General features: G+C 37.3%; 3 protein-coding genes, 1 long non-coding RNA gene, 8 other non-coding genes and 1 pseudogene across 14 annotated transcripts in view; 5 read left to right on the top strand and 8 right to left on the bottom strand.

The window, feature by feature from the left end:
- The window catches only part of LOC147567470 (Ribosomal protein L13 family protein), a 2,910-nt gene extending 2,455 nt beyond the window's left edge, over positions 1-455 (bottom strand). The window contains exon 1 of the mRNA XM_086654099.1: positions 211-455. Within this exon, the coding sequence (XP_086510225.1) occupies positions 211-252 (42 nt within the window). The 5' untranslated portion in view covers positions 253-455. The remainder of the gene's footprint in view (positions 1-210) is intronic.
- A 9,146-nt stretch (positions 456-9,601) lies between these two features.
- On the bottom strand, positions 9,602-14,072 carry LOC147567469 (mitochondrial pyruvate carrier 1). The gene is made up of 5 exons (XM_086654098.1): positions 13,909-14,072; positions 11,915-12,031; positions 11,002-11,056; positions 10,785-10,920; positions 9,602-9,924 (listed from the first exon to the last, which is right to left on the bottom strand). Exons 2-5 carry the CDS (start codon positions 12,005-12,007, stop codon positions 9,885-9,887), a joined length of 324 nt encoding a protein of 107 aa, XP_086510224.1. The 5' UTR covers positions 12,008-12,031; positions 13,909-14,072; the 3' UTR covers positions 9,602-9,884.
- Positions 14,073-35,294: 21,222 nt separating this feature from the next.
- LOC147567468 (U5 spliceosomal RNA) lies at positions 35,295-35,412 on the bottom strand. Its single transcript, XR_015231560.1, has one exon. It is a non-coding gene; the product is annotated as a U5 spliceosomal RNA (small nuclear RNA).
- An 8,253-nt stretch (positions 35,413-43,665) lies between these two features.
- Positions 43,666-43,783, top strand: LOC147567467 (U5 spliceosomal RNA). The gene has a single exon (XR_015231559.1). It is a non-coding gene; the product is annotated as a U5 spliceosomal RNA (small nuclear RNA).
- A 789-nt stretch (positions 43,784-44,572) lies between these two features.
- On the top strand, positions 44,573-44,691 carry LOC147567466 (U5 spliceosomal RNA). The gene has a single exon (XR_015231548.1). It is a non-coding gene; the product is annotated as a U5 spliceosomal RNA (small nuclear RNA).
- Positions 44,692-46,683: 1,992 nt separating this feature from the next.
- Positions 46,684-46,802, top strand: LOC147567465 (U5 spliceosomal RNA). The gene has a single exon (XR_015231555.1). It is a non-coding gene; the product is annotated as a U5 spliceosomal RNA (small nuclear RNA).
- A 954-nt stretch (positions 46,803-47,756) lies between these two features.
- On the top strand, positions 47,757-47,875 carry LOC147567464 (U5 spliceosomal RNA). The gene has a single exon (XR_015231558.1). It is a non-coding gene; the product is annotated as a U5 spliceosomal RNA (small nuclear RNA).
- Positions 47,876-47,941: 66 nt separating this feature from the next.
- On the top strand, positions 47,942-49,763 carry LOC147567463 (homocysteine S-methyltransferase 2-like; annotated as a pseudogene).
- A 21-nt stretch (positions 49,764-49,784) lies between these two features.
- Positions 49,785-49,982, bottom strand: LOC147567462 (U2 spliceosomal RNA). The gene has a single exon (XR_015231564.1). It is a non-coding gene; the product is annotated as a U2 spliceosomal RNA (small nuclear RNA).
- Positions 49,983-52,240: 2,258 nt separating this feature from the next.
- Positions 52,241-52,438, bottom strand: LOC147567461 (U2 spliceosomal RNA). Its single transcript, XR_015231566.1, has one exon. It is a non-coding gene; the product is annotated as a U2 spliceosomal RNA (small nuclear RNA).
- Positions 52,439-52,812: 374 nt separating this feature from the next.
- Positions 52,813-52,966, bottom strand: LOC147567460 (U1 spliceosomal RNA). The gene has a single exon (XR_015231520.1). It is a non-coding gene; the product is annotated as a U1 spliceosomal RNA (small nuclear RNA).
- A 30-nt stretch (positions 52,967-52,996) lies between these two features.
- LOC147567459 (uncharacterized) lies at positions 52,997-55,915 on the bottom strand. 3 transcript variants are annotated; one of them, XR_015237715.1, is made up of 6 exons: positions 55,617-55,915; positions 54,976-55,091; positions 54,000-54,068; positions 53,825-53,876; positions 53,319-53,504; positions 52,997-53,217 (listed from the first exon to the last, which is right to left on the bottom strand). It is a non-coding gene; the product is annotated as an uncharacterized LOC147567459 (long non-coding RNA). The 3 variants fall into 3 exon arrangements; XR_015237714.1 differs by having other exon boundaries at positions 53,319-53,876; XR_015237716.1 differs by lacking the exon at positions 54,000-54,068 and having other exon boundaries at positions 53,319-53,876.
- A 69-nt stretch (positions 55,916-55,984) lies between these two features.
- Positions 55,985-69,644, bottom strand: LOC147567458 (adenylate kinase 4-like). The gene is made up of 6 exons (XM_086657427.1): positions 69,533-69,644; positions 64,681-64,826; positions 64,464-64,581; positions 64,170-64,339; positions 56,726-56,815; positions 55,985-56,074 (listed from the first exon to the last, which is right to left on the bottom strand). Exons 1-6 carry the CDS (start codon positions 69,642-69,644, stop codon positions 55,985-55,987), a joined length of 726 nt encoding a protein of 241 aa, XP_086513553.1.
- Between the last annotated feature and the right edge of the window lie 1,647 nt (positions 69,645-71,291).

Genomic DNA, 71,291 nt, shown 5'->3' with positions numbered 1-71,291 from the left:
AAAAAAAATAATGTGAGTACATTTCACAAACAGTTTGTGAGCAACTTATCAATCACCTTATAAATTTCATGCCAATAAATTTGAAACTGAAAATTATCCAGTAACTATAAATCAATAGAATAGAGGATCTAATCGAAATATAAGTAAGGAATTTGAGCTAAAAATAAAAAGATTGTTAAGGTTGAAATGTGAAGGAGAATCAGAACTTGCCTTCAAATTTCCACTAAAATTGACAGTTCCAGGAGTAGCCATTACTTCTCTCTTTGAAGAAGTATTTTTGTTTCTTTAAACCTGATTTAGTGAGAGAAACCGATCTAAGGATTCAAGCGAAGGATGTGAAAAACCCTAAAAAAACCAAAACCCCTGAAGCAATAAAACGATAATTACTCTTGAGGGTCTCGGGTCAGACCGTCGTGTTTCTGAACCCGTTATATGAGGCAGGCCTGGTTTTGTATTAGGATTTTTTAGTCAAAGTTCCAAAATGTGGGGGTAAACCCAAAAAAATCCACTCTTGCCCAAAAATTAATTGCAGGTCCAAATGTCAGTTTTTTTATTTTTATCCCCCTCTTGCCCTTGGACGGGACATGCTAACGTTTTCCTGAAAAAAAGAACTGACTGGTAAATAAAATAATTTACCAGTACACGAAAAATTCAAAATTTTTTTATTTCAAATTCCCGTCCAGCAAACCATCTCTTCCCGGTAAATAAAATAATTTCCCGTACACAAAAAATTCAAATTTTCAAATTTTTTGGAAATTTCCAATTTCCGTCTAAAATTTCAAATTCCCGCCCAAATTTCCAGTAAATAAAATAATTTCCCGGTCACAAAATCTTTCTTTCGAAATTTTGAAATTTTCAAACGAAATTTCAAATTCCCGCCCAAATTTTCAAATTTTTTTACGAAATTTCAAATTCCCGCCCAGCAAAAGTGTCTAGTACAGAAAAAAATTTCCAGTAAATAAAATAATTTACCGAAAAAAATTTCGTTTCCCCGGAATTTTTCGGTGGCAGTTCCGTAAATTTCTGACAGTACAGATTCTGATGGACGGGTTGTCAGATTATTTTTCAGAAAAAAAATAGTTTCCCGAGAAATTTCGATGGCAATTTTGTAATTTTCAATGGCAATTTTGTAATTTTCGATGGCATGAACGGTAAATACTTTATTTTCTAAGGGCCCTTTACGTAACTTTGAACCCCAAACTGACACATTGGACCTCCCTTTCATTTTCAGGCAACCTTGGGTGGGATTTTCATTTTGGGCCCCTTTTTGGACCAATGGCCCAATCCCCCTTTTGTATTATTGGTGCGATTAGGTTTTTTTTTTCTTTTGAAAAGCCTAATAGCATTAATAACCATAAAAAAGATGAGAGTTTTACATGTGTACAATACAAGGATTAAAAAGTCATTAATTCAACATAGCAGTATTTAAAGCTAATTTTGCCAAATCATGAGGAGCAGAATTCACATCTCTATAGCAGTGAGAAATCGACACGTCTCTTCGATTTACTTCGCCACGTAGCTTGGTTAGATCATGGACAAGACGCCAAGGGCACGAATCTTGACCATTAGATATTAGGTTAACCATAATAAGAGAGTCTCCTTCCAAGTCGAAAGTATTTATACCCATCTTGTCCGCCAGAAGTAACCCTAGCTCAAAAGCTTTTAACTCACTGTGAAGAGATGAAATCGGTAAGAAAGTCTTTGTCAATGAATCCACCACCTCCCCTCTCCAGTTTCTCGCAATCGCCGCCGCTGCTGTTTTACTATGGTTGTAAGCTCCATTCACATTTATTTTAATCCTTCCTAAGCTCGGAGGGTTCCATGCTTTATCCTGCAAAACAGTAGAAATAGAGAGAAGAACTGAAAGTGAAGGATTACGACGAAGGTCAAGATAAATATTGCTCCAGATCCAATCAAGATTAGTGACCGAGTTCTGAAGATGGATTTCATTCCGATGTTTCCACCAATGCCACAGCAGATAAGTATAAGTGTACCACTGTTCATTCGATCTTTCTCCCTTATTAAGAATGGTTTTCAGATTTTCAATGTAATTTCCTGTTAGATCTGAAATATTATCATCATGTGAAGATGAAAGAAAAGATTTAAAAGTAGTGCATGTCCTGAATAAGTGGTTTGCTGTCTCGATGTCTCCTGTTGGACACATTTTGCATATTTGACTCACGGTTTGTATTCTGTTACCAATATTTGATAAAGTCGCAACCCCATCATGAATTAATCTCCAAGTAAATATTTGCACTTTAGGATTCACGTGCGTCTTCTTCCAAAACTTATGCCAAGGAAAGTCACTAAGTTTTGTTGGTAGAATTGGTCTTGTTCTGATAGTAGAGTAAATCGATTTTGTTGTAAAGTTTCCTTGTTTTGTACCCTTCTAGATCAGTCTATCTTTGGCAAAAGTAGAGGGAATAGTGATATTTGTGATTGCCATTATTGATTCAGTGGTGAAATGTTGTTGAAGTAGAGATAAATTCCATGTATTTGTTTTGTCAATCAAATCTGCGACCCATTTGATGTTCTATGGCAAGAGTTGAATTAATGTTGGAATGTGTTTTGTAATTTCAGGTACCCATTTGTCTTCCATGATTCTTGTATCTGTCTCCCTGACAGTCAGAAGTGATCTCCAAAAAGGAGAAGCATGTAAATTTTTATCCACCGTCCAGGAATCTCCATTTTTCAAGTACTTAGAGCTGAGTAATTTAACCCAAATTGACTGTTTGTTGGTAAAGAATCTCCAAGCCATATTAGCAATCAAGGATTTATTTACTTCAGTAAGTGATCGTATACCCAGGCCCCCATACTTTTTTGAGCTACATATAAGATCCCAATTGATGAAGTGAACTTTTCTTTCATTACTGCCATGTTCCCACCAAAAAGATCGCTCTTCTTTTTCTAGTTCACGAATTACTCCTTGTGGAATCATTTGATAGCTAAAGGGGTACACACATAAGGGATTAAGAACTGTACGACCTGCTTGGGAGACCAATTTCTGTTTCCAAGCCGAAAGAGTTTTCTTGAATTTCTTCTGCAACCAATCAAAACTTTTAATGCGATTACCTGGTTTTAACAGAAGTGCTCCAAGATATTTTGATTGAGAATTCATAATAGGAGCTTGGAGAGTATTAATATATAGTTCTTTGTTCGCAGGTGGGACACCCGAACTGAAATAGATGTAAGATTTGTCGAAATTTACCGCCTGACCTGAGAAGCTGGAGTACATTGTCTTAAACTCAAGGATAGTAGTTAGATTTTTCATCTGATGCTTTACCAAATATAATAACATCATCAGCAAATAAAAGATTAGAGATGGAAGGACTAGAAGGATTAATTTTGTAACCTGTAAACAGACAATGTGATTCGTAATGATGAATAAGAAGAGAGAGTGTCTGAGAGGTGAGGATAAAGCGGTAGGGTGATAGAGGACTCCCTTGCCTCAGACCTCTAGAGCCCTTAAAGCTCCCATAAAGGTGACCATTTATCTGAATACTAAATGTGGGTGTGGTTATGCTATGCAGGATAAGCCAGAGAAAACGGCCAGTAAAGCCCATGGCCCTAAGAATTAGTTTTAAAAACTGTCAGCTTACTCTGTCATAAGCTTTAGCCATATCCATTTTTAAGGCGAATCCCCCACTTTTGGCCTTAGAGATATTCATAGAATGTAAGACCTCTTGGGTAATTACAATGTTGTCCAAGATTTGTCTATTAGGCACGAAAGCGTTTTGGGTCCACATTATATTTTCTTCGAGAAAAGGCTTAATACGGTTAGCTATAATCTTAGTGATGAATTTGTAGATGGAATTGCATAGTGATATTGGTCTAAACTCAGACGCGCAACTCGGAATCTTGACCTTGGGAATTAAGCCCAGAGTAGTGCAATTAAGTGATGAATCAATCGCACTTGATCGAAATATGCTCTGAATATACTTGATGAGTTCGCTGCTAATTTTATCCCAATTATATTGAAAATACTCACAAGGTAAACCGTCTGGTCCCAGACTTTTATTTGTTCTCATGTTCATGACTACTTCTTTGATTTCCTCTACTGTTGGGATTCCTGAGAAGGCGCTTAAGTCTTCATTAGATATCACTTTATATGCACTAAGTATTTCCATCGGTGGTTGAATCACTGGTTCAGCTGTAAACAGATTCTGAAAGAAATTGATTAGATCCTCAGCTATTTCACTCTCATTAGAAGTTACATTACCTGATTGAGTTTTTAATTGATGGATTTTATTTTTTTGTTTTCTGATCGACATCTCCACATGGAATGCTTTCGTATTCCTGTCACCGTTGTTAGCCCATTTCAGTCTAGAGCGTTGCTCACACTTGGTCCGTTCAACCTCTTCTAAATGCATAATTTCCTCTTGGATGGAACTTTCTACTTCCGAAGAAATAGTTGTCGGCTGTAGACTTTGAATAGTAAGTAATCTCTTTCGGAGAGCCTTGAGCCTATCTCGAAGGATGTTAAACGACCTTTTACTCCACAGTAATAATGATGATTTGACGGATTGTGCCGGTAGCCGAGTCCCAATTTGTAGCGAAGGTGTCATTATAATCTCTATGTTGGGTCCAGTATTTTTCAAAGCTCTGAATAGTTGGTAATATTTGACCTGCTCTTTAAATTTTAGAAGAATTGGCGCGTGATCACTGACATACCTAGGGAGATGAAACACTCCTGAATCTGGAAAATTTAATAACCAATCTGATGATGCCATTGCCTTATCTAATCGTTCTTGTGTTGGATGATGTCGGTCTCGATTATTTGTCCAAGTGAATGCAAGACCATTAAATCTGAGATCAGTGAGACCACTCTGTTGGATGAAAGATTGAAATTGAGTCATGATAGGAGCATTGTTTGATCCTCCACGTTTTTCTGAGTTGTGTCCAATTGCATTCATATCTCCAAACTCCTGAATCTGGAAAATTTAATAACCAATCTGATGATGCCATTGCCTTATCTAATCGTTCTTGTGTTGGATAATGTCGGTCTCGATTATTTGTCCAAGTGAATGCAAGACCATTAAATCTGAGATCAATGAGACCACTCTGTTGGATGAAAGATTGAAATTGAGTCATGAAAGGAGCATTGTTTGATCCTCCACGTTTTTCTGAGTTGTGTCCAATTGCATTTATATCTCCAATACAGCAAAAAGGGTTAGTAACTGATAATAAAGTTGATAACATATTAGTCCAAAAATTAAATCTGTCTTGGATTCGGGGTGGTCCATATATAGAAAATAAATCCCAATCAGCATGAAGATTATTATCATGAATAGTGGCATGAATTAAATTAAAATCAGAAAATTAATATTTATATTAATACTATCGGTCCAAAGAAGAACAAGACCACCACCTCTACCATGGGAGAGGACTCGGTGGCAATTATTATAGCCTATATTATGAAGAAAAGAAAAATTACATAAATAAGATATTTTAGTTTCAGAAATACAAATTAAATCTGGCCTAGTGGCCCTAAGGAACTAATAAAGAGCGTTCTTTGTCGGGTTGTTCCCTATCTCCCGACAATTCCACGCTAGAACACTCATTCTTCCATCGGCTTTAAGGGAGCTGGAACCTTATCAACTATTTTGTTAGGAATAGTCTGCCTAGCCACCTTCTTGTGAAAACTACCTCCTTCCTCAGTTTGATTCTCACTAGATGTCACGTTCAATATATTCCTTCCGGATGGAGGATGATTAATCGAGAAATTTATAGGGGTTGTCTAACTGGTCGTTCGGGCTCTCTTGGCAGAGTTCAGGCGATCCAAAATATCGCCAAAATTATCACTAAGAGACACTTTATGACCAGAACCCGATGCTGAGTTATCTCCTATGGGGCCTGATCCTAAGATACTAGTGGAATAGGAAACATTCGTCCCAACAAAGGACTCTAATTCCTTCCCAATGCCTCTATTAGTCATGATAACTTTAAAATTATCTGGGTATTTAGGAATCATACTCAATTGAAGTTTAGATCTTTGTGGTTCAGTCAAATTTATTTCAAAAGATCACCAATCAGAAGTGTTATAGGATAGAAAATTGTGGTATGCCCTATTCTACCACAGGAATTACAAAAGCGTGGTAACCTTTCAAATCGTAATTCAACCGAAATAAGTTGATAGTTAGACAGATTAAGATTTACTATGTGCGGCAAAGGATCAACAATGGGAACTTCCACACGAACTCTACCGAATACCGTCCACTTTGATACATCTTCAGGAGTAGTTGGTTTGTAATTTCCTATAGTCGAAGCCAACCTATTAATATTACTACTATTCAAGTGACGAATGGGTATTCCGTGCATTTCGATCCGGAACCATACTTTATCAAAAGTATGATCAATCGGAGCCAAGTGAGGATTACATTCTTGAAGAACGAAGCCAACCTATTAATATTAGTACTATTCAAGTGACGAATGGGTATTCCGTGCATTTGGATCCAGAACCATACTTTATCAAAAGTATGATCAATCGGAGCCAAGTGAGGATTACATTCTTGAAGAACAATTAGTTCGTCCATTATGACCTAGGGAGATCTAGTAATTGCCATATCGAGTTCTGTACCGGTGGAAAATCGAATGAGGAAATGATTTTCTTTGATTTCTGTAAGGGAAAACTTACTTGGTCCATATAATACTCTAGACAATCGAATCATTGCTTAACTTGTATCAATCCGTTTATCACTGCAAAACTTGAGAACTCCATGCTTTATCGCCGTCGCTTCCAAACTAAGCAATTCAAACCCTTCAACTGTTTGGACAAATGGTTCCTCAGTTGTGAGTTCCGCGAATTGATGCAAAAGATCTGAATTAGTTGCTTCCATTGTAGAATTGAATTAAAGGAGAATAAGATAACAAGAAAAGGATGAAAAGAGACTAAATCTCAACCAAAAGATAAGAACCAGGGAGAGAATAAAAGAAGAAAAGAAAGATAACCGTCTAAAAACTTAACATAACTGCCAATAACCACCTTTTTGTGGTGGCGCCACCACACAAACGTCAATCCTCCACCAGAAAATCAAATCGCACCACTTCACTCTTTCTCTCTCTTAAAACCACACAAACTCCTAGCCTAGGTCTGTAAAATAAAAAAAAGGAAAAAGTCGGTTCGATTAGGTTCCGATACACAAATGTGTGAAATTAGGATTTAGAAACTTTGGTAATACGTTCCGGTTTTAATCGATATGGTTCTTATCACTCAGCGGCTAAAAGCACCCGCAAAATAGCTGTTAGCACTCGGGGGAAGAGATTGATTAAGGTCAATCTCCGTTGACCTTGTACATCTATTGGCACCCGGGTGTAAGGGTCCCCGTCCGAAACCCAAAGCAAACCTTCGGACTCGGACCAGTCCGAAAGATTAGGTTAGGTCTCAGACTGACCAGTCTAAGACCAATCCGAGTAGATTTTTAATGGTGGTTTTTTGTGCTTTTGGATCAAGGGTTTGGAACCAAAGTTCTTTCTTTCTCTAACTCCTCATCATGAATCAAGGTTGGGTTAGTAATCAAGGTTCTTTCCATGGTGGTTTTACTCCCGTTCTCTCTCTAAAACAAGATTCTTTATCCCTCTAATTACTTATTGTAGATTGATGATGATGGATTTGGATCAATGTTAACATGATGATGGTGATGCAAAGGAGAACAAGAAGAGAAGATGAGGGTGGACTGAGTGCCTCCCTAGTAAGCACCTAGTCCGTACTGGGTGCTAACAGGCACTCGACGTGAATAGCATTTCTGTCGGGTGCCTTTAGTCCTTCTCCTGGTGTAAAACCAAATTGATCCTCATGCGGTGTTTTTTTTTCGAAGTGTGAAATATGGTGACGTTTGTAAGAGTTTACACAAGTCAAAACCAAATTTTTTCCAGATTTGTGACATCTAACTCGTCTGAATAGATGATCTGGCCTGATTTTCGATTCATTTGAGAAGGTTTGAACGATTTAGATTCAAATAGTGAAAAAAACGGCAACATCAAACAATATTTATGAGAAATTCAAGAAAATTATATTGTCACAATCCTGAATTGGTGCATTCTTTTAACTCCATTGGTGCTATTATTGCATTATCATATTGTTGCAAGTACTCTTAGTTTAAATTTACTTTTTTTTTTAACTATGATAGATATTTTTTAGTGTAATCTAAGTACTCGCGTGTTCTGTAAAACCAGAGAAGGCAGAACGCGGCATGGAGAGAAGCAGAGTAAAGATGGTTCGACACGACTCAAGAGAAGATGAGAAAAGAAAAATGATGTAAAATGCTGCAAAAGTAGACCTAGTTCAAACCTGAATGAAATATTTTTTTTTGTTGAAAGAAAATACAACAGAAAACGAACTAACAATCCAAATATAGATTCATAGCATTCCTCGATTGCCATAAACGCCTAATGGTGTGTGTCCTCCCCCACCTCGCCAGCTTGTCTGCTTGTACATTGAGAGTTCTCGGAATGTGAGAGAATCGGGTTTTCTCGAATCCTGTTTTATGGGATACTATGTTTTCCATGTGCTTGTCCGATTGCCAACTGATCGCCTGTCTCCGCTCATTGAGATGGTTAATTAGGTTGAGGTTGTCGCTTTCAAAATGAAGGTGGGTAATCTTGAGATTTGAGGCCCATTGAACTGCAATTAGAATTGCCAGACATTCGCATTCCTCTGCTGTTTGTCCCCTGATAGTGTCAGACATAGCTGCAATAAAGTTACCTTTCTCATCATGAATAACACATCCAATACCTGCCGGTTCAGTACACTTAGTGAATGATGCGTCTACATTGAACTTAAGGAATGGTGCTTCTGGAGGGAGCCATTTTGTATTAGTTTTTTTTTTGTGCTGGGGTACCGAAGTGATGTTGGTTGTCGAGCTCTGAATCATCCTGATTACCTGCATGGGGGATTGTTCTTTCGCAGCAAAGCATTTTTCACATCTCACTTTCCAGATAAACCACATGATTTTAGCCAATAAAGTCATCTGAGTCATATCCAGGGTTTTCGAGTAAATTATCCAGTCATGGATATTGGTAAAGTTATCCGTAATGGTATTAAAGTAGAGTCAGATAGCTCGAGAGAAGTGGCAGTGAAGAAGAATATGAGTGATCGTCTCATTACTGTCACAGTAAAGACATTTATAGGTGTTACCTATAAATTTTCCAATTTTGTCTCTAACTGGAGACTGTTGGTACAACACTTCCAAAGGAATATTTTAATTCTCGGTATCGTCCATATGAAGTTCCAATAGTCAATAGAACAAGTTCTCAAGTTCACAGCAAATGAAAGATCCATCACGAGAGAAAAAGTTCTCAAAATAGAAACCATTGATTTAGTGTAAGTCGAGCGTAGGCTTTGATTTGTAGCATATTCTACTGTTACTCGCGAGGAAATTCCCGAAAAGCTCGCTTGTTTAGATCGTTATCCCATGGGCACACCAAATGTTATCGCCAAGAATGTGTAGCCAAATACAAAGTGACAATGGGTTGGAGGATGATTTTATTTTTCCACTCAAATACATAAAAATAATTTGTATCTTATCATGTACTTTTTAGAGCACATCTTTCGAAAACCCATACTTCAATACCAATCGATTCAATAAAAAGAAGAAAATCATACTTTTTCATGGTTTAAGCTTTTGGAAATTGAAGTAATGAAACTTCGTGTTTTTATGCACAGCTGCTCAAACAGTACCTCCTTTCAGAAGCTAACAAATTCAAGATTGAAATAAATGAGTTCATTTGCCCGTTACTCGACTAAGCAAATGACTAGTAACTTCATATTCAAATGGTGTCAGATAAAGATTTAACACAACAAAGAAACAGTAACTGTCTTGCTGAAAGATTGAGCAGAAGTCCAAATGTAATTTGAGATGGAAACAGCAGAGATGTGGGTCAAAAGTCTACTCAGGTACTTTTGCTTCCTCCTTCTTCTCCAAGTATCTGCAATAAGAATTACCAAATGTGCAAACATTTTTTAGTTACTCGAACTACAGTATCTCTAGTTGGGTATAATCGTTCCCATTGAAAACATGGTTAAGAATATTCTCGAATGGCTTATATTTCATGGATACTCTGATATTTATATTTTTGTATCCTTCAATGGGTAGGATGTGATATTCTGTATGTACATCTAGTGTCAAACTTGCACAAAATCATGTTAGGTACATAAAATAGCATTCTAGGTTAATGACATGTGTATTGTGGGTCTTGACCAAAAAGGTTATCGTATCTTTCAATGAATAGATCGAAGCATGCACTTTTATAGTGCGAAGGTAAAAAACTCCTTTTTTTAACTTCATTCGAGTTAGCTACTTGGTTTATACAAGGGTTGATCCAGAAGTAGAAAAATCAGAAAGAATAAAGGATACTATAGTAAGACAAGAATATATGTCCGCAGTCGTATCTCAATTCTGTGATTTTTTTGTGTCACAGCATCTAACACCTCGTACTGATGTCAAATAGTGGTACCCATAAAGTGCCTGAATCCTGATATCGACAGATGTAGAGTTATATAGATGACGCCAAACCTTTCAATGGTAGTCGCAAACGGAAAGATCATGGTGCATAAATCTTAAATTGTTATTGTTTACACCAAAGTTAGAAGTAATATTCTAAATTTTGTAATTTTTTCAGCTGCCACTGAAGTGTCGGATATCGGTACCCGTATAAATGTCCATGTTACATAGGTACAGGCGTACCTTTCACTTTTACTTGCTAATGGAAGATTATAGTGCATAGACCATAAAATAGTATTAGTTAACCTAAATGTTGGAATGAAGGCTACATTCTTAGTTCCTTACCCTTGGGCTTTTGCCCAACGTTGGAGCTGATAAAGTTGAACAGTCTCATTTGAAGCATGGCATGCTAGGAGCAAATAGTTACGTGGTTGTACCATCCATGCGAACCTCATAAACAAAGCCGAATAGACACACATTGCTGCAGCACCAATATCAAAGATAATATTAATTAATAAGACAAGTATGAAGTATTAATTATTTTCAATTGAGAAAACTGAACCTCCTGTCATGTTGCCAGATATCAATTCAGGGGGTTTCTGCATATCGACCAATCCCTGCACAAAGGTTACAACAAAGTGATATTTGAACAAGTGCTAGAAAAAGAAAAAAAATATAATTGCAGACCAGTGGCTCATAAGAGGTATATCAAGATGATGAGAAGGGATGCCGACAAATATCCATACAGTTGGAGGACACAATTTGTGTTCCAAATACAGCAAAGGGATTGGGAGATGCATGTAGTCTCATCCACCACTTTTCTAGGTCAATGAAACCGGAAACAACAGCTAGCCGCTTCATGAAACCTTACCATACGAATTTAGTAGACACCCTAGGAAAGTCCAAGAAAACAGAACACTAGCGTGACCATGTTTTAAAAGTTGCCTTGTTGACATGGGGAGATGGGTATTGTCCGACAGTGGTCCTCCTGTTAAAGATCTAAAGTCTAAAGTACAATTTTTGACCTAAAGGTCGTAAACAAGCTACAAGTTGGGAGAATGGTTCCACGTGGGACACATCACAGAGGTACATAATTATAAGGAAATTAATATCGAGGACCTATCCACTCAATGCCCATTGGTTTTGAGTTGGATGTCCACAATCTTAATATGGTATCAAAGCTAGGCCTACACTAATGGGTCCAATAGCTGCATGAGTTCAATTGCGGCCAACAATGAGAAGGCATGTAAAGAGGGGAAGTCCCATGATCAACAATACAATATCTAGAAACTCTACACTCATCGCCCATTGGTTTTGTGTTGAATGTCCACAAATTTAATATGGGCAACACAATATTTGTCGTCAATCACCTACATTTCCCCTGAGATTGATTGTTGTCTGATTTCATAAATGTACTGGACTTACTAAAGAATAGGAGAACAATTATGAACAATCAAGAGAGCAGTGAAACTTACAGCAACGACGAATCCCCAATTAGCAATAGGACCCCAAAAATGAGTCGTTTTGGGACCCACAGGACTGTTCAAGAAAGCTTTGAAAGCTGCCATTTCCAATCAATTCCTGCTTTAAACCTTCAAAATGGTTGGAGATGCATAATCATATGATCCAAAATTATTAATAACAATCATCTGGAAAAGCTTATTGATGATAAGCAAATAAGTCTTGTTTCAGCAAAATTTAAAACATGCAAGTAGTTTACAGTTGTTTATGAGTTTCAGTAGTCAACAGGTAACAGGAATGACATACTACCCACTGATAATCAGCATAAACCACGACAACAGCCTAAACCCATTCCGATTAGGATGATAACTAATGCTCAAAATATATTTTGTAATTAAAATTGGTAGTCGCAAAGACAAAATTTCAACACAAACACTATTAGAGAAAATGTCTTCCTTCAGGGGAGAAAGGATATGAACTCTGAAGCATTTAGATCAAATTTAAATATAATTGCCTTGAAGTAAAGAATAGCTCTTGAATAAAATCTAAGAATTTTTTTTCAAACCCTCAGATTCCGATAAGCTTCGGGTGAAATACGGGGAGTTCCTTTTCAAAAAGGATCTTCCCATCAATGAAAACGAAAACAAGTTCGGAGTTAAATAGTTGAAATCATTAAGCTGATATAAACGGAGATGAATATTAAGATTTTTCAAATGTGTTAAAAAAATGGAGGACACCATCTTGGCGTTTCATCTTTTTGTTTCTATTTCACATACAAGCTTCACCATTCAAAGACTTATAACACTTCAGAGATCGAGTTCTTTTACTAGGACCCTCTCTTCAATGGACTCTATTTGCCAACTTAAATATCCATTTGCCTTACCACCAAAACATAAATATCACATGCAAAGCCAATAAACAAAAAGACTTCAAATATATACATAATGAAGGAAATGAACTAGTTTTTCTAGGAAAGGAAGAATCATATAGAAGCAAACAATGAGGCTATATACAGAAGGTGAACAGAGAAAAGCCAAAAGAACAAGAAAAAAAACTACACCAATGGTATTAACTAATAAGAGATTCTCAATTGGTGGTAAGAGCATCTCCAATCCAAGACTGAAGCTTAGAATTTCTAAGTGCCACATAGGATTTTTAGAGCTCTTTCTTGAAAACTCTCTCCAATGCAAAACTCAATTTGGATCTTTAAGATGATGTGGCGGTGGTTAAATAGAGATGTCTCAAGAAGACACTCTATTTCTAGAGTTTTCTCTTCAGATATCTCTAATTGTCCAACTCTTCATTTTTAAAATTTAGAGCAATAGAAATCAAGTCTTCATATATCTTCAAAATAACTAAATATTTCTTTACAAAAATTATCATGCCACATAATTAAGCAAAAAAGTTTTAGAGATTTGCATTGGAGACAAAATTGGGAGGATCTCATTAGTGTCATCTAGGAAAGAGAATCTCAATCGAGACTTGACACATAAGACGAATACAGTTTTTTTTTTTTTTTGAGGTTTGCATTGGAGATGCTCTAAAGTCTCTATAAGGGACAGAGTCACAGAAGAGTCCAAATGTTTTTTTACAACAAACCCAAAAGGAAACAAGGGCATACCAATTTGATGGAATTGAACTAGAATTCAGCAGTGAACCCTAGATTCAATCATTCAAGAATCGTTCCATAATCTTATAGTAGTAGTTTTCTCCACACAAACAGCCACAATTTCATTAAAACCCACAAGCCTTTACCTTCATCACTTCAATTCCTTGATACATATATTAACTTAAAACCAAAAACCACAAAATTTGAATCCAAATTCTCGTACCAACCCATAAATAAATTAATCAATATAAACAGAAATTACACAGCATAAGTTCGTAATAATATCTAAATTACTTGAATCAATTTTCAGATTAAAATTGAAATTTCATGTGAATTGGTCTAGTTAGAGATAAGATTAAAAACTAAACTAAACAGGTTCGGTTGAAGAAAAAATCATACCTAATAAGGAGATTTCAGAACTCCGAGAGAGAGAGACAGAGATTAGATCGTCTTTCTCCTAAAAATGTGTTTGGGGTTTGGTAGAGGCGAAGAGACAGAAAAACACTAGAATACTGGACGAATAATTCTTGGATGAATGTGTCCAAGTGGGCCAAGTTGAGCCCATTATTATTTGTCAAACTGGGTCAATTTAAACTGGATGCCTAGCTTAGAAAATCTCAAATAAGCTTAGAAAAGTTACAAAGTTTAGACCTACAAGTATGCAAAACAGAAAATAATTCAAACTCAGGGACTAAACTATAACGCAAATTAACTCTGTAAAGGCTATTATAGAAATAAGACTAGTTATGTAGTAGAACCGATGTCGTTGTGAGCCTCTTGGTTACAACTTCTAGGGCAGTATCTGATGGTTATGGGAGCACTGTGCGTTCGTGCTCGTAAGTCGTTGATTTCGGTCAAAATCCTCCAAGGCACCTCCTGATCTACGGTCTGGATCAATTCTAGGGCAACCTAACATCACCCTTTATAACATAAGACATTATCCCCAACTCAACCGCAGGCTCCATCCCCACTTTGAAACCTTGAACTTCATTGTAAATGGCAGATGAAGGTTGGATTACTCGAGCTTTCGAACCTAATATATTTCATTCAAAGTCTATAGCAATGGTTGTACAAGAAGCCTCTTCTATTTTGAACGATCCATCGAAGTTCATCTTAATTGTTCCTTGTGGAGAAGGGCACCACTATTCGACCTGAAAATGTCTGGATAGAAATAGAGGGATCAAGGAGATTAGTTAAATACCTTAGGATTGCTTTGTTCTCCACCAACAACGATTTATATCTGGTGTTTGGTGTTGAAAATGTCTTTCGTTACGTTGCTTCCACCACTCCGATATCAAATAGGTTAAACTATACCATAATCTTTCATTGGTTTCATCATTAAGTAATATGTGCTTCAAATAACTAAGCGGGTGTGTTCTTATTGTTTGCAGATCTATAACTCCTGATAATCTAATCAGCTCCTGATATCTAGGGCAGCCCGAGAAAAGATGAAACATGGTTTTAATTTCGTCTCCCTCACAAATTAAACAGATTTGAGGTATACCTGTCACTCTAACTCCTACGTTACTTCGGGTCGGAAGTCCATCATGTATCAATTTCCAAATAAAATTTTGTACTTGTGGAATCATTTTGGGTTATTTAGACATTGACTCAAACAATTTAGTGATATTACGACGACACCCCTAAAATAAAAATATGTACGGCGTTGACTCTCATTTCCAATTTTTCGTTAAATATCAGTTAAGTGGTTCGCGCGCCAACCACATGTTTGACTTATTAAAAAATACCCTTCACGAAATATTTAGATTTCTTTAGACATTGACCCCCAATTATTTAGTAATTTGAGGACTATACCCCCATAATGAATATATGTTTGGGGTTGGCTCCCATTCTCGATTTTTCCGCCAAACATCAGTAAATGGGTCGTGTGACAACCACATGCCTTTTTTATATTATAAGTAACAAGTCTAAAGCTAACTAAGGAGAGACCTTCTCTACTCTCTCTAATCAACCAGACTTATTGGACGGTTAAGTACTGGGGTAAACCTTTTTTACATGTTCCCCTTCGGTAACCTATGTAATATATCTAACCAGACGGGTCAAACCCGTTTCGGACTACGAGGTAACCTATTTTCCTTAATATTTTCGACTTATTTGGATCGAAGTCTCGAACTAACTTTGAGTCCATGGACCAATCACTTTCTGTACATTATGCCATTTGAGATCTTAGATTCTTATGCTGTCAAATTAGGATGAAATGTTAATCATAAAAACTATCTCTGAAAACCTGTAATAATAAGAGGAATATGAAACCGCAAGCGAACTACTTATTCGGTATTTGACGAAAAATCGAGAATGAGAGTCAACCCTAAACATATTTTTGTTTTGGGGGTGTAGTCCTAATATCAACAAATAGTTGGGGGTCAAGGTCTAAATAACCTAAATATTTCATGAAGGGTATTTTTGTCATATGTCACCTGTGTGGTATGCACGTGAACCACTTAATTGATACTTAACGGAAAAATCGAGAATGGGGGTCAACGCACACATATTTTCATTTTGGGGGCGTAGTCCTAATATCGCTAAATAGTGGGGGGGGGGGGGGGAGGCAGTGTCTAATACCCCAATCATTTTAGATTTTTTCCAGAACTTTTTCCTGGAAATTGATGAGCTACCTCTGAGAGTTCAGGATTGACCTTGATTTCTTTATAATATGACTTAGTAGTTGTGAGGGTACGAAATCGCAGGTCAAGAAGTCAAGCGGGTCTGGACCGTTGACCGAAAATCAGACATTCACCTGTTAATATTTTTACGGGCACCGACGACGTCTTTGGGCTTAACCTGTGACAAGAGACAAACACACACGTGACCGTAAGATCCTTGGGACATCGGGATGGTGCGGCCTAAGGGGGCTCCGACGGTCAAGTCAGTAAACTTGGCAAATATTGAATACGAAATGTAAATCATAAGAAGAGTTATGGAATTATTTATCTGAGAAAGACAATCGTCAGGAGAAAAGGTGATACAATCAGGTGTACTCTTGCCTAATTCTCTGGTCGTCGAGGGAGATAAAATGCTTGCACCCTTTGGTCGTGAGGAGTGAGAAAGGTCGGTCGTCCTCCTTGATAAAGTGGTCGTCGGGAGAGAGAAATATAGTAGCAGTCGTAAGTTGCTTGCCAGAGGTCTAGGTGATTGAGGTGAGAGAATATAGTCGATTGATTGCGGAGAATTGGTTGTTTTAGTCGATGATCAGATGCCCCGTATCATCTTCTCATTAGTCATTTTATAGCATCTGTCATCGACTATCGCCTGGCAACGAGTTGTATCTTTAATGTGGTAACGCCTGGAGCTGTCACCATGAATGAGGATATCGTAACTCCCATCTAACGGATATATTCATAATATCATTGGTCAACCGTTATCTTGAATGACAATAACGCCTCAACGGGTATATGCTTAGGAAATAACGACCAACCTTTTCATGCAGGGTTGACTTCTCTATCCAAGATTGATTCCTTTGTCTAATGCGCGCGTATTTTCTCGTTAACTCGGATGCTTGAAGATGAATGGGTCGGGCCCATTTGTCATTTAGTTCATGGGTTTGGCCCTTCCGGGGGCCCATTAATCGTGGATTTCTAGGGGCACTCATGATGACAGGTTTTGACCCAGACAGTAGTAAATCTGCCTGTTGGATAGTGATGGGTAAGAGGTATGCTACATATTGCCTGTACTGTCCCCTCAAAATATGTTGTGCTGATATCAATATTTCATCTCCTTGTTTCCTGCATAATTAAATCTGAAACCCAAAATATGTGAGATGGTAGTTCTAATTGTATATTAGGTAGGTTGTGTTGGGTATTTGGTATCCATAGATCTGACCTAATTTTGACTGAACTTCCATCACCTATTATCCATAGAATATTTTGTCTCGTGGTATGTTTAGTCTTGTTCATGGTTTGCCAGAATGTAAAAGATGCATGATTCGATTCAGTAGACCAATAGTCATCTTGTTTGATGTATGTTAATTTGATGAGTTTAACCGAAGTGGACTGAGGTTAGGGGTGGGAATATGGTCCGAGAGCCCGCTACCCGACCCGGAACACCCGAGTCCGATGGCCTAATGAGGCAACCCGAAGCCCGTGACGGGTTATGCCTGCCCGGCCCGCCTATAAATAATGGGCGGGCTTGGGCCTCACTTAGAAAATTACTACCCGAGCATGAAACCCGGTTGTTAAGCCCGATCACATAGCTCGTAATTTTAACCCGTCCGGTAAGCCCGTTTGAGGTGACAACGAACACATCATTCAGTATTTAAGTGAAAATAAGTTTAAATTTTTTAGTCAAAGAGGCGCCAAAAACTTAAACGTTTTATTCAGCTTTTTCATTGAGTAGGTGAAGGCATTAAATGAAAAGCCTAATTTTCCAGGGAGTAAGACAGTCGGTGAAAGCTAAGAGTTCCACATGTCATTACCCCTTATTTTGTAGTGTTGACTCTTTGACTCTACTAAGCTACTGATAAAGAGATAAGTACTAACAAAAGTGAGAAGTAACCTAACGGTCACTTCTTTCTTCAGATCTAAGCAGCTAGTTATATAGTATCTAACGGCTAAAAATTGTTTTTTGATTATAACCGTTAGATCTAGGGTGTTCAAAGGTCATTCTTATAAATAAGAGCAGTAACATTTAACCAAACCACCCCTTCGCCTCTGGCGACTTCATCTTCTTCCCACTTCTTCTTTCTAGCTAACATAATTTCGTGAGGATTTTTTCTTCAACAACTGATGAGTCTCATCTGTAATATCTTATTCTGATCTTTTTTATAAAAAAAACTTTCTCTAATTTAGTATTTCTGTTTTATGATTAACCAGGTTCTTAAATCTTCACCAGCTAGCATCTAAAGTAAATATTCTCTCTTATTTGAGTCTTATATTGAATATTGTATTCACATTTTTTTTCGTAAATGACCTATTACTAATTTGTTTTTGGTTTGGTATGTGAATAACTAGGTTCCTGAACCTTGATCAGCTAACATTAAGTGTAAGTTTGAACTCCTATTTTTTCATGTTGAATATTGTGTTTTGATTTCATGTTTATCCACATGTGGTTGTCTGATTTTGGTCTTAAAAATAATGGACTTATATATCTATTTTATGGTGAAATGTAAGATTGTTTATGATGGTTCTAATATCATCGTATTTTCTTCTTTTTTATCTACTGATTCTCTTTTCTTATTAATAAATCAACAGAATGGACCCAGAAGCTGTTGTGAATGTGGCTGCTCCTGTTGAACAAATTATCCCTCCAAACCCCAATGTTTCTGAAACTGTGAATGGACCTTCACCTGTTAAGGTTACCCTCAAGAGGAAGAGGACTTCTGATGTGTGGAAGATGTATGATTTTATTGATATACCTGATGGAAATAATATGGGTGCTATGAAATCGGTTGCGAAGTGCAAAATTTGTGGAGAGATCAAAGACCCCAAATCTACCAATGGCACAAGCCACTTTTCTAGGCATACCAAGTCTTGTTCGAGGAAGCATAGAGTTGATTTGAGTCAGACAACAATTCTGCAATCTTCATCTGATAGTATCTCTTCCTTTAAATTCAGTCAATTAAAAGCTCGAAAAAATTTGATTAAGTTAATTATTGTAAGGGAATTACCATTTCAATTTGTTGAAGATCCTTTTTTGTAGTTTTTTGTGAATTTTCATCCTGCCTTTTCTAAATTTTCAAGATGAACAGTTAGAAATGATGTTCTTGAAATGTTTTAAGGAAGAAAAACTAAGTTTAAAAACTGTCCAGGAAAGATTAGCTTTACTTCAGATATTTGGCAATCAAATCAGAGTTTAAGTTATTTGTCTTTAACTGCTCATTATATAGACTCTAACTGGGTGTTACATAAAAGGATTATTGCATACTCTTTGCTTGATAAGTCTCATTCAGGTGAGAATATAGCTCAAATGATTTATGATAAAATTTCTACTGACTGGGGCTTATCTCAAAAAGTTTTCTGTCTTTCCCTTGACAATGCAAATGCGAACACAGTTTCGGTTGGTAAGTTGAAAGGTTTGCTCCCTACTCTGCCTTTGAATGGTGAATTATTTCATATACGTTGTTGTTTTCATATTTTGAACTTAGTTGTTCAAGATGGTCTAAAGGTAAATCAATTTAAGGAAATGCTACAACATATAAAAGGTAATTTGGAGTATATATTTGCATTTGGGACTCGATATGTGCAGTTTAAGAACCTTTGCCAATCAAAAGGTGTAAACCCGAAAAAAACTACAATTAGATGTTAAACATAGGTGGAATTTTACCTACCTTATGTTGAAAGATGCATTGCCATATAAAAATGTCATTATCTCATTCCTGTCTGATAGAGCATGTCCTCATAACATAACTGATATGGATTGGTTGTATGCTGAAATGTTGTGTAATTTTTTATGTCCATTCTATGATGCCACTGTTTTTTTTCGGGGATTGATTATGTGACTTCAAATCATGTTCTTGAATATTTAGTTCAAATTGGAACTGTTTTTAATGGATATCGTGATAATCCACTTTTTTCCGAGATAATTGTGGTAATGGAGTCGAAGTTTGTGAAATATTGAGGCAATACACCACTACTGTTTTCAATTTCTTGCATCTTAGATCCTAGGATTAAATCCAAACTTGAATTTATCCTTGCTGAACTTGAGGCATGTTTTTTGTCTTCTGCCCAATGTATTACTTGTTCTGTTTCTCAAAGTGTAACTGCTACTAAGAAGTTAGAAGACTTGTTTAATGAATACAATGCTATTTTAAATTCTCGTCGTGCAAATACAACTAGTGTACCTGACAACTCTAATTTGGTGTTCACTTTAGGTAGTAGTTCTTTCGAAGCAAGTAGTACTTCTTCTAGTCGTGTTTAGTTTTGGCAAAATCTTAGTCGTCGTGGCAAGGATCTTGGTCTTATTGGTTCTGCACTTGGAGAACTTGCTCGTTTTTATTCAGAACCTGATCCCGTGGTCGACAACGTTGAGAAGTTTGATGTTTTGGGATGGTGGAAAGAGAATGAAAAACGATTTCCCACATTGTCTGCAATTGCTCGAGATGTATTGGTGGTGCCCGTTTCAACGGTTGCTTCTGAATCCACATTTTCTTTAGGCAAAAGAGTTCTTGGTGATCATAGGAGTAGTCTAACTCCTGATATGTTAGAGTGCTCTGTTTTCTTGAAAGATCTATGGAAAGCTCAATTTAAAGACCTTCTTCTTGAAATTGATCCTCTAAATGATGACTTAACTCCTATTGAAGAGGTTGTGGATTACATTGGGTGCTCCCAGCCTACTCATTTGACATAATTCCCCACAGGTTTGTCAATTTTAACATATTATGTCTTAGTATTTTACCTTCTCTATCATCTAAGTTTTAATATGTTTTTTGTCCTAATTACTGTTTGATCTTTTCTCTATTATTTTGCAGTTTTTGTGGGATGGTTATGGTGTTCATATGGTCCTTTTTATACTGCACTAATGCGCTCTGTGCTAACACCATCTTTTTGTGAATTCTAACTTTTAAAGTCTTTTGGATTGAACTTCTTCAACATGTGATATACATGGAAGTTTGAAGAAGGAAACAAGATTACTTTTTGTCTTCTATATTTTTTATGGATGTTTGGCAATGCAAGTTTGATTCCTGGCTCATGTTACCACTTTTTATGTCATATTTAAACTGTTGAGGCCCTATGATGATGCTCTTTGTTCTTTGTTAAGGCTTGAAGGCAACCTTTTTGTAATTTTTGTTTGTTGTCTTCCTTCTGGACAAAAAGTTTATATCATCAATGAAGTCAAAGTTTTTAATTAAATTATCTTTAAATTATAATGTTACATGTTTGTACCCGTTACCCGGCCCGCCCGAGTTTATGAAAGACCGTCGCAATTAAATGCCTGCGGCGGACTTTGAGCAAGATATTTCTACTCATGCCCGGCCCGAGCCCGCCCGTAAAGTATGGTGGTTTTTACATTTTGTTACCCGGATTGCCCAGCCCGAGATCTAAGGTACCCGCGGGTACCTGAGCCCGGCCCGTTTCCCACCCCTAACTGAGGTTGTGTGATGAACCTCCATGTCATCTTAGCTATTAGTGATTCATTGACTTGTTGAATAGATCGACCGAATGCCTTAACCACTTTTGCTTTTAGGGTAAGTGTCAATATCCCATCTGATGAAATGTATTTTACGTTCTTCTTGGGTATGACTCCACAAAAAATCCCTCTCAATTCTTTCAAGTTGAGCTATAACATGCTTAGGAAATAACTGATAACTACACGGGTAGGTACAAAAGGAAGCTAAGATAAATTTGATAAGAACAATTCTGCCCGCCTGAGATATTTTTTTCCAACTTGATAGAGTATTTTTGAATTTATTGGCTAACCATGTATGACTCTGAATTTGTTACGTGGCTTATGGATAAGAGCTCCCAAATATTTTCGCTCGGTCGGTCATGAGAGGTGTGTGTAGTATGTTGATGAAGTCTGATCGAATGTTATCCGGTACACCTTTGCTGATATGAATGTTGTAACATCTCGTGTTTTCAGTTCAGTAAATAAAAGACTAAAGCTAGATGAGGGGTCATTTTGAGTTTAGAGAAAGTCAGACCAGGGGGCTAAATTAGGGTCGTGGCTGAGAATTTAGGGGCCCCGTGCGAAATCTGAATTTGGGCCATTTGAAGAATAAAAAAGTTACAAAAAAAAAATCGAACAAGATATAGTTTAGAATCTAAAGACAAGTTTGTGAATATGGATCTTTTGTATTATGATTTTCACATATATATTTACACATTTCCGAATTCTTTTTACAATTTTTAAATTTCTATATATTTGCCAAACAGTTCAAACGACGAAAGAAATTTATCCAAAATAACAAAATGATAAAAAATGAGTGCAACAAAGCAGAAGAAAGTTCATCTAACAATGATAATGTCAACAATTTTACACAAAAAATAGAGAAAAAAAAAAAAGTGCAACCTTTGTTGTGGTTCGAACCTGGGCCACACAACTGGAATCTCGTAAGCTTAACCATCAGTGCTAAGGGACACCTTACGTTAAACTATGTATTTGTAAATATATATATTTGTTTTGGTCAGACCATTATTGGATGTAGGCCCTTAGTGGTTGGGGGCCCAGTGCGGGCGCCCTACTCGCACGCCCCTAAACGCGACCCTGGGCTAAATCAACAATTGGTGCAGAATATAGGATGTTTTCTCCAACCAAGAAAGATTTAAGGGTCGTTTAGCAAGTTGATGAAAGTTGAGGGACTAAACTTAATTTCGAGTGGATCCGATAAGAGAAAACCCAAAAATCAGATTGTGTTTTTTTTTCTCTCTTTGAACCGACTGCAGCTAGGGATTAAGCTTTGAGGGGAGAAATCGATTAAATTGGAGAGTTTGAGTGAATCTCATAAACAAAAATTTGATTCCATCAAGAAGTAAGTATTGTTCTTAAGTTTTTTTGGCCTAGGTTTTTGTAGGAAATTTGATTTTCTCTCTCTATGATGTTGAATTGAGTTTTAATGGAAGTTTTCTTTATGACTTGAAGAACTTAGCGAATTAAGGAGGAATTGAAAGAGATTAATCAAGAGAAACCTATCTAAATCGATTTTATCAGAATCAAGGTAAGAAATTTTGATCTTTATGGTTTTATAATGAATCTTTAAGGTTTTTCCGTACATTTTGTGTGCGATGGTATGAGTTTATTTAAGTTAAAGACTTATGAACCCATGTATGAAGAATCTAAAGTGGATGAAGTTTAGACTTGAAGTAAAACAGTGAGTTGAGAACAAAATATGTTTCTGGAATCTAAAGTGGATGAAGTTTGGACTTAAAGAATCTAAAGTGGATGAAGTCCCAGATCGATCTAATCTTGCTTGTGAGCAACTGGTGATGTGAGATCGATTTGCTTTTTGATATTTTGAACTTAAGTATATTATCAGAACGAACAATATATATGTATCACTGTAGTATCTAGTACGTATGAGATGTTTAAAGTTTGTACTTTGTTATGTTTGGATATGAAATTTATGGGCATATATATATGTGTATGTTTGGCAGGTTTTTCAGATTTTATAGTCTCAATTTACAGAGGAAACTCTGGCGAAATTTAGTCTCGTCCTTTTGACTTTTAGTTTGTTTTCAAAAACTATGATTTCTTATTAGATTTTTGCTGCCTCATTTATTTGTTTCATAACAGAGATATGTGTGTTGGCTTTTGTTTATTTTAGAAACTTTGTTTGAACGAGACTTAGACCTATTTTCTTTTATAAACAGCCGGACAAACCGTGACTCAGTACACGGGGCGTCACAAATGCCGATTGTATATAAGTGATGAGTTCAGTCCCTATGACCGCCACGTTGTGTTGGAAAAAGAAACAAGGTAATCCATTTGGCCCCAGACTTTTAGTTGACCACATCTCCATTACGACGGCGTTTATTTCCTCTGTCGTAGGAACTCTTGAGACGTAGCTTGTTTGTTCTTCTAAGGAAACCGTGTAAGCATTGAGGATTTCGGTTGGAGGAGGACTAACTAGTTCACTCCGAAATAAATTCTGAAAATGATCAACCAGTTTTTTTGAAATCTCTTCTTTATTGCATGTAGTCTGTCCCGAGCCTAAAGTCAGTTGATGGATATTTTTTGTCTTCTTTTTGACATTGCCACAGCCTTTCTGTTTCTATCTCCATTAGCAACCTATTTCGACTTTGCTCATTGTTCCGCCTTAGTACATTGTATAGTTTAGTTTGACTTTAGGTAGTTAAGACTTTATCTGTGGAGGTAATAGTTTCAAGATCTAATAGCCATTTCCTTAATATTGCCAACCGTTTTTTACTAACCCAATTTCTATTTTGCACTATTTTTAGTAGATTCCTTCACTTGGTTTAGTTTGCCCAGAAATTGTCCAATTGTTCGTTCCCAATTTTGCAGAAAGACGGTAGAGTAATCCTCATGATGGGTCCAAAAGACTTCAAATTTAGTAGTAGTGTTAAGTACTTACCCTGGACCTGTAATTTGAGAAGAATTTGTGCGTGGTCGTTGTTGTAACGTGGCAAGTGAAAACTCCTGCCTCCGAAAAATTAAGAAGACAAGTTGGGTCACAAAGTATCCTATCTAACCGTTATTTGGTAAGGTGGTGAATCGATTTTTTATTGGTCCATGTGTATCTCGGGTCATTGAATCCTAAATCTATTAAATTAACATCCTGAATGAAATTCTGAAAATGAGAAAGGAATGGAATATTAATGCTACCACCCCATTTTTCAGAGGCAGATGAAATGGCATTTAAATATCCGATCAAACAATAAGAGTTCATAATGCCTTATCTTTAGTCAATACTTAGGTCCAGAATGGTTGGCGATCTTGTAGACGTAGGGGACCATAAATACACGAAAGGGTTTTATGGATCTGGACTTAACGGGGATATTATCATGATGTGAATTAAGTTGGTGGAAGAAGTATGGATAGTAATATCAAAAGTGGGGCTCCTATGCAAAACCAAATCCCACTTCTTCCATTAGATGACATAGTAAAATACTTACTAAGATTATTATTATTATTAAAACAAGACAAAGGTACATAATTAGATAAACATGTCTCAGAGAGAAACCCAGTGATGGTTTAGTCGCCCTTAGGAAGTGTTTTTAAAGTTTTTTTGTCGGGGCGTTCCCTATTCTCGAAAATTTCGAGCAAGAATATTCATGATGTCTCCAGCATTTGGGTTGTCGGTGCCCTTCATTCATCGAGTTTGAGGACATTAGTCGAGTTGTCCTTTTGTAGTAATTTCCTGGATCTGTCCTCAATGGGTCTGTCCGTGATCATCATTTGTTGCACTGAATCTAACGAAGTGTCATCTTTTCTGCGACTGGATTCACCTTGTCAAATCCGAAGTCCCATTGGAAACCTGGTCGTTACCCCTACCGATGTCTGGACTTTGATTTTCTTAACCAGACATAGACTAGATAAAAAGTCACCAAAATTAGATTGAATAGAATAAGTGGGTGTGGGTGGAGACTCCCTTCCCAGAGAGATTACTTTCATTAGTAAATGGAGGCAAAGCAAATGGCCTATCCAGTCCATAGAACTGATTTCTTTAACAGAATTCCTAGTGAAAGAGACTTTGAAGTCCTCGCTCTACTTAGAAGTCGTAGCCTTGTGAACTTATTGTATCCGATCATCAGATGATTGTTGTTTCAAGAGGTCTCCAAAGGCTAGGATCGTTGGACAAGACTTAATAGTATGTCTTGTAAAGCCACATGAAATACAAAATCTAGAGGGTTTTTCGACTTTCAAAACAATAGGGATAAGCTTATTATTCGACAATTTCAAATTAACCCGTTGAGGAAACGATATTAGCAAACAGACCTGCAAGTCGCCTCCTTTGTTGTACTATTCAGATCAAGATGCACGATGGTGATTGCAGGTCTTCTATATTCTATGATTCATTGTGATGGTTAAGGTGGAAGAAATTCAACATGGGTTGCAATTTCTCTAGAGACAAATTATAAATTGCAAAATTCAGTTTTACTTTTTACATGATAACAAATAGAAGTTTAGAAAAAGTTATATGTGACAATAATTTTAAATCTCATGCCTTATTGTAGATAATTGGGCCATACTCTCAATTTCACAACCATTCATTTGATTTAACTTATACTCATTAAAAATCAGGTGTCAGCTGTCGCATGAAACTATGAATTTACATTATGTATCTTTTTTGTCCTTTGCCATTCTTGACTAGGGTTGTATATTTAATATTTGAACCGACCAAACCAATTAGATCCAAAGAGATATGACCAGTTTGGTGACCAAACTAATTAGGGTTACCAAGTTTAGCTCAGAAATTAAAAGACCATAACCGAAAGGTTTGGTTTGGTGTGTGGACATGTCTGATCGATAACTATAGTAAAACAGAACCAAACAATTATTTTGATGTATTTTATATATTGTATATATAAAAAAAATATATGAAGATCATAATGGATGATAGAGTTTATAAGCCAGTACATAAAATTACATCAAAGTCTTCCCATTTTAAAAAGATATATCATACAATGAAAAAAAACAAAAAAAAATATCATAAAATGAAAAACAAACAAAAGATATATCACACAATAATAAAAACATATAATATAAAAAAACTAACTTTCAAAGTTAACATCTCATGTTGAAGTGTAACTTCATGATTCAGTTATCCAACCGAAACAAACCGTTTACTATAGTTTGGTTCGGTAACTGAATCAAACCACGAATTGATTGACTCGGATTGAATTATCCAGCAACTGAATCCTTCAGATTGGTTTGTGAATAGGACTAAAAAGTCGGTGATCCAACCGTGGTACACCCCTATCCTTGACTTCGATAATTTAAAAAACTGTACTGGTTGGTCACTTAGCCATTCCTGGTGTTGTTATGTTCCCATATCTTCTCCACTTTGTGCTCTATCTGTGGTCGTGGCTATTGATGGAAGACTAGGAAAATGGTTGAATTTTTATTTTTTATGAAATAACGAATATTTTTTTATCTTTACATGATTTTGTCGTCAAGTGTTCAATAATTTATGTAACTTTCAATTGCCATTTGAAACTTCATTAAAACTTTAAAGATCCCAATAGTTCATTTTAAATTAGCTAATTACCTCAATAGGTAGTAAATCAACATCCTTTAGTTATCATATTCCTCAAAAATAATTTTGTTTTCATAAATGTTTTGTGGTTTAGTTAATGGTTTGCATATACTCTACCATACCCGTAATTGATCGTCCAGAGGCAAGACTTTTGTTTTCCCTTCCCATAAGAGAGAGAGGGAGAGAGTTTTAGAGAAAAGAGGTACGGGCAGGAAGAAAGAGAAAGAAATGAACTCCCTGATAGATTGGCGGCCAACAAGCCATTTGAAAATCATTGCTTTGAAAACAAGGTTAGAGAAAATAAATTGATTGGAATGAAAGAATAAAAATATATAATAACAATAAGAAGCTAACTTCAACTGATTGAATTGTGGTTTAAGACGCCATTTCGAGAGTTAGGTTGTGTAAGAGGCAGTTTTGGTTGGATTCCTAGAGGCGGTTTTCAAAATAGGTATAGGCGGTTTCCTCTCAAATTGGCATCAATTGATGGTTTCTAAAAAATAAGCAGTTTCCTCTCAATTGGCATCAATTGGTGAGGTCGGTTCCACCGACTCCAATTTTTGGGAAACCTTTGGATGTATATATATGGGGTTTGAGAGCCTATTGAAAACACACCAACACAAGCTTTTTGGAAATCAATTGATGTCGGTTGGTTGAAGTCGGTTGGTGAAGCTAAATTGGTTTCTAAATTGGATTCAAATTGGCTTCAATTGTCGGCTTATAATAATATATAAATAGGGGATCCAATCACCACAATAAACACCAACACAAGCAACAACAACTCTTCTTTAGAGAGAGCTAAAGAGAGAGAGCAAGTGAGAGAGAAATTTTTTGTTCATAGTTTTGAGCGGTGTTTAATTTCTCGGTTGTCGAAGATCTAGTATAGAAGGTTAAATTCTATACGGTACCATCTTGGGACGAACTTGCGGGTTGTGTTAGTCGTCTTCATCTATCCTTCAATAAAGATTTCTTGTTCGCCCGAGGACGTAGGCTTTAAAGCCGAACCTCGTTAAATTCTGTTCGCATATTTGATTTTGACTTAGCTTTTCGATTAATCTTCATAATCGGATCAATTTCTAGGATAGGTTCGATAGCTTCCGCGATTTTTAGTTATAACAATTGGTACCAGAGCCTTGTTGAGATTGAACGAAGAGAAGATGAGATCGAGAAGTGGAACGGTCAAATCAGGGAAATATGAGATAGAGAAGTTCAATGGGAAAAACGATTTTTCTTATTGGCGGATGCAGATGAAGAATCTGTTAATCTCGCAGAAATTACACAAGACGTTGACGGGAAAGAAACCAGGAGATATGTCAGATGAGGATTGGGAGGAGTTAGATCTCGAAGCACGGGCTACCATTATGTTGTGTCTTGAGAGGGACGTGGCGTTCCTAGTAGACGAAGAAACAACGGCGGCGGGTGTGTGGTTAAAGCTAGAAAGCAGTTTTATGACGAAAACTTTAACGAATCGGGTCTACTTAAAATCCAAATTATTCACATGTAGAATGGAAGAGGGTTCTTCTATTCAGGAATATGTGAATAGGTTTGACAGGATTATCTCAGATTTGAAGGATATTGATGTTAAGGTTGAGGATGAGGACCAAGCCCTCATATTGTTACTTTCATTGCCTAAATCCTATGAGAACCTTGTTCAAACTTTGATGCTTGTTGGTGATAGTCTAAGCATGGAAGAGACGAGAAATTCGCTATTAGCGGATGACCTTCGTAAGGTTGCTACTAGCAGTATGGCGTCGGGTGGAGTAGACAAAGAACAAGCACAAGGGTTGTTTGTAACGAGGGGGAGGAGTAATGAAAGGGGAAAGGGAAAGGGCGGGAAATCTAGATCCAAATCTAGAGGCTCTTTCAAGAAAACATGCTTTAGTTGTGGTGAGCTTAGCCACTTTAAAGCGGCTTGTCCAAAGAGAAAGTTGAAGCAAAAGAACGAAGGCTACAAGGAGAAACAAGAGATGCAAGAGGCGGGATATGTGTCAGAAGAGGCAGACGAATGTTTCTCGGTGACAGAGGTGTCTGAAAAGATCTTCGACAAGTGGATGCTTGATTCAGGGGCGTCACACCATATGTGCCCAAATAGGGAGTTGTTTACTACCTATAGGAGTATAGATGGTGGTACAGTTATACTGGGTGATGATAGTATATGTAAAACTGTGGGACTCGGAACAATACGGATCAAGATGCACGATGGAGTTGTGAGAACATTGACAGACGTAAGACACATACCCGATTTGCGGAAAAATCTAATTTCCCTTGGTGTGTTGGAGCGGAACGGCTGTAAGATAATTATAGAGAATGGCTCCATAAAAGTCGTTAAGGGTTCTTTGGTGGTAATGAGAGGTACTCGTTACGGAAATCTATACAAACTTTTGGGGACAACAATTACGGGAGATGTAGCAGTAGGAATCAGTGGAAGGGATCCAACGGCTAGTACGAGGCTTTGGCATATGCGCCTTGGGCATATGTCAGAAAAAGGTCTATCTTTGATGTGCGGGAAAGGCTTGTTGAAGGACATGAAGAAGCCTTGCATGGAGTTTTGTGAGCATTGTGTGTTCGGGAAGGCACACAGGGTGACGTTCTCTACAAGCAAGCACAGGAGCAAAGAGGTGTTAGACTACGTACACACCGATGTCTGGGGACCGGCAAAGTTACCTTCCAAGGGTGGTTCCAGGTATTTTGTTACATTCGTTGATGATCATTCGAGATTTGTCTGGCTTTATTTTCTGAAGCATAAGAATGAGGTATTCAACACATTCCTGGTGTGGAAAGCAATGGTTGAGAACAAAACTGGTCGAAAGCTGAAGACGTTAAGGTTGGATAATGGGACCGAGTACACGGATGGGGCATTCAAGGAGTTTTGTAATCAGGAAGGCATTGTGAGGCACTGGACAGTAGTAAACACACCTCAGCAGAATGGAGTCGCAGAGAGATTGAACCGTACACTACTTGAGAAGGCTAGATGTATGCGCTCCAATTCGGGATTAGGCGCAGAATGGTGGGCAGAATCTGTTGCTACAGCTTGTTATATTGTGAACAGGTCTCCACATTCTTCTTTAGATGGCGGCATACCTTACGAGGTGTGGTCAGGTGAACATGCAGATTACGGGAGACTTAAGGTTTTCGGTTGTACGGCCTATTACCATGTTAAAGGTAACAAACTTGACAATAGAGCAAAGAAGGCAATTTTCTTAGGATATGCTACAGGAGTCAAGGGTTATCGGCTATGGTGTACGGAAGACAAGAAGTTTGTAATCAGCAGAGATGTGGTGTTTGATGAGTCATCTATTGTAGCTATGGCGAAAGCTACGGTGCCTAGTTGTGGTGATGTTGGGTCTACTAAAGCTCAAGTAGTGGAAGTAGAAGCCGAAGACCAACGGGTTTCTAGGAATCATGATCAGGTGGAGCATCAGGATAATACTCAGGATGAGGAAATTGATGAACCCGATCATGAGGAGGTTCAAGGGGAAGGTACACAAGTTTTACAACAACAACAGCAGGATGTTTCGGTACACACTAGGCCGAAACGGTTATATAAGCCGGTACAGAGGTTAGGGTCAGACAAACCTCTTAGGCATTACGGGCAGGCAAATGTGCACTCTCGGTGGAAGACGACGAGCCGGTCACCTTCAAGCAAGCTATTACCGCGGAGGAAAGAGAGAGTTGGTTGGTTGCTATGCAAGAAGAGATGGAGTCTCTTCACAAGAACCAGACATGGGAGGTTGTCCCATTGCCCGAAGGTAAGTCTGTTATTGGTTGTAAATGGGTGTACAAGAAGAAAGAGGATTCTTCCGAAATCAAGGGTACAAGGTATAAGGCAAAACTAGTGGCCAAGGGTTATGCACAGAAAGAAGGGGTCGACTACAATGAGCTTTTCTCACCAGTCGTGAAACATACTTCTATTCGGGTGCTATTGAGTATTGTTGCTCATAGTGATCTTGAGCTGGAACAACTCGATGTTAAAACCGCCTTCTTGCACGGAGATTTGGAAGAAGAAATTTATATGGCTCAACCTGAGGGATACAAGGTTGAGGGTAAAGAAAATCAAGTATGTCGTTTGAGAAAATCTCTTTACGGATTAAAACAATCCCCTCGCCAATGGTACAAACGATTTGATTTTTTCATGCTAAAGCATGGTTTTCGCAGAAGTGATTATGATTGTTGTGTATACATCAAGAAGCTTCGCGAAGGTGACTTTATTTATCTCCTTTTGTATGTGGATGACATGCTTATTGCTTCTCGAAGCATGGTGGAGATAAATAAGTTGAAATCTCAACTCAGTCAAGAGTTTGAGATGAAAGACATGGGCGCTGCAAAGAAGATACTGGGAATGGAGATTAAGAGAGTGCGGTCAAGTAAGAAACTGTACTTGAATCAGAAAGGTTACATCGAACGAGTAGTTTCTCGATTTGGGATGCAGAATGCGAAGGCGGTGTCAACACCTTTGGCACCACACTTCAGGCTCTCGGGAAAACAATCTCCCACTACTACGGTGGAGAAGGATCATATGGATCGTGTACCGTATGCTAGTGCAGTTGGCAGTTTGATGTACGCTATGGTGTGTACTCGTCCGGATATTTCACAGGCGGTCAGTGTGGTTAGTAGGTTTATGGCAAACCCGGGGAAGACACATTGGGAAGCTGTGAAGTGGGTCTTGAGGTACTTGAAGGGTACCGTTGATACGGGTTTGTGCTTTGGTGGAGACACATGTCAGGTAAGCGGTTATGTTGACTCGGATTATGCTGGCGATCTAGATAGAAGACGATCTACTACTGGTTATGTGTTTAAGGTACATGGTGCTCCAGTTAGTTGGCGATCGATGTTACAATCTACAGTTGCGTTATCTACTACGGAGGCCGAGTATATGGCTATGGCCGAGGGTGTGAAGGAAGCATTGTGGTTGTGGGGTCTTCTGGATGATCTAGGGATTAAGCAGGAGTGCGTGGATGTATGGTGTGATAGTCAAAGTGCGATCCACTTGGCGAAGAATCAGGTCCATCATGCGCGTACTAAGCATATCGATGTCAGGTATCACTTTGTACGAGATGTCATAGAGGAAGGTGATGTTTCTCTCATGAAGGTACACACAGATGAGAATCCCGCGGACATGTTGACTAAAGTGGTGACATGTAGCAAGTTTCAGCATTGCCTGGAATTGCTACAAATCGGCTCGTGTTAAGTTGCCCGAAAGGGCGTAATGGCGACAAGGTAAACTTTATGTGAAGGATTGGTAGAACTACGGTAGGCTTGATCCTGTAAAAGGGTACGTAGGCAGCCATGGTCATATGGTGCAGTCGGATGAAGTTACAAGAAGCAGATATATCTTACAAGGAGTATCCTGGTGTTCGTCCAAAATTTGAAGTATATCAAATTGTGTACGAGGTGGAGAATTGGTATCAGAGCAATTTTTATAACTGAAAATCGCGGAAGCTATCGAACCTATCCTAGAAATTGATCCGATTATGAAGATTAATCGAAAAGCTAAGTCAAAATCAAATATGCGAACAGAATTTAACGAGGTTCGGCTTTAAAGCCTACGTCCTCGGGCGAACAAGAAATCTTTATTGAAGGATAGATGAAGACGACTAACACAACCCGCAAGTTCGTCCCAAGATGGTACCGTATAGAATTTAACCTTCTATACTAGATCTTCGACAACCGAGAAATTAAACACCGCTCAAAACTATGAACAAAAAATTTCTCTCTCACTTGCTCTCTCTCTTTAGCTCTCTCTAAAGAAGAGTTGTTGTTGCTTGTGTTGGTGTTTATTGTGGTGATTGGATTCCCTATTTATATATTATTATAAGCCGACAATTGAAGCCAATTTGAATCCAATTTAGAAACCAATTTAGCTTCACCAACCGACTTCAACCAACCGACATCAATTGATTTCCAAAAAGCTGCCTCCAATTGATTACCAAAACCGCCTATAGCTGATGTGAAACCGCCTCTAGGAATCCAACCAAAACTGCCTCTTACAGGTTGTGTTTGTTTTCTTGTGAAGGTCTGAATCTGAATTGGTTGAATCTGAATTGACTGAACTGAATTAGATGAATCTGAATTGGTTGAGTAAGATGTTTGTTTTCCAAATCTGAATCATTTAATCTGAATCAGGAAAAATTACATTTATAACCCCATCTATATTATTAAGGAAACAAAAAAAACCCTATCTTTAACTTTTCTTTTTCACTTTCCCTTTCTCTCTCCTGTCCTCTTTCTCAAATTGCCGGCTGCTACTTCCTAGATCATCTAAACCCTAAATCACATAATAATAAAAAGATCTTGTTACCTTCTCTATCTTCCATAGTTGCAGAAACGAGTACCTTCCCATTTTACTTTAGAAATGACTTAGATCGAAGACCAAAAGTTGTAGCTTGATGGAGTGGCAACTGTTGTATTTTGCTCTCTTTCTTTCTCTCTCTCTCTCTCTCTCCCTCTCTCTCTCTCTATAGTAGAAGATTAGCCAAAGCCAGATTGACGCCGAATCTAACGAGGGTTTCGGACAAGATAGCTCTCACCAGATCCGACAAGGGTTAACAAGCCCTTCATGTGGTGGTGGTGGTGGTGGTGGACGAAGAGCGTTCAGAAAGCCCATCATCTTGTTGTGATGGTGTTGAGGTGGTGGTTAGGGTGTGTTTGAGATTGGCACTGTGTGCTCTTGTTTTTTTGTTGTGTTCTGTGGTGGTGGTGTTAGTGGTGGTAGTGACGGCGGCGGTGGTGGTGGTGAAATGAAGAAGATGAAACTAGAGTAATTTTAGGCTTTTGCGGGGGTATATTTGTCATTTGTTACTTTTCAGCAGCTGGGTTGATTTTTCAGACTTGTTTTAAAGTCTGAAAAAAGTGGGTCTTAATTAAGCCAATTCAGATGTCTAGTTTAGTCAGCCAATGTTTCAGATTTTGTCAAACAAAAAAACAAACATCTGAAATCTGAATTGAGATCCAATTCAGATTTCAGATCTGAATTTTTTTAAAAACAAACAGCACCTTAGTCTTTCATTTTGGTGAGTTGGAATCTTTAGCCAAAAAAATTTGTGAAATCTTTTTACACCTTTTTGTCATTTTTGTCAAACCATTGGCTGACATTTCCTCAACTTCATTAATAATTCCATGTTACTTCCTATTGGACTTATCTTTTCATTTACTTCCTTCGATTATTTTGTTTAACCCAATGATGTAAATTGTTATTAGGGTTATTCGGCTACATGGATGAGGGACATAGATAAAAGTGATCCAACTCGAGAACAAAAAACAAACTTGTCTTCTTTTTCGAGAACTTGGTTTTCGTCATGACCTACGGACGCAGTAGATCTCCGTTATTAGTACATTATGCTACGGACGCAGTAGATCGTCGTAATAACGGCTACGGACACCGTTATTAGTACATTATGCTAGAATATGTAAACACATTTTGGTAATGAGTGTATGTCAGGATCGAGCATACACTCGAACATGTATGTATCGTTGTTTCCATTTCTTCATCATCTGGAATTACAAAGGTATCTATGATTCGCATCTCCTAACCTATGTAATCCTATGTGTTGAAGAAATGGAAACAACGATACATAAACGCTCGAGTATATGCTCGACACTGACTTACCTCGTTATAAAACTGTGTTTGAACGTGATGGATGTGTAAGCATGTCACATATTCTAGCATAATGTACTAATAACGGTATTAGCCAAAAGGGATGCACTACTTCCTTAGGACGTGGTAGAAACCTAGTTAAATGGGAAGCCATGGTATTTTGCCATCTACGTGTCCAAAATGGATTAAAACCCACACCCTGTATAGCTGCATGCATCAAATAAAATATAAAGTTGAAGTTAGTATCTAATATTGTGGCTATATCACACTAACAACATTAGGTAGTGGCTTCGACATATTAAAGAAAATATTCATTCATATAATATATTGATAATATCCCCCAGAAAAGGAGAATTCTTTCGAAAAGTAGGTGTATATTATTGAAACAATGAGCATATGGAAGCCTAAAGTTATGTGACTTGTGTTGTAAGCGAACTCCAAAATCAATGGCCAAAGAACTTGAATTCTTTGAAACCTATGTGTGAGCTTATATTTTCTATCACCCATTGAAAATAATGGTTCGATAATGGGAGAACTTATAAAATGTATGAAACACGAGGGTTTGAGTTTAAATTTAATGGGATCATCCAAAAGAGGAGAATCCCTTCAAAACTAAGTGTATACCGCTAAATGCAGCGAGCACACGGTATTCTTTAGTAAAAGGCGAAAGAATAGTTCGCTTTGTGCTCACCACACGGTTCCATGATTTAAAGTTGAGATTATGTTTCAGTCTTTCAACAGCCACAACATTAACTATCTTTAGTATTTGCTCGATATGGGACTAATATATATACTTATTTATTTATATACAGTATTTGCGCCTAGTAATGGGCTATTTAGTCCAACTATCGCTTCAATATGATCAATGGTTTCCTAAGAGTAAGGAGAACTCAAGCTGGGGTTTGCTTATGAATTGGCCAATTTAGGTAATTAAATACTAGTATAAAGGTGATGGTAGACCAACATTCCGAAAACCATACAAATGTTAAAATATGTGTCGTTATAGATCTATTATTTAAATGCAATATTAAGATATTAAAAATATTTGTAACAGTCCTGCGATTTTAAAGCACTACTGGTGTTGTTTAGGGTTAACGTTATTTTCCTCTCCTGACTTTGTTTGGTAGTTCTTTTTTAAGTGAATTGTATCATAATTATCATTGATACTCCATAAAACAAAAGAGGATTGCGTATAACATTTCATCAACAAGATGGCCTATTAGAGATGCCAATCTTGAGAACATTTGAGATTCTAGTTTGCTTTACAAGCATATCTGCTTTGCCATTCCCAAGTCTTTTTACAGATTTAGAAGACAAGTTCAACAAAAAAAAAAAAGTTAACAAAATATGATCGTAAGGATCTCATTAGGTTTATAATCTTCCTATTAGACTAGTGGGCTAATGAAGAAACTCCATGAATAGGCTTGATGATGTTCTTGGAGTCTCCTTCCAAAATTAGATTCAAAAAATTTAATTCTTTGGCCACTGGTAGAGCTTGATAGGCTGCCAAGGCTTCTCCCTCATCTACTCTTGGGCGACGAATAATGGATGATTTTCCTGCTATACAATTAGAACACGAATCATTATGCTAATTGCTGCATCTTCTGTGATATTTGTAATGGAGACGCCAAAGTTGCTCTTGACAACATTAGATGGTGGAGAAGTCCATTCCATATTGGTAATGGGTGAAGAGACACATTGTCTTGCGGTAACCAAGAGATTAAGTTGAGTTCAGACCAGACTGTTTATTCTTGTTATACATTCAATGACATAAGGTTTATGGTTTAAAAAAATGACTTCACAACTGGTTTTCCATATTATCCACCAATCTGTAACAATGTATAGTAGCGATTGTTGGAACTCAACTTACAATGACATCAGTTCTTTCACGCAACCAATGAAAGCATCTTTCCCGAGTTCATCAATACGAAGAGAGATTGGTAGTGCAAAACCAACAGCTCTGTAGAAAGGGTAATCAAAAAGTAAATGTCTTTAGTGATCCATCTGATTATTACATAACCCACATAATCTGGTATCTAGTCAGATAAATCTCGAGAGTACTTCAGGTGTTGGAAGAGTATTGTTAGATACTTTCCAGCGAAAGAGTTGAATTCTTGGAGTGCGTTCAAGTTTCAACATTTTGGACCAATACTCAGGGTCCTAGAGTTCAGGCTGATGATTCCTAGTGAGGTGTTTGTACATGGATTTAACAATATATCTCCCTGGCTTGGATAGGTTCCTATGGTTACTATCTTCTCTACCAACATTGATGGGAATAGTGGTAATTTTGTTAATAATGTCTACCGAAAACAACTTTAGCAAGGATAGGTTCCATTCATGGTTATTGGCATCATTGAGCACAAAAAGCTGATCCACTGACTGTATAACATTGTTAGTGTAAGATATATTAAGTGGTGTAATAGAAAGTGAATACACCATTAATGGAAGCTTTGCTATTTTTCATTAACTTAAGAAATGAAGAGAACTCAGCTATTTATAGAGCTATAGCTGAGTTGTTACAAAACAGAAAAATCTGTTACAAAGAGTTAGTTACAAATCAATATAGTTTAAGATTGTTACAAAGTTTGTTGAGTTGATTATTATTCAAAAATCAGTTATGACTAAACCTAAGGGTGTGTTTGTTTCCCAATACCCTCCCTTAAGCTGAGGGGAGAGGAATGAACCGAAAGCTTAGCTCGAAGAATATTAAATCGAACAGAAGAGAGTCCCTTAGTAAACACATCAGCAACTTGATCTTGTGTGCACACATAGAGAATCTGAAGAAGTTTCGAAGTTACCAACTCTCTTACATAATGATAGTCTATCTCAACATGCTTTGTGCGAGCATGGAAAACAGGATTCGAGGCCAATGAGATAGCTGAAATGTTATCACATAAAATAGATGGAACATCATGGAGAAAAATTCGAAGGTCCTGCAGAAGATAAGTGAGCCAAGTAATCTCAGCGGCAGTGTGAGCCAATGATCTGTACTCAGATTCAGTAGAAGATCGAGCTACTGTAGATTGTTTCTTAGCACTCCAGGAAACTGGATTAGGACCCAAGTAAATTACATAACCCCCTGTTGATCTTCTATCATTATAATCACCAGCCCAATCAGCATCACTATAAGAATTTAGTGAAATGGGACCTTTAGTAAATTGAATTCCATGAGTGATTGTTCCCTTTAAGTACCTAAGAATTCTCTTAGCTGCAGTGAGATGAGGTACTCGAGGGCTATGCATGAATTGACAAACTTGGTTAACTGAAAAGGCTATATCTGGCCTTGTCCAAGTAAGATACTGAAGTGCACCAACCATGGATCGAAAAACTGTTGGGTCTTCAAGTAAAGAACCAGAATATGGATCAAGCTTCTCTGAGGTGGAAATGGGAGTATTACATGGTTTAGCCCCTTGCATATCTGTCTTTTTAAGAAGGTCCAGAACATACTTGGACTGAGACAGAAACATACCATTAGTATCTCTGAATACTTCCAGCCCCAAGAAGTAATGTAAAGAACCAAGGTCTTTCATGGCAAAAGATTGCTTAAGTTGATCAATGATATCTTGCTTAAGAGATAATGAACTACCAGTAATGAGTATGTCATCCACATAAACAAGAAGATAGACAATATCAGCCTTGGTTTTAAGAACAAAGAGGCTAGAATCAGATTTAGCTGTTTGAAAACCCAGGCCTAAGAGAGCTTGAACTAGTTCCTCATACCAGGCTCTTGGAGCTTGTTTTAAGCCATACAAAGACTTTTGAAGTTTGCAAATGTGATTAGGCTTATCGGGATCAATGAAACCTTGTGGCTGCATCATGAACACTTCTTCCTTGAGAGTTCCATGAAGGAAAGCATTGGTAACATCCAACTGTGTGATATCCCAATCAAAGTGAAGAGCAAGAGATAAAATAACTCTTATTGTTGATGGTTTAGCCACAGGACTAAAGGTATCATTGTAATCAATCCCAGATTGTTGATGGAAACCCTTTGCCACCAACCTAGCCTTATATCTCTTAATTGTACCATCTGCCCTTTGTTTTATCTTATAAACCCACTTGCAGCCCACAAGATTTTCATTACCAGTAGAAGGAACCAATGTCCAAGTCTTAGTTTGTAATAGAGCATTAAATTCAGTTGTCATAGCTGCTCTCCACTTCTCCTCTTTGGCAGCTTGAGTATAGCAAGAAGGTGTAATTTCAGAACATTGAGAAAGTAATGCCATTGGGAGAGGGTGTTTGGTTGCAGTAAATAGGTTGATTTTGGGTTTAAAGATCCCTCTCTTTGCTCTTGTTTGCATTGGATGAGTATTTTGTGGAAAAGAAGAATCAGGCTGAGAAGAAGAAGATGACATATTAGGTGAGGAAGTAGTATTAGAACCAGGAGAGTTGCATTGGGTGTGGAGTTGAACATCAGTGGGAATAGGGGTGGATTGTTCTGAAGTAGGTAGATTAGGCTGAGAATTATCAGTTGTGGATAAAGGCAAAGAGGAATTTGATGTAGTAGGAATGGAGGGATTTGATGTAGTAGGAATGGAGGGATTTGATGTAGTAGGAATGGTTGAATTATCAGCCAAAGTGATGGTGAAGTAGCTTGAGATACAAAGGCAACAGGATGTAGAGAGGCAGCCTTGTGAGTAGATGAAAAGGCAGCTTGATGAAGTGACAAGGGATAGGTTCCATCTTTAGGTTGCTCTTGGAAAAGAGTCTTCCCTGATTTCTTGTCCTTCACAGTGAGTTCAGTATCAGTAAAGGTAAGAGCACATTGATTATCTTTAGCAAATTGAAAAACAGATAAAAGATTTTCAGAAATATCAGGCACATGATGTATGTTATTAAATTTGAAGAGATGATCATGTGAAGTAAAACAAGAAGAACCTATGTTAGAGATAGGCAAACCTTGTCCATTACCAATGTGAACTCTGTCAGTTCCTTGATATTGAGTTGCAGACTGAATGTTAGAAAGATCAGCAGTCATATGAGTAGATGCACCTGTGTCAGCATACCAATAGCTAGGAGACTGATTAGAAGGAGCAGCATACTTAGCATGAAGCTTAGCAGGTGGTGTTTTCCCAATATAGCTGAGATTCATTCTATTAAAGCAATCAATAGCAAGATGCCCAATTTTCTGACATATTTGACAAATTGGTCTATCTGAAGATGATGAATCTTGAGAACTTTGTGAATGATGGCCAGATGAATACTATGGTTTACCTCTACCCCTGCCTCTATTAGATTGATATCTTCCTCTGTTAGAAGATTGGGATGGAAAATGGGACACATTTTGAGCAGTATAGGCTTGTGGAGAAGAGGATGAACCTTGAGCCATATAAGCTTGATTTGGTGTCTCAGTAAGAAGAGAATTTTGAACATTTTGTGATTCAAGAATGGAAACTTCATGACTTAACAGAAGACTATGAAGTTCATCAATAGTAACAGGAGGAGTTCTTATAGAAACTGAAGTTTTAAAAGATTCATACTCTGATGTTAATCCTTTTAGAGTTAAAACCACAAGATGTTTATCAGGAAATGGAGCTCCTGCAGCAGCAAGTTGATCAGCAATTTCCTTGATTTGTTGGAGATAAACACTCATAGATGAAGAACCTTTCTTAAGTTGTTGCAGACGAGATTGTAATTGTAATACATGAGATGTTGAAAGCCATGAAAACTTGTGTTCAAGAGATAACCAGAGCTCACGAGAAGAAGATACTCCAACAACATAAGGAAGAAGTTTTTCAGAAAGTGAAGAGTTTAACCAGATTAGAAGTGTTTGATCTCGTTCGATCCATTCAAAATAAGCAGGATTGAGGATTTCCATGCCATTAGTATCAATAATAACCTTTTCTGGACAAGATGAAGATCCATCAACAAGGTTTAAGACACCATACCTTCGTAACACAGGTAGAAACAGAGATTTCCAAGTGATGTAGTTGTCAGATGTTAATCTAATGAGGCGCTGGAAGCGAAATAGAAGTAGGAGATGAAGAAGATGAACAAGAATTCGACATTGTTCTTGTTATTATCAGACAAAATGAGAAGAAAAAAAGAGATCTTATTTGAAGAAGATCGAATAACCAGAAGCTTAAGAGCTTTTGCTCTGATACCATAATAGAAAGTGAATACACCATTAATGGAAGCTTTGCTATTTTTCATTAACTTAAGAAATGAAGAGAACTCAGCTATTTATAGAGCTATAGCTGAGTTGTTACAAAACAGAAAAATCTGTTACAAAGAGTTAGTTACAAATCAATATAGTTTAAGATTGTTAGAAAGTTTGTTGAGTTGATTATTATTCAAAAATCAGTTATGACTAAACCTAAGGGTGTGTTTGTTTCCCAATATGGTGTTTGTCTCTGGTATCCATCTATCCTGCAAACATCTATTTTCTTATCATTGCCGACTTCCCATATTCTTTATTCCTCAAAAAAAAGAAGTTTGTGCAAGCATTTCCACAACCAAAAAGAGCTTTGTACCATGGCATGCCTCATGTCTCTGTTGGGATAATACTTTGAAGAAACAAGTTGGAGATTCGGGGGTGAAAATTAGTTTTCAGTCTCCAATTGTTTTTTTTTTTGTAAATGGGAGCTTTGTCGTCTTTCTTCAAATCTCTCAACCCAAGACCACCCACGGATTTTTTTTTTGTTATAATTGGCCCCGATTTTAAGCCTAGGCCTTTTGCTTTTGTGTTCCTCACCATAATTCTCATTGCAGGGATTCGGTACTCTTAATGATCTTCCTAAGAATCTCAAAACCAAGCATTTGCAATTGGTACTTTGGGAAGCAGAAAAAGAAGATTTGATGAGTTCTACTCTACCTGCTTGAGATAACAACTTGGGCTTCCAAGTTGCTAATTTTGTTGCATCAGTTGGAGCAGGCATTGAAAGCTTTTTGTTTTTGATTTTCCTATAAAGAAAACATTTCCTAGGTATTTGTCTTCTTGGTCCATCCTCTTGACTGTCATTATTCTTGCAACCATTCTGTCTAGCCTTTGTTGAGTGTTTTTCTGAAAAATATACCTATCTTTGAAAGTTAATAACCTGAGATGACATCCTTCCAAATTGGTGTAGTAGATTGTATAAGCAGTGTTCTTCCTATAACCCGAGATTCGTGAATATGGGACAATCATCTACAAACAATAGATGAATGATGACGGGTCCTTTGCTAGAGTGTTTAAATCCAAAGATATGACCCTCAGACTGTGCTTTGTTTATAAGCCTACTAAAGCTTCCATGCAAATAATTAAAGAGATAGGGTAAGAGATAGTCACCTTGTCTAATTCCTGTAGATGGAGAGAAGAATGATGATGGTTTACCATTGAGAAGAACTGATACTAAGGGCTATTCAACTCTGTAAAATGCCTTAGACATGTCTAGCTTCAACCCCATAAACATATTCTTACCCTTTTTGCTTCTCATGGAATGGATGATTTCATGAGCTAAAATAACATTACTAGTGACATGTCTCTCAGGCAGAAAAGCAACTTGATTACGAGATATAATATCATTAAGCAATGGTTTCATCCTATTAGATATGAGCTTCGATATGATCTTATAAGTGGACTTGTAAAGGTTTGTGGGTCTGACGTCAGTAGGTGATACTGATGACTTAGTTTTAGTTATGAGTGACAAGTGAGTTGAGTTCAAGACCTTAGATAACTTACCTGTGCTATAAAAAAGTTCTAGACCATGGTTCCAATGTTTTCTCCTATAGATTTCTAGTTCTTTTGAAAGATAATGGGTGAAACCCCTTCTGGACCAGAGGCTTTTTCCCCATTCATATGTTTGACTACTTCTGAGATTTCTTCATAGATTGGAACTGAAATTAGTTTCTCATTATCAATGTGTGATATTTGTGCAGTGAATAATTCAGAGATAATGGAATCTATGTTTGGTTTGGTAGTTTGTGCAATGCTAGTAAAGTGCTATGTGAAGATATTTTTGCATATCCTTGTGATTTGTTACCCATTTCTTATCTTTGCTAAAAAACAGCTTCGATATGATTTATGGCCTTCTTAGCAGACGCAACAACATGGAAGTATTTTGAGTTTCTGTCCATTTTGGGCCAGATTCTATTTAACCTCCCCATTTTGGGTCTTATAATTACTGCCCCCCCTCCCCTACACTGATGGACAAGTTTTATATAATTAAGTTAGTTTTATTATTTGATTAAAATTGAAGTGTGTGACACTAAAATACATTTTTTTGGTTCTTCGCAAATATGTTATTATGTGACAAATGCTGCCCAAGCACGCAATTTTGAAACACCACCGATGGTATTTGTAGTTTGTCTGCCTTCATTTATATCGATATGGATAAGTTTTGACTGAATAAGTTAATTTTATTGTTTGATTGCAATTGTATTTGGTTTGAACTTTGATGGTGGTTGTGTTTGTATTGAACTTGATCATTTTACTTAAAAGACTTTTAATAAAGTATGTGACACTAAAGTACATTTCTCTGCTTCTTCTGAAGAATATGTTACATGAGTAATGGTGCTCTAACACATTAGTCTGTTACACCACCGCTATCGGTATTTAGTAGTTTCCCTCAAACACCTTGATAGCGAACAAATCCTATTGTGATGATCAACCTCATCTCATAAAGCACAAATACTTGGAAAAATTATAGATTATAGAGGTTCCTAAAGAGCAGACCATCCCTTTTCAAACGGAGATGTCATATGTAAATGAAACTACTTGATTTTGGGATGTGGGATGCTCCGAAGGGAAGAATCCCTTTCAAAAATAGGTGTAAACCGCAAAAGGCGACGAACAGTGTTATTTAGTGAAAGAAATAATAGTTTTCTTTGTGTTCAACCAATGTTAATGATAAAGTGGTAATAGTATCAAGAGAAAAAAGATAGATGTTGTGGATTTTAGTCCCACATTGATGAGCATTCAAGAAGATCATTTTCTAGTTATTATAAAATGAAACCGTGAATAGTTATAGTACCATGGAACCGTGCGGTGAGCACAAAGCGAACTATTCTTTCGCCTTTTACTAAAGAATACCGTGTGTTCGCCGCTTTCAACGGTATACACCTATTTTTGAAAAGGATGTTCTAGAAATGGAACATCCTACCTAACCTTGAACTAAACAATATTGTAGATTAGAATGAATATCTTAATACATTTACAAGTTTCACTTAAAAAATAGTTATTTTGCCTACTGATGAATTCGGGCAGAAAAGAAAAACAAATTGACAGTGATAGTCGACAACTTCTCTAAGGTCACATTAAATGATTAACCTAACAAGGTCCTTAAGTTGTTATTGAATGGAGCAGTAAGAGTAAGAATAAGATTTTCAAAGACACAAGTATAATGGAATGCAATGCGTTAGCCATTAGTTATTCAGGTCTGATCAGATTTTACTTGGAAAATTACTCCCATGCAATCCTATATTGGCTATGATGGTCATCAGTTTGTGACATCTTGTTTGAGTTAAAGTTGGGAAAATCTGTTAAAAACCTTTGGTTGGAGTGGTTACCAAGTTGGTTTCGACCCTCTTTGGTTGAAATGTCACCTTAAAATATGCCGATATTTCAAAAAAAAAAAAAAATATTGGGAAAATCTAATTAAGCAACACTTATTTTTCGCGGATTTTGTTTTTAAAAGCAATGCAAAGCAATCTTGGTTGGGAGATTATTCTCTTAATTGTATTGTCGATCCTTTTTGGAGATTGATGTTCACACTCTTCTATTTCAATTGAATGAATATAAGGCTCAAAGCCTCAAACCACATCTCATCATCAAGAAACAAACAACATAAATGCAGGTACTAGTTTAGTCCCACATCGATAAGCATTGAAGAATATCTTATTGGACTTGTAATAAAAGTAGCAGGTGAAGAATTACAAACTCATGGAACCGTGCGGTGAGCACAGAGCGAACTATTCTTTCGCCTTTTACTAAAGAATACCGTGTGCTCGCCGCTTTTAGCGGTATACACCTATTTTTGAAAGGGATTTTCCTCTTTTGGGAAATCCCACAAATTCTCAATACAACAGTTTTATTTAGCTGGATCTTTTCTCTATGTTGGGACCTTAATTTTAAAAAAATATTGGAGGTTGATTGATGATGTTCTGGTTACTGCTTTTGATGCAGATGAACCTATCTTCCTTTCTATGGCCCATTTGACTCCAACAAGTATAGCTATGGCTTTGCTTTCTTCACTAGTCCGTGCTCTTAGAATAACTGTTTTAGCTGTGATGAAATTAACATTGTTGATCATGGATAATGGTGCTAATACCTATGCTTCCATTAGAGTTTATAAATATGCATTTTTGTTCAATTTAATTTAAGGATAGACCCAGGTTGTCCATTTAGTATTGTTCTGAGTCTCCTATTGCTGATATCGTGAATAAAATAAACGAACTACTAAACAACATCAATGGTGCCTGATGGTGGAACACATCTTTTTAATTGGTGAATATAAAATAGCTCTACAATCTACAAAACTGACATATAGATATTTCTTGAGTGTCTGGCCTTCAGAATGATTTCTTGTGTCAACCTTTTGCTATCCATTTACATAACTAGCCAATCCATAAGGAATCCGAACTTAGGTTTGGTAGTCTTAATCTTGGTTGTGTCCACCATAGTTTGGGGAAAAGCTAGAATTTCTAAGATTGAGTGTTGCATTGGAGATGCTCTTGGAGTACATCTTAAGAGATTAAGACTACCAAACCTAAGTACCGATGTTCTGTTTATCGACATCACAACGACAACAGGTATCAATTCTATCTTTCACAGTCACGAGGCGGTCTTTCTAAACGCTTACACCTCCCTCTTGAATACTAGATCGGTGGAAGAAGGAGAAATCATAGCCATAGTTACAGGCATCCAATGAGCGATCAAACACAAAATCAAACATCTACATATCGTGAAGCGACAATCAAGCCATTATCAATCATCTGAAGGACCCGAGTTATCTCATACACTGGCACACTAAAGCTCATGTTTTTTTAATCAATCACCTTCTCAAGCAATTCCAGGCAGTGATCTTCACTCATATCCCTGGTAAAGGCAACGACCTCACCGACACTTTAGCTAAAATGGCTAGGATGAATAACAATTATAATAACTGGGAGTCTGTTCCCTCTTTTATTAGTCATAGATATTGTAATAGTACTCTCCTTTATTAATCTACTATCTTCGCAACAAATAAAAAAAAGTGGTTACACCTAATTTTGAAAGGGATCTTCCTCTCTTGGAGGACCCCATCAATGCTAAAAATGAAAAAAGATTATACAATTCTATTCGAATGGTTACAAGGTGTTCTTTATGGACCTGATTTCATTGGAAAAATTGTCACCCCTAGTTTAGATATAGCCCTCATGAATGGAGCAAGTCATATGGAAATGAGATTGTCACTTATTACCTTCTTCCAAGAAGAGCCAGACTTTAACATTTTTGTGGAGTTTTAAAGCATCTCCAATACAAAACTCAAACAATTCCTATTAGTCATTTGTTCCCAATTGAGATTCTCATTCTTATGACAAAAATAGAGATCTTCAGTTCTCGTGTCTCTAGTACAAAAGTCTAAACTTGTTCTGTTTACTTATGTGACATGGTTATTATTGTAATAACAGTTGTAATAACTGGGAGTAATTAGTTATTTTGAAAATATATGAAAACTTGATTTCTATTGGTGAGTTGGACAATTGAATATATTTCAAAGTGACATTATTTTGATCAAAGTTGAATATATATGAACTTACGAAGACGAGCTTCTTGATATATCTCTATTTTAACTACTTCTACATCATCTTACGGATCCAGATTAAGTTATGCATTAAAAACTCTAAATTTTTTATGTGGCGTTCAAGATTTCTAAGATTGAGTGTTGCATTGGAGATGCTCTTAGAGTACATTTTAAAACATAGTGCTGGTTTAAGTCCCACACTGAGAAAACATTCAAGAGGATCATGTTATAGTAGCTATAAATGGAGTAGATGAACTCGTACAATATCATGGAACCGTGCAGTGAGCACAAAGCGAACTATTCTTTCGCCTTTTACTAAAGAATACCGTGTGCTCGCTGCTTCAAACGGTATACACCTATTTTTGCATAGGACCCTCCAGAAATGGAGGATCCTTCAAATGTGAATGAAATTTTTACCATTGTATTACTCTTGTTTGTTAGTTCTTTTATGTCTAACTTATCCTTAGGTTTTATATGAAGGAATTTTTAGTTAGTTTAAGGTGCAGAATCACTGAATAAATCACGGAACCGTGCACTGAGCACATAGTGAACTCTTCTACTAAAGAATACCGTGTGCCTTTAAACGGTATACACCTATTTTTTAAAGGGGTTCTTCTCATCGGGAGCATCCCGTCAAAGCTGTAACATAATAGATTAAAGCCTTTTGAAAGAGGACTTCCTGTTTAACTGTCTGTCTGCATGGGCAGTTTTTCAAAAACCTTGCTTCTATAAATCTGAATCTGAAGTAATTGTTTGTGTAATTTAGGTGTTTTGCGTTCTTTTATCTTAGGATCTTGCAACAAGTCTTTATATTCCGTACATCTGTTTTCAGCTTTCAAAAAACACATGTTTTCAGCTTTCAAAACCTTGCAACAAGTCTCAAAGAAGTCTGAATTTCTTTGAGAATAAACACATGAAAATACTCCCACTATACAAGTAAATTACACTTCAGTTATTCCAGATTTAACAAAAAACACAGAATACCTTCATTAAGACGAGTACTACCTAACAACTAAAGATGTTTTGTCTCATCGTCTTAGAGTTTGCTTTGGAAGGTAATGGAGGGCATCTAGTTCCAACATTGATGCACAATATTTTTAACGATTTAAAATAAAGGTATAAACTGTGGTCTGTGTAATTGACTATACATAAACAACCAGTCAACCATATAGCTTGAGAGACAACCATATAGCTTGAGAAACAACTGTATAGCTTGAGAATGCCCACGAGATTTAATTTTCAAGGCACAATGTTTAGAATGTTTAGTCCCGCATCTATGACGCACTAAAGAATGTTAATTGTGTGGCTGTTAAAGGATCAAGCAGAAACTTCGTTATAAATCATGGAACCGTGCGGTGAGCACAAAGCGAACTATTCTTTCGCCTTTTACTAAAGAATACCGTGTGCTCGCCGCTTTCAACGGTATACACCTATTTTTTAAGGGATTCTTCAGAAATGGAGAACCCATTAATTCTTTCAACATACAACATAATAAGAGTTTTTAGTTCTCTAGGTGTTTGATACATATGTATGTCGGCCCTTGTCACTTTATATGATGACACTGCAAAAGGAAAAGTTGTCAATAAACGGCATATTTTGGTTGCCGCCTCTGTAGGTAGCTACGGAGCTTATCTAGCCGATGGGTCTGAGTACATAAGTTCTTATTTGTTAGAATCATATTAAGTTATCAAAAAGCTTGGTCATTCGCAATTCATATTGTCGTTTTATCATTATTTTAACAAATTAGATTCGAGGATAATGACCACATCCCAGTCCTCTGACCCGTTCAAATTTCACCGACTTTGTGACTTTGCACATAAGTTCTGGATCTTAGGGCTGTGTTAACTTTTTCGACTGTGTAGTCTTCCATTGAATTTCATACTCTTACTTGCTACAATGACAAAAGGTTCATAATTTTCTGGTTTATTTGGCAAGGCACAAAATGAACTACTGATTAACTTTATTCTTAAGCATCTCAAGTTGCACAAGCATCTTGTTTTTCTTCACTTTATCTCTAACAAATTCCCATTTACTTCTTTTGCTGAAGTGGGAACTATGGTGAATCTGTGTTTGCCACTTTGAAGGAGTTCCATAGAAGAAGAGTTCAGGTTGTAGCAGTATCAGGTGCTGATCTCATAGCATTCGAAACAATTCCAAATAAGCTAGAAGCTCAGGTAACCTTTGATCCTAAAACGGTGGTAGTTTTTAAATGCTGGGATCTTATCATGGGCTTATCTCATAAATTTGGTTGGTGCTCGTTCACACAGGCATTTGTTGAACTACTCGAGGAAGATGACATAAAGATTCCAGCATCAATTCTAAGGATGGGTTGAATGTGGTTAGTGGAGATTCTATGACTGAATGTGCATTAGTTGCTGATTCATGTAAGAAAGTTGTCGCCGTCGGGATTAACTGCACCCTCCTAGATTTATTCTTGGACTAATTCTTTCTGTGCAGAAAGTTTTTCCCTTCGGTCTTCATTTATTCATGAATGAGATGCTTTTTCACTGGCTCGGCAGTTTTCTGTTAGATATTTTGCATAAATGTCTTGGGAACCTCTAATAATATCGCTGGTCAATCTTGCAGGTGACAAATAAACCGATACTTATTCCAAACAGTGGAGAGACCTATGATGCGGATCAAAAGGAATGGGCGGTAGCCGGTAAGTTCACTTTACCATATTTTAATTTTTAACAACATTTAGTTGTTTCTACTGCTAAACCTCGGAACTTTAGTTCACTAGGTTAAACCTTTTAGTTAGCGCCGTAGTGATGGATTTAGTAGGTCCTCCGATGAAAACCAAAATGCTCACATATATTTTGATTTCTTGTTTACATTTTGATTCTTGTTTCCTTGCATTGGAAACCGTTTAGTCATTAGTGGATTGTTGTGGTAACCTTTGTTCATAGCTTGACGTTTGAAAGTCTAAGTCAGGCTAGAATAGGAAAACTTGAGTCGAAGTCCTTCAGCCAAGTTTTTCTCTCAAAAAATCAATACCTAAGCTTTGCGCTGCACAAGAGTACATAACTTCGCACGTTGCATTTTAAATTAAGCTCCAACTCACATTAAACCAGCAGAAGTTCCTCCGTGGTATGTAAAATGTTTTGTTGTGTCAGCGTAGTTTAAGGGGTATGAATCCGTGTCTCAAAATCGAGACCTAGAGGGTGGAAACTAAGTAGGTAATCACTCCAGACAGTTTCAGATTTGAGATAGAAAAAAAAAATTACTGAACCATATGATCAGAAGTTGAAATATTTTCATTTTTTTTTATGTTTTGGATCATATCTTAGGGTTTGTTGAAATGAAAAACAAGAATAACAATCCTATCACAGACCAGGCAGCAGCAAACTAAAAGTTTTGATAGTTAAGTATTGGTAGGTGTGCCAGGCCAATGCAATAGTGCAATACAAAGGCGACACATGAGAGCCCCAGTAGCAAGCTACTGTGGTGGACTCTCCCCCATGAAAAAAATTAATTTAATATCGTGTGATCCAATGGACCACATATCAGATATTAAACTGATAAGAACAGATACTACACTTGATCTTAGCCAAAAGGCCGAGAAAGGTATGCTTTCTTCATTCTATCTAATACGATTTTATAATAGTTTTCAGCTTCCATGCTCATTCAAACTCATATGTGTGGGACTATTTCAACCAAAGTTTGGCACCAAAATTTAGAAACCCATGTTCCTATTATTGGGCTTGTTATGACGGTGGATATCCTATATAAATAGGTGGTTTGAGTGCTTGTAATTCACATCAACAACAAACACAACAACTCTTCTTTAGAGAGAGCTAGAGAGAGAGGGCTAGAGAGAGAGAGGGCTAGAGAGAGAGAGAGCAAAGTGAGAGAGAAATTTTGTTCATAGTTTTGAGCGGTGTTTAATTTCTCGGTCGTCGAAGATCTAGTATAGAAGGTTAATTTCTATACAGTACAATCTTGGTACAAACTTGCGGGTTGTGTGAGTCGTCTTCATCTATCCTTCAATAAAGATTTCTTGTTCGCCCGAGGACGTAGGTTTTAAGCCGAACCTCGTTAATTCTGTTTGCATATTTAGTTTTGGCATAGCTTTTCGATTAATCTTCATAATCGGATCAATTTCTAGGATAGGTTCGATAGCTTCCGCGAATTTTTAGTAATAACAATTGGTACCAGAGCCTTGTTGAGAATGAACGAAGAGAAGATGGGATCGAAGTGGTACGGTCAAATCAGGGAAATATGAGATAGAGAAGTTCAATGGAAAAAACGATTTTTCTTATTGGCGGATACAGATGAAGAATCTGCTAATCTCGCAGAAATTACACAAGACGTTGACGGGAAAGAAACCAGGAGATATGTCAGATGAGGATTGGAAAGAGTTAGATCTCGAAGCACGGGCAACCATTATGTTGTGTCTTGAGAGGGACGTGGCGTTCCTAGTAGACGGAGAAACAACGACGGCGAGTGTGTGGTTAAAACTAGAAAGCAATTTCATGACGAAAACTTTAACGAATCGGGTCTACTTAAAATCCAAATTATTCACATGTAGAATGGAAGAGGGTTCTTCTATTCAGGAATATGTGAATAAGTTTGACAGGATTATCTCAGATTTGAAGGATATTGATGTTAAGGCTGAGGATGAGGATCAAGCCCTCATACTTTCATTACCTAAATCTTATGAGAACCTTGTTCAAACTTTGATGCTTGTTGGTGATAGTCTAAGCATGGAAGAGACGAGAAATTCGTTATTAGCGGACGACCTTCGTAAGGTTGCTACTAGAGGTATGACGTCGGGTGGAGTAGACAAGGATCAAGCACAAGGGTTGTTTGCAACGAGGGGGGAGTAATGAAAGATGAAAGGAAAGGGCGGGAAATCTAGATCCAAATCTAGAGGCTCTTTCAAGAAAACGTGCTTTAGTTGTGGTGAGCTTGACCACTTTAAAGCGGCTTGTTAAAAGAGAATGTTGAAGCAAAAGAACGAAGGCTACAAGGAGAAACATGAGATGCAAGAGGCGGGATATGTGTCAGAAGACCCTGACGAATGTTTCTCGGTGACAGAGGTGTCTGAGAAGATCTATGTTTCGAACCCGAGATGTTGAGGGCGAAAACTAACTTGTAACTACTCCTGCCATTGTTGGCATAGTTGAATTTTTAAACCAAGGCTAACAGGAAATGTAGTCTATTTTGGGTCGATCTTCCTAATCTTGAAATCTGGCTAAGTAAACAATGGAATGGGTAAAATGACTATGATCTTTGACTAGTAAAACAAAAACAAACATTCTGAAATCTGGATCATCTTAGGGTGAAAGAAAATTTCAGATTTGACTTTGACAAAAAGAACAAATACTAGGGAAATCCATCTCTCTACTTGAACACCTGATCTCCTCTGGATCTTGATGAAGAAAATTTCCGAAGTGACGAAAAAGGATGACGATGATGGTGGTCATGTCCTTCGCGTCTTTTCTTTTCTTTGTAGTATTCTTCACATCTTTTAACACTCTTCTCGTTCCGTGTAGCTGAAATGTTGTTGGTGTTGACATTGGTGCTTGCACTGTTTTAGCTCTGGATCTTCTATCTTCTCATTCTTACTAGTATCTTTTCCGTTGATAGAATATGAAGATGTTGATGAGGACAGCATGAAACGGGACAAGGGGTCATTCCATGTGTTGATGAAGGAAGATGTTATCTGTCTTGGGTTTCGACACGACGAATGGCCACCTTGGGGTGCCTGCTAGGCTTCATTGTTGACAGATATCTTATGGTTTGTTGAAATGGAAAACTAGAATAACAATCTTATCACCGACCAGGCAGCAGCAAACTAAAAGTTTTGATAGTTAAGTATTGATAGGGGGGTGTGCCAGGCCAATGCAATAGTGCAACACAAAGGCGACACATGAGAGCCCCAGCAGCAAGCTACTGTGGTGGACTCTCCCCCATGAAAAAAATTAATTTAATATCGTGTGATCCAATGGACCACATATCAGATATTAAACTGATAAGAACAGATACTACACTTGATCTTAGCCAAAAGGCCGAGAAAGGTATGCTTTCTTCATTGTATTTGATATTCTTTTATTGTAGTTTCCAACTCTCATGCTCAATCAAACTCATCTGTGTGGGACTATTTCAACCATCAATGGTAGGAAACTCATCTTTATTACATCTTGAAATTGCCTTCATTGATTGATTAATTTCCAAACATGACTTGATTCATAGACAGGCTACTCATGTGTTATTTAATTGAATCCGCCATTAAATCCGTGAAGAACTACGCCTAAACAACTTCTTCAAGTACACAGGGAAATGACTCGATTTCAAAGACGAAACAACTTCTCTCATACAAGGAAATGAATTGATTCATAGACATTTTTCTCTATGTATGAAAGTTATGTGCGACTTCGATCAAGGACCCCATCTATACTGAAATTCAGAAGGAGAACAGTCTATCACAAATTATGACGTAGACTCCACCACTTGGGTAGATCTTAGGCGAGTGCCCCTCCTAAGTGCAATGGAGGTCACTAACCTAGGCCATGGTCATTGTTGATCAACCATTAATTCTTTCAACGGTATACACCTATCATATATATATATATATATATATATATATATATATATATATATACGAGGGTGTAACCCGTGCCCGTGGGGCACGGACAGTTCTTTCAAATGCATTAAACAACTAAACACAGTCTTCGGTGCCTTGCACTGCCCTGGAGTCCCAAGAGTCGGGAAACCCCACGCTGAAATGTATGTATAGCTTTCCCCTCATGAATGTCCTCTGGTACATCGACAATCCTCATCATACACCGCCTTGAATGAATCTACACATTCATATTGATATTAATTTTAACAATACCACCACAATATATCATGATCGCAGTTAATTTCACGGTCGTTCTATCAACGAAAAACTCCATCTTACCACGCTTCACAACTTTCCCAAGTTGGCCTTGATGGGTACATGCCTACTGCCCAAATAAGACAACACAAACTGAAACCCACGGAAGGCTTCGGTCCGAGTCAATGTGTGCTCGACAAATAGGTATTCACCTTGTATTTTGAACTTGGGGTGATCCTTGTGTGACAGCACAAATACTATTGTGTCAAGCTGCAAACAAACAAAAAAAAGTCCAGACTATTGCTATAACCGACATTCATAGAAGATAATAGTGTTTGTTTCTTATTCTAGATTCATATCTGAAATTCAAGTGTAAATCTAAATTGACTCGAAGAATCTGAATTAAGAGCCCCTTCTGTACGTACGGTAACCTGACTCATAGTCTCAAACTCTAACAACAAAGGACGAAGATCACCTATAGCTATACCAAAACATGGTGTTTACGTATCAGTGAAAGTGTGAGTCTGTAGACATAACTAATCAAAAAAGTTTAAAATTAATTGCAGTTCATGAAAAAAAAGGGAGTATACAAAGTTTGGAGTATCAGTTCGGCGTTGTTGTCACATACACCTTCTTCAAACCCTGTCAAAAAAGAAGGAAAAGTGGAAAACAAAATAAATACCTTAAATAAATAAAAAGGAATGTGTTTTAAAATCAGATTCCGGAGCTAACAGACATATGAAACAACAATAAAGAGATTCATACACTTCTCGAAATTTTCTTATCAGAGAGATCAAAGCATTTACATCTTCATCTGAATGCCTAGATGTTTATCTGTTCTTAAAACCATATAAGAAGAAAATTAGATTCTCCGACCAAAGATTCAAAAATTTAGAATAGAGATCAATAGAGAAAAATAAGAAATTACTGTAAATGGAGAGGCCATTTATGTAGATGGAACTTGTTGCGGAACCAAATAACAAAGAAATCATAAAACTCAACCAAGATCTACATGCAAAGAAGAACAAAGAATAAGCATAATAACTCATTATTGAGTCGGTTGAGGAATAATCTAATTGACTCGATATCAAAGTCTCAATTTCGGAAACCGTATGGAAGCCACAAATCTAAACGACTAACACAAAGATCTCATAAACCCTAGGAAGAAGGAGAAAATGAATTACAACAATTAAAGAAAACTAAGATATCTAAGCTACCTTATCACTACTATTTCACGAAGGAAAAAAGAAGTTGATTATCCGGTCGTTCGTCCATTTTACTGCCGATAAAGATTTGGTCGAGATGGACAAACAATTTTAACAACGCCCATTTGGTCAATACTTTGTTATAGTAATGCCTTATTACTTAGAAGATTATGCTACAATCTTTCACTACTAAGCCTAAAACGAAACCATACTTGAACACAGTAAAAAAGAGAAGTAAATAAAGGAAGCATATAAGAGTAGGAGCGAACTATGCTAAATCACCTGAGTTTTGGAACAACTCAAGGAGATACTTGAAGTCTAAAGAGAAGAAAGTTGAGATATAACATTAACTTTTCAAGCTCGGTCAGACATTATGAGTTGAGTTTCCAATGGCGCTTCAAGCAGAAAATAGAGGCATGTATCTAAAAAAACAATTATGAATTTAAAACTGCTACTAACATAAGCACAACCAATGCGGACATAACCATATTAGGTTAGTTCCTGGAGTACTGAAGCCAAAGTTGAATGAATATTACCCTATTTTGCTGAAATAATGAAGCCAAAGTACTGGATTAGCTTCAGAGTTCATATTAACATGCGATTTAGATGCTTCAGTAAGCTTTGTTCCTGAAGTAATGATGCCATATCCTACCTGCATAAAGAGTTCTTTGGATATAAAAATTAGGCACCACTCAAAATCTCGATATAACATCAACTCAAAGATCAATTAAAAACACAATGATGTACAAAAACAAATTTAATAAAACTCAAAACTCTGAACCGATTTGATAACCCTAAGAAGAAGAATCTTTAGATATAAAAATTAGGCACCACTAAGAAGAATCTTTTCTATTCAATAACCTAAATAAAAATTTTGAACCGGTTTGATGTGAAAGTGAAGAGCGAGAGAGAGAAGCAGAGGTTCGTTCTATTTTGTAGCCCTAAACCTATTTTCTGTTTGAGAGAGGTTGAGATAGTGTAAGTGGGAGATGAAAAGTAATATACCTAGGTTAAGCACTTGATTTTTCTCATAAACCCTAAACACAAAATGAGTTGGTACAAAATAGAGAACCCTAAATCAGGGAACCCTAAATGAGTTAAAAATGACCCTGTTTACTTAGAAATCAAAACCCTAGATACAAATCGATGCAGTAAGATAGAAGGAGAGGTTTCTAACCTTGGGAGAGAAAGTTGTATGGAGTGAAGAGGATGAGGAGAGAGAATGGGAGGGAGAGAAATCTGCGTGCAGGAGAAATGAGAGAGAAAGGGTTTTGGGAAGATGGGTGTTTTCAAAAAAAAGAATCTTTTGCAAGATGCTTTGTTTCTTTCCTTTCTCATTTTAAACCGTTGGATGGTTTATACTCCACATCACAACCATCTAATCTCGGGAAAACGTATGTAGGCCGTCTGATATAAATGTCCAAGCATAAATCTTAGCCGTTGGGAGGAGGGGGAAAGATACCCTCCTCCCTTATTATATAGATATATATATATATATATATATGTCGGCTTCACCTGGTACTGCCTAAATCAATGACATTATGACTAGTACTGAGACGAGTTACATAAGGAGAGATACCACATTTTCTTCATAAGATCTGCAACTATTCTCTTCTCTGCGTAGTAATCAATTACCTGCAGTCAACATAATATATTTGTTAGAGAAGAACGGAGTAAAAACAATATTGCTTATCAAGAGGTAGTCAATCATCTGAAAGTTTAATGATCTATTAACCGAACTAACCAAGTCAGATTTTATACAAGGCGATGGTAAGTTTTTCAAGAGCATCATCTGTCCTTGTTTTACTTTTTTGGATTGAACGCCCTTCACAAACAACGACAGCTCATATGTTGAGGGTTGACTGAGTCGGGGTTTAGGGTTAATTGAGTTAGAAATCAGTAGGATATATTTTTATCGTTTTACCATCATTTGGTGGCTAACATGACTTCACTTTCAATTTTCATACTCATTTGATCGAACAGTAAACGCTAAGCAAATAGTACAGTGAAATGTCTGTGGACAGATACAAAATGACTTCGTGTACATTTAATATTTTGATGTGAATTTGTTGGCGGAATCTGACTTTGGCCGGTCATTCATAGGTTCACATTGTGTTCCATTGACCCCTTGGTGGTAGGTGTAGTTTTTTGGTCGCAATTTTTCATTTCTTTCGGTAAAAAAACATGCTTAACCAGTAACAATAGAAACATCACATTCTGTCCAAGATATAAAGGGATAAAAGGGGTAGTCAGTGAAACAGACAATAAAGGAATGACAACGCGTACCGGTTCAGTTTGCCTGTGGAATGCTTCTAGCCTTGACTTTAGAACTGCTGCATTATCATCTTTCCGCTGAACCAAAGGTTCTCCAGTGACCTTCATAAAATGGAACAAACAATAAAGGTCAAACCATCCTAATCTTCTTCGAATTAGTAAATATCAATCAATACTCATCCGGAAACAAGTAAATAAGCAATGAATGCTCTAGTACTCATGATATATATCCATGTATATATGTCACATGGAAGAAGCAGATCTGGTTGAATTGCCATGAAATGGTTCTACAATATAACCACATAAGGCATTTAAAGTTGTAGAATATCCCAGGCTGAAGATGTAAGACCACAAATGAGCAAGGTTTGCTAAAAAATTAGTGACATCAGTATTCACAATTAAGGGTTTATAAAATAGGCCGAGTTTTCGGCATATTTGAGGCTATTTTTGGTTAAAACAACCTCTTTTTGAAATGTGATCTTTAGGATTTTTGTATACACACTGGATGTCTGGAATACAAGATTAATATATAATACATAGTTCACGCGACAAACAAACAGAAGAAGAGTATGTTGGAATCGGAGCCTATTTTGGCTCGAGCCGACTCGTCAAACTCAGAAACGGAACGCGCCATTGCGTTCGTCTCGTCGAGCTCTACAATTTAGAGCCAAGAATCACTCAAATCCGATTCCGGATGAATGAGAAATTCAAGGTTAAAGTTTGAACGAAAAATCGGTTGAAATAGGTACTAAATTGTCAAAGAGGACAAATCAAGCTGGGGGGCATTCGCGCAAAGAGAACGCGATCCGATCTGGACGGTGGGCGTTCCTTCCGCGGATTTGCACAAGATCTAACGGTCCCGCTCATCTCCGCGACGGGCACCGAGCGGGACACGAGAGACGTTTTAATCTAGCCGTTCTTTTTCTGATCCAACGGCCAGATTAAATCCCGGGCGGGACAAGATGCGGGATTTCAATCCCCATCCAACGGATGGCGTTCTATCCGCGCGTTTGAGTCAGATCCGACGTCCCTAGATGAACCGACCCTATAAAATTCAGTTATAGCCCCTGGTTTCGAACAGCTATGTCTTTTGAACCCAAAAGACATTATACACCTATTCAATTCCTATATAAACCCATCAAACCCACTTCATTTTTCATCAATTCAATTCATTCTCTTCTTCTCTTCCCTTCTAACAATTAGAGGTTCTGGTTGGCCTAGAATATCTAATTAAAGAAGTTTTTTCTAGAGGTTCTGGATAGACTAGAATATCTAGAAAAGGAAGAAAGAAGTCTCGAGTGAACTTGAATTTCAGAAGCGTCTAGAAGATCATTCGCATTAGTCCAAGAGCTCATAATACTGACACAGGTTCGTCCGCTTTCAGAATATAGAAGTACCATCTTAAAATTCTGAAAGGTTAGTCGTTGTATCCCGAAGGCATTCACCCTAACGTTTGGTACTGTTACGGGGGTGTAAAATGTCTTTAGGAAAGAGAATTTATTCTTGCCTCGACTAAATTAACACCTATCACGGTTAGCCCGAAAGAAGGAATATTAATTATTCTTTATTAGTTTATCTCTCTATAAGTTAGAGAAAGGAAACTCTGTCTAAATCAAGCCAAGACAGAGAGAAATCGACTTATCGATTAATAACCAGAGAACAACAATCTTAAGACATTTTATTATTATTTCTCTGGTTATAAGATATTAATTTGGTATACTTTCTGTGTGTTTCAGAAAAGGAAATGGCACGAACAAGAACCACTCTGCGAGTTATTCCGCCTAACACAAATAATGGGGAAAAACCAGAGAAGTTCAAAGGAACTGACTTCAACCGATGGAAGTTGAAGATGATGTTCTACCTAACGACATTGGGTCTGGTTAAATACTTAACCGAGGAGAGACCCACCCATGCAGAAATAGAGGATGAGGCACAGCGTACCGCTGAAATAGAGGCATGGAAACAAGAAGACTTCTTGTGCAAGAATTATATCCTGAACAGTCTAGATGACGGACTCTATAATCTATATTCGGTTATAGAAACGTCTAAACAACTGTGGGACACCCTTATCAATAAGTATAAGACTGAGAAGGCGGGTGTCAAGAAGTTCATCGTAGGACGATTCTTGGACTACAAGATGACTGATTCAAAACCAGTTATGATCCAGGTCCAAGAACTGCAGAGTCTCCTACAGGAACTACAGGCAGAGAACATGATAACGAATGAACCTTTCCAGGTCCGAGCCCTAATTGAAAAATTACCCACGGGGTGGAAAGACTTCAAAAATTATCTCCGCCACAAGAATAAGGATATGAGCCTTGAAGAACTCATCCTAAAGCTTCGAATCGAAGAGGACAGTCGCATTGCCGAGAAGAACTCTGAAAGACTCTCGAATGTGAACGTCGTAGAGACCGGTCCGAGTAAGAAGCGTAAGCATCTGTCTAAAGACGGAGGAAAGCCGAAGAAAAAGACGAGGTTCGGCCTATGCTACAACTGTGGCAAACGAGGTCATATGGCAAAGGATTGTCGTTCCAAAACCGGCAACAGACAAAAGAAGCCGAATGACCAAGCCTCGCTGATAGAAGATACCGAAACTCAGAACCTGTGTGCTATGGTTACTGAAGCCGAAGAAGTGACTGAGAAACTTCAGAACTTGAACCTCTGTGCAGTGGTATCTGAAGTCAACCTGGTTAACAACCAGAGAGAGTGGTGGGTCGACACCGGAGCTACTCGTCACATTTGTGGTGACAAAGGCCTCTTCTCCTCTTATAACGAAATAAGTGAAGGAGAAACCCTGTTCATGGGAAACGACTCAACCACCCAGGTCAGAGGAAAAGGGAAGATCATTCTGAAGTTCACTTCAGGAAAGGAAGTAACTTTGAACGATGTACTTCATGCTCCAGATATCCGAAAGAATCTGGTTTCTGGTTCTCTTCTAAGTAAGAATGGGTTCAAACTAGTCTTTGAGTCAAACAACTTCGTCCTGTCTAAGAATGGGATGTATGTTGGGAAGGGCTACTTATGTGGGGGGTTATTTAAACTAAATGTAACCTCTGTAACGCCAAAGGCGTCTATTATTAATAAAGTTAATAATTCAGTTTATATTGGTGAGTCCTTTAATATTTGGCATGAAAGACTAGGACATGTGAATAACAAGTCATTAAAGAAATTAATGAACTTAGAGTTAATTCCAAAAGTCGAAATTGATTCAAAACGAACATGTCAAACATGTGTAGAATCAAAGATGACCAAGACATCGTTTGAATCTGTAGAACGAGATACAGAACCTCTAGACTTAATTCATAGTGACATTTGTGACTTAAAGATGGTTCAAACCAGAGGAGGTAAAAAGTACTTCATCACTTTTATCGATGACTCCACTCGGTTTTGCTATGTCTACTTACTAAGAAGTAAGGATGAAGCAGTCGATAAGTTCGAACTTTATAAAACCGAAGTGGAAACTCAACTTAATAAAAAGATTAAGGCTTTGAGAAGTGATCGAGGTGGAGAATATGAATCTCCTTTCGCCGAGATATGTGCGAAGAATGGCATAGTTCATCAAACAACGGCTCCTTATACACCTCAACAAAATGGTGTAGCAGAGCGGAAAAACAGAACCTTAAAGGAAATGATGAACGCTTTCTTGATAAGTTCTGGTTTACCTCAGAACTTGTGGGGGGAAGCGATATTATCGGCGAATCACTTATTAAATAAGTTACCCCATAGAAAGACCGGTAAAATTCCATATGAGTTATGGAAAGGAAGGATGCCATCCTTTAAGTACACGAAAGTGTGGGGGTGTCTGGCGAAGGTATTAGTCCCTCCTCCTAAACGGGTCAAGATAGGACCTAAAACTGTGGACTGTGTATACATAGGGCCCGCAATAAATAGTGGCGCCTATAGATTTCTAGTACAGAAGTCTGAAATCGAAGATATACACGTAAACACCATTCTGGAATCGAGAGATGCTAAGTTCTTTGAACACATCTTTCCTTTCAAACAGAATTCAGAAGTCTCATCTGAAAGTAGAAAACGTGTAAGAGATGAGGAAGAGGAAAGTCTAGAAACATCTAAAGAAGATGATATGGAAATCGAGGAAACAACACTCGAACCTCGAAGAGGGAAAAGGACAAAGAAAGCTAAGACATTTGGTCCTGATTTTCTAACCTATATGGTAGAAAATGAACCTCGGACTTTCACAGAAGCAATGGCTACTCCAGAAGCTCCATTCTGGAAAGAAGCTGTTAATAGTGAAATAGAATCCATCATGGGAAATCATATATGGGAGCTAGTAGACCTCCCACCAGGTTGCAAGCCTCTAGGCTGCAAATGGATTTTCAAAAGGAAATTGAAAACAGATGGATCTATAGACAAGTATAAAGCAAGACTTGTCGCACAGGGATTCCGACAAAAAGAAGGGTTAGATTATTTCGACACCTATTCTCCAGTTAGTCGAATCACCTCAATAAGAGTGTTAGTAGCTATAGCATCCTTATATAATCTGGAAATTCATCAGATGGATGTGAAAACCGCTTTCTTAAACGGACAACTCGAAGAAGAGATATATATGAACCAACCAGAAGGGTTCATAGCTCCGGGACAAGAAAAGAAAGTGTGTAGGTTAGTGAAATCACTATACGGGCTAAAGCAAGCTCCGAAGCAGTGGCACTTAAAGTTTGATGACACATTATTATCAAACGGATTTAAGATCAACGAATGTGATAAATGTGTCTATACAAAGGTAACTGCTAAAGGATGTGTTATTCTATGTTTGTATGTAGATGACATGCTAATTATGGGAAATAATTTAGATGTCATTAATACAACTAAAAAGATGCTTTCGAAAACTTTCGATATGAAAGATTTAGGGAAAGCAGAGGTCATTCTTGGAATTAAGGTTTCCAAGACGGCTGAAGGGATAAGTCTATCTCAAACGCATTACGTTGAGAAAATCTTAGAAAAATTCAGCAAAGATGACCTCAAAGTGGCGAATACTCCGATAGATCCAAGTATTCACTTAATGAAGAATACAGGGAGCGCAGTAAGACAATTAGAGTACTCTCGGATTATTGGAAGTCTGATGTACCTAATGAACTGTACTCGACCAGACATAGCCTACTCAGTTAGTAAGCTAAGTAGATTTACGAGTAACCCGAATAACACACATTGGAACGCCATAACGAGAGTGTTACGGTATCTAAGAAAGACGAAGGAGTACGGACTCCATTATACCACATATCCCGCAGTCTTAGAGGGATATGCAGATGCAAATTGGATATCAGATACCGACGACACTAAGTCAACCAGTGGTTATGTGTTTACACTGGGAGGGGCTGCCATATCATGGAAATCTTCGAAGCAAACGTGCATTGCTCGATCCACAATGGATTCAGAATTCATTGCTCTAGATAAAGCAGGGGAAGAAGCAGAATGGCTGCGACAATTCCTTGAAGATATTCCAATATGGCCAAAGCCGGTGCCTGCAATCAACATACACTGCGATAACCAAGCAGCGATTGCACTGGCACAAAGCAAGATGTACAACGGTAAGTCTCGACACATTCGTCGGAGACATAATACCGTTAAGCAACTTCTCTCTGAAGGGATCATAACTATAAATTATATAAGATCCAAAGATAACCTAGCGGATCCATTTACAAAAGGGTTATCTAGAGAGTTAGTAGTTGCATCATCAAAGGGAATGGGGCTAACGCCTAAGTAAATGAGTAAAGGCATGGTGAAACCCTACCTAGATGACTGGAGATCCCACGATCTAGGTTCAAAGGGCAACTGAAGCTATATCCTGACTCGACAGTAACACTGTAAGAGATCTCTATCTCTTACCCATTCCTAGGATGACAACAGTGTTACCTGCGTTGAGAGGTTAAGCATTAAGCTTTTAATTAATCCGAAAACTTAGAACTTGATTCTAACGTGAGGTATAGCAGGATACCTTAGTACGGATAACCTATATGTGTGTGAATTGATGCCGGTTCCGTGAGAAGGTCGTTTAGGCAGACTTCTCTAAAGCACACACGAAATCGGGAATGTTCAGGGCCGAAATGAACACAACCGAGAACCTAAGTTAGTAAGGGATTAGCTGTGTGATAACTATTTTGGATTACAATTCCCAGGACCCAGTTCAAGACGTAAAGTTCACTGCCGTCCTTGTAGACCTTGTAGTTATTCACTAGGAAAGGTTCAAAGTCGAAAGACTACCTTCTTCCGATGCAGCGAAGTTCCGCTTATGAGCTCTGTCAGTGTCAGTCTGTCAGTATAGTATGTCTGCATATATCATAGCATAAAACCTCAAATTTTCATTCATGTGGGGGATTGTTGGAATCGGAGCCTATTTTGGCTCGAGCCGACTCGTCAAACTCAGAAACGGAACGCGCCATTGCGTTCGTCTCGTCGAGCTCTACAATTTAGAGCCAAGAATCACTCAAATCCGATTCCGGATGAATGAGAAATTCAAGGTTAAAGTTTGAACGAAAAATCGGTTGAAATAGGTACTAAATTGTCAAAGAGGACAAATCAAGCTGGGGGGCATTCGCGCAAAGAGAACGCGATCCGATCTGGACGGTGGGCGTTCCTTCCGCGGATTTGCACAAGATCTAACGGTCCCGCTCATCTCCGCGACGGGCACCGAGCGGGACACGAGAGACGTTTTAATCTAGCCGTTCTTTTTCTGATCCAACGGCCAGATTAAATCCCGGGCGGGACAAGATGCGGGATTTCAATCCCCATCCAACGGATGGCGTTCTATCCGCGCGTTTGAGTCAGATCCGACGTCCCTAGATGAACCGACCCTATAAAATTCAGTTATAGCCCCTGGTTTCGAACAGCTATGTCTTTTGAACCCAAAAGACATTATACACCTATTCAATTCCTATATAAACCCATCAAACCCACTTCATTTTTCATCAATTCAATTCATTCTCTTCTTCTCTTCCCTTCTAACAATTAGAGGTTCTGGTTGGCCTAGAATATCTAATTAAAGAAGTTTTTTCTAGAGGTTCTGGATAGACTAGAATATCTAGAAAAGGAAGAAAGAAGTCTCGAGTGAACTTGAATTTCAGAAGCGTCTAGAAGATCATTCGCATTAGTCCAAGAGCTCATAATACTGACACAGGTTCGTCCGCTTTCAGAATATAGAAGTACCATCTTAAAATTCTGAAAGGTTAGTCGTTGTATCCCGAAGGCATTCACCCTAACGTTTGGTACTGTTACGGGGGTGTAAAATGTCTTTAGGAAAGAGAATTTATTCTTGCCTCGACTAAATTAACACCTATCACGGTTAGCCCGAAAGAAGGAATATTAATTATTCTTTATTAGTTTATCTCTCTATAAGTTAGAGAAAGGAAACTCTGTCTAAATCAAGCCAAGACAGAGAGAAATCGACTTATCGATTAATAACCAGAGAACAACAGAGTAGTTAGCGTATTTTAGTTCTTACATCATCAAAGCCAGGAACTTTGGGAGGTGAGAATTTCATGTGGTATGTTCGCCCACTAGAAGGGTGAATCCAACGGCCAGTAATCCTTTCCTCCAATTTGGCATCATCAATTGCAAAGTTGAGAACCTTGTCAATTTTAGTTCCTTGCTTTTCGAGCATCTGATCAAGCTGCGCGGGAGAAAGAAACAACACGGGTATTAGAAAAGGCTTGTAAGAAAAACAGAATTCAAACGGACTAGTGCACAATATAATTTTGTATTTCCGTTAATATAATGTAAGAAAGGATCAAACCTTTTCTGCTTTGCAGTACAGTCCTTGGGAACCCATCAAGAATGAAACCCTTTTGACATGAAGGCTTCTTAATTGCTTCGTCGATTATCCCGACAACCATATCATCAGAAACAAGCTCTCCCTGAGAAATGAACACATTAAACCACTAGTACAATAACATAGAACAAAAGGAATAAAAACCCTCATATGATTATATTCGACACTTCGACAGGAATTCTACCTTCTTCATAGCTTCCTCGGCTTTGATCCCGAGAGGGGTTTTAGCAGTGACAGCAGCTCTCAGCATATCACCAGTTGCCAAGTGACACAAGCAATACTCATCCTCAATTACAGGTGACTGAGTTCCTTTCCGAGATCCAGGTGGACCTACGAAAAGTCTAACCTTTTTATGACTACTGTCATTGCAATTTAGACTTTAGAGCATGCCAATCTATTACTCAGGTAAGACCCAAAAGAGGAAATCAGATTCATTATACAAATCTAAATCCTCAATTACAACAAAGATTACGAATATGGAAAAAGTTAAAAAGCGAAGGAGCATCGAGCCTTTTCGCAACAGAAACATCAAACGACTTAATGAATTAATGGTAACCAAAATCCTATATTTTTTTTTATTTGGATGGGGTTTCTTTTTTTGGATTTTGGGTGTGATAAACCAAAAGTTAAGTTTGGCTGTACAACGAATTCAAACAAAGGGAAAGTAAGTCTACACAACTTAGGACTCCTACGAGTTCTAGTTTCCAACAGACCAAGGAATTCAAATTCCTACAGAATCCTACTTATTGCGAATACCATAGATTGCTTTCCGTCACCTAAACCTACCATAAAGGTATTAAGCTAGATAGAACTTGAAGCATTTCAATAAATGTGAGAATAGTCCCACATGGGAGAAGGGTTATCTAGCCACCAAGGATATAATGTCTAGGTTCTCTCTGCTCATTGTCAATTGGTTTTAGTTGGATGAAAAAGTTGAATTTACTTTTAAATAAAGTTGTAATTAAATTTATAGTAATGGGTACTGTTGGAAAGAGCGAAATTTTTTTTTCTTTATTTTTAGAAACAGGACACTAAAATGAGGGGAGATTTGCTGTTTAGACCCCCTTTCGTATAATTGACTTGTTGTTTGGATTCCCTTTTTCCAGAGTTGCGTTTTGGACTCCCTTTTAACGGAATCACCAAAGAATATTCCGTCACTGTATTTATATTTTAAAAAATTCCCACTTTACCCTTATATAATTAATATTGCATTTTGGACTCCCCCACTTTACTTATAATCCTCCAACTATCATCAGTACTTCTATGACAATCAAAATAAAATCATCAACTCAACAAGGACAACCTTCATTATCAACAATTTTAACCATATTTGAGCTATCTGGTGTTCTCAAAATGTAAATATAGGTATTGAGATCTTCTATGTCACCGTCCCAACCGTTCTCTCCAGAAGAAGCAACAACAACCCAAAACTCAGATGGTGAAACAACAAGACTAAAATCAACTACTTGGTATAAGGAGTTAGTTTCTGAGTTTTCATGGATAGAAAACATTGATTTGATTTTAGCTAAGTTCGATTCTTCAAGAACTGATATATATATATAAACGTTACGAAATTTATTATTATATTTTATTGAGAGAGATTTTTATTAGTTATTATTTTTTTGTTTCTTTTCTCTTAACTTAATTATTATTTTATTGAGAGAGAGAGAGATTTTAATTTCTTTTTTATTATTTATTTTTTATTTTTTATTAGTTATTATTTTTTATTAATTATTATTTTTTTGTATTATTTTTTGTTTCTTTTCTCTTAAATTAGTTATTATTTTATTGAGAGAGAGAGAGAGAGATTTTAATTTCTTTTTTTAACCCTTGAAATTTATTTGTTTCTTTTTTTTCTTAAATTAGTTATTTTATTTCTAAGAAGGAAAAGATTATTGTTTTTAAATAGGTAACTTTGTTTCTTCGAAGGACTAAATTTTAAATTTTGATAAGGGCTTCTAGACAATATCCTTTATTAAAAAAGGATGTTTGTCCCAGTCATCGTTTTTCCTTCTGTTTTATATAATAGATATATAAATTGATATATATATATATATATATATATATATATATATATATATATATATATATATATATATATAATTCACTAATTGGAACATCAGTGTTTCTTAGATATAGTTGTATGGAATTACTTGTCTTTATACTTAGGGCATCCCCAACGGATCAGGAGATCACCAAATTCTGGTGATCTCCTGGAAATCCAATACCCAACGGCACAGCAGATTGCCAAAAATCTGCTGTGCCGTGAACAGTAACTGCCCAAATCTGGGCAGTTACTGTTCCCTCTCACTAAAATGGTGAGAGGTGGGCCAGGGGTCTATTTAATAATTGTTTGGCCCCTTTTTTGTTTCTTATTTAATTATTAGTCTTTCTTTTTGTTTTTTCTTTAATGTTTGGTCCTTTTTTTGTTTCTTGTTTAATTTTTTGGTCCCTTTTTGATGTTTTTTTTTTTTGTGTTTGGTCCGATAAAATTTTTAATTATTAATTAAATTACACTAAAATAAAAAATTAAACATTTAATCTAAATATTCGAAAAAAAAAATTACCTTAAATATTTTTATTTATACCCTTAATAACACATAATCGGACCATCATGATTTTCATTTCTACCGTTATCGATTTTGTGTACTCCGGGTTTTCGGAGACATTTCAATAAAAAAAAAGTACTCCATGAATCAAAGTAGATGTCGTTCCATAGAAATAACATACATGATTATACTTTTTAGAGAATTCTAATATTCGTAATAAAACATTGGGATCCCAAATATTAATCGGAATCGCTCTCCCCCGAATAATACGTTGGAGGTTCGTCTTTTGGCTTGACTCCCGGACATGTATTATGATCGTGTCCAACCTCATCGCAAACAGGGCATGGTGTTTCAACCACCTCCTGAATAAATTGAACATATTTGTTATGTTACACTGGGAATAAAATTTATGTATACATATAACCACAATCGTAACCTAATAAACTAACCTTTAACAAATGATCGATATAGTCTGAAACCCAGTCAAAATAGTTGCACTTTTTGCAGTGAAGATAACCACCTCTTCCACTAACTCCGTCTGCATAACTCAAGGTTAGGTAATCATGACAATCGTTCGGACAATAACACCAACTCCATCCACACTCGCTCATGGAATGCCCGGAACGATTACAGATCAAGCAAAAAGACGACGATGAACCAGACATCTTTACTCAACGGGAACGCTCGAGCAACAAGGTATATTTATAATCTCTAACTAATACTCTGCAACAACCTCTCCATGCCACAACACTTTTATAGGGGAGGGTTCAATAAGATACTCTGGGTTGAGCGGACAAGGCTACTTTTGCAGGGTTGACTGGACAAGACAACTTTTGCAGACTTGAGGGGACAAGACATAGTGTCTGGGTTGATTAAACAAGACATACACCTTGGGTTGAGAGGGAAAAAACACGCAACCGGAGTACAACGGTCAAAATGACCACATTTAATGAATTCGTTTAACGAGACGCAAATAGGAAAAAAACACGCAACCGGAGTACAACAGTCGAAATGTCGTATTAGTTTCAGTTTGTAGTTTTATTAAAATGTCGTATTAGTTTAATTTGTAGTTTAAGTATTGTAATTTCAACTAGTTAAATTTATTTTATAAAAAAATTAGTGTTAAAAAATGGTAAAAATGAAATTTGGTGTGATGAATAGTGATTTGGTGAGACTTTTAGTGTTTTGCCTTTGGGTTCCCCAATTTGAAAACACCAAAAAATTTGGTGAAGATTCCTTTTTGGTGTTTTTTTTAGTGCTAACCATTGGGGATGCTCTTATTTGTTTGACAATTGATCTTTTTAGGAGCCTCTTCTTCATCATGAGGAAGAGGTTGATGACAACCATAAGAAAGGGTAGATTAACAAATCCATTTAGAAGATAATCAAACCAAGTGAAATTCAAAGTTGTGGTATTAAATATTTCAGGACAAACATCTTCGTCAATCATGAAATCTTTTCTAGCCATCGTTGTGATTCTATTTTCAGGATTGATTGCTAAAGAGAGATATTTTAGAGAGAGAGAGAGAGAGAGAGAGAGAGAGATAGCAGACTTCCAGATGTAATCAGCTAAAGAGTTGCCTCATAAGTGAATGCTAAAAGATCGCTTGATAAATTAATGGAGATGTAACCAGGATTGATTGCTAAAGGATTTGCCTGATAAATGGAAGAGATTAATCATGATTCTCTAAAAGCTAATCAGCTAAAGAGAAGTATTTTAGTGAGAGAAAATCTAGAGAGAGAGAAGAGAAGAGAGACCAGGTGGGAGGTATTTTTAAAAGTTGGTCGATTTGGTGATCTTCCATTACTACACCAGGAACTTGGGTTGATGGCTAAAACTCGTGATTGATTAAAGAAAAAAGATAAGGGAATATATGAATTAGGAGAGGGTTGGGTTAGTTAAGTAGAGGGTAAAATAGTACTTTCCCTCTACTTGGGGTAAAATAGTAATTTTCTTTCCCATGTGTTTTTAAACTGTTATATTTAACTTTTTTTTTTTAAAAAGGGAGTCCAAAATGCAACTATGAAAAAAGGGAGTCCAAACAACAAGTCAATTATACGAAAGGGGGTCCAAACAGCAAATCTCCCCTAAAATGAGACAACCCAAAATAGAAATTAGGTCATTCAATATGGGACGGAGGGAGTACTTTTTAGCCTCAAACAAATACTATGAAAAAAATGTACTATAACAGTTTACTAATAGAGAAGGATCAAGGATTGCACATTTCAAAACTACCCAAAACAAGATAATTGGATTCAAAACACTTCCAGTTAACATGCAGCATGATTTAGCAAGAAGAAAAGAAAAAACAAACAATACTTCCAGAACAAGAAAAACCTCCATATTTTTCAACAGAAAATTGTGAATCAAGGCAGAAAAGAAAACCCTCATCTAGTAAACCCACTACTCAGTTTTGAACTAAGTTTCTATGGATTAAGAAACCAATATTGGAACACTTAGAAAGGAGAGAGAGAGATAGGGTTTTACCGATGAGAATGAGATGTTTATCAGGTTTGGAGGAGCATTTCATACGACGAAGGAGCTCAGTCATGAGATCAATAAAGGGAATATTTTCCAAATCTCGAAAGAGCTCAGTCATTAGATCAATAAAGGGAATATTTTCCAAATCTAGTGAGAAATTCGCCCTTTCTCTTCCTTAGTTTGTTTGTTTAGTCTTTCATTTGGGGAGCTAGTATGTCTACCTTTCGAATCTTCGAGTGGCAAGAGAAGAAGAAAGGAATTTGTTTGTTTCTTTTTTCTTTGAGGAAATAAAATACCACTAAATCAAATCTTACAAAGTTTATACAAGTTGAAGCTCAACAACTAACGGTCGTTAGTAGAAGGGGGAACTAGTAAGAGGAATTAACCGAATGGGTAAACATCAATAAACTAATAATTGTGGGGTAGAGCCGAGGCTGCTAAACCATGGGCTTCTGTGTTGGCAAATCTTGGTGTGTACAGAAATTCCACATGGAGTGAGTCTGTTTTAACACGTAACTGTTCTAATTGTCGTTGGATTCTCCAAGAGATGACCGCATCTACGTCTTTGAAAGCTTCAATGATAACCCTAGAGTCACTTTCTATGCTGAGGTTGTTAAGTCCCAGTTCTTCAGCCAACTGAAACCTTAGAGCATCTCCAATGCAAAACTAAAAAAAAAACTCTAAAAATCCTATGTGTCGAAATTCAAATGTCAATCAAATGCAACACTCTAAAACTCCAAAAATTGCTTATGTGGCATTTTTTTTCACTAAAATATATGAAAATGCTGAGTTGGCACTGAGAGATATCTCAAGAGGACACTCAAGAAATGGAGTATCCTCTTGAGATATCTCCACTCCGCCCTCGACACGTCATATTTGAGATTTGAATTGAGTTTTGCATTGAAGGTGAATTTTAAGATAAAAACTCTAAAAGTCCTACGTGTCACTCCGAGTTTCTAAAACTGAGTTTTGCATTGGAGATGCTCTTAAAGCAAAGCCTTCCATTTCGCTGTGGAGAGAAGAGAGAGAGAGAGGGTCGAAAGTGGAGGTCTTCGATTGAATCGTGTTTCTGACGGAGTGTCTCGCTATTGCCGTCGTCGACGCATAACATTTGTTGTATCGATGTTGATTTTGATTCGGCCAGTTGGAGGGGGAAGCCATCTATTTTCCGGTGATAACTCATTGAGATGGTTAGAGATCGAAAGTTGAGAGAGATACCTGAGCTCAGTTGTTGTGTTCCACCAGCATCGACAGATGTAATTTGTTTGTTCGATGATAGCTTTAGAGTTGGTCATATCAATGTTCTGGTCAAATGAACAATTTACGAACGAAGAGTCCAAAAAATAGGTTGGGGGGGGGGGGGGGTGGTGCAATTGAAAAACGACCCAAAATACGTCTCCAGTCCAAATGTTAGGGACAACTCATCGTTTCCTGATTTTATTTATTTCTCCCCCTCTTGTCTTTGGGCGGGACATTCTGACGTTTTCTAACAATCTGACGCGGGATAGTACATCATTTTTGAAAAATCAAAAAATTTGGCCGAAATTTTGGGATCCCACCTGGCAAACTCTCTCTTCTTGTTTTCTTTCTCTCTCTAAAACCTTCAGAAAATCATGGATTATTTATTTATTCTTGTAACGCCCCAAATCTAGATTTCCACGTTGGTCGCCATGAAAACCTAAACTCAAAGCTTATTTATAGTTTCCTGACTTGACTGTCGGAGTGCCCTTGGGCGACACCATCCCAGTGTCTCCAAAACTTTATG

This window comes from Eschscholzia californica, unplaced genomic scaffold (assembly GCF_041429995.1).
Source record: "Eschscholzia californica isolate CP2 unplaced genomic scaffold, dmEscCali1.0.p SCAF_1, whole genome shotgun sequence".
Taxonomy (NCBI): domain Eukaryota; kingdom Viridiplantae; phylum Streptophyta; class Magnoliopsida; order Ranunculales; family Papaveraceae; genus Eschscholzia; species Eschscholzia californica.
This window is presented reverse-complemented; position numbering and strand designations above follow the sequence as displayed.

Coding starts and splice junctions, on each gene's coding strand:
- LOC147567469 (XM_086654098.1), bottom strand. CDS start 12,007: ATGGCAGCTTTCAAAGCTTTCTTGAACAGTCCTGTGGGTCCCAAAACG. Junction 10,921..11,001: donor ATCTGGCAACATGACAGGAG/GTTCAGTTTTCT, acceptor TTGGTGCTGCAG/CAATGTGTGTCTATTCGGCT. Junction 9,925..10,784: donor CGTTGGGCAAAAGCCCAAGG/GTAAGGAACTAA, acceptor TTCTTATTGCAG/ATACTTGGAGAAGAAGGAGG.
- LOC147567458 (XM_086657427.1), bottom strand. CDS start 69,644: ATGACTGAGCTCTTTCGAGATTTGGAAAATATTCCCTTTATTGATCTC. Junction 64,827..69,532: donor TAAACATCTCATTCTCATCG/GTAAAACCCTAT, acceptor GACTTTTCGTAG/GTCCACCTGGATCTCGGAAA. Junction 56,075..56,725: donor TCCACAGGCAAACTGAACCG/GTACGCGTTGTC, acceptor TGTTGACTGCAG/GTAATTGATTACTACGCAGA.